General features: G+C 43.7%; 3 protein-coding genes across 3 annotated transcripts in view; 1 reads left to right on the top strand and 2 right to left on the bottom strand.

Annotated features, from left to right (window-relative positions):
• Positions 1–2,530: 2,530 nt before the first annotated feature.
• LOC109913564 (26S proteasome regulatory subunit 4) lies at positions 2,531–17,731 on the top strand. The gene is made up of 10 exons (XM_048599599.1): positions 2,531–2,607; positions 5,895–5,991; positions 6,672–6,796; positions 7,901–8,086; positions 11,106–11,234; positions 12,169–12,265; positions 13,019–13,208; positions 14,101–14,252; positions 15,500–15,654; positions 17,388–17,731. The coding sequence occupies exons 3-10, from the start codon at positions 6,737–6,739 to the stop codon at positions 17,520–17,522; spliced, it is 1,104 nt and encodes a 367-aa protein (XP_048455556.1). The 5' UTR covers positions 2,531–2,607; positions 5,895–5,991; positions 6,672–6,736; the 3' UTR covers positions 17,523–17,731.
• Positions 17,732–24,116: 6,385 nt separating this feature from the next.
• On the bottom strand, positions 24,117–54,516 carry LOC109925299 (epithelial cell adhesion molecule-like). Its single transcript, XM_020525250.2, has 9 exons — positions 54,223–54,516; positions 53,503–53,673; positions 51,514–51,754; positions 45,948–46,019; positions 45,373–45,436; positions 36,321–36,419; positions 32,076–32,258; positions 27,964–28,023; positions 24,117–25,012 (listed from the first exon to the last, which is right to left on the bottom strand). The coding sequence occupies exons 1-9, from the start codon at positions 54,293–54,295 to the stop codon at positions 24,959–24,961; spliced, it is 1,017 nt and encodes a 338-aa protein (XP_020380839.1). The 5' UTR covers positions 54,296–54,516; the 3' UTR covers positions 24,117–24,958.
• A 4,168-nt stretch (positions 54,517–58,684) lies between these two features.
• nrde2 (NRDE-2, necessary for RNA interference, domain containing) overlaps positions 58,685–63,035 on the bottom strand; it is a 100,180-nt gene continuing 95,829 nt past the window's right edge. Inside the window, exon 14 of the mRNA XM_048600021.1 lies at positions 58,685–60,362. Coding sequence (XP_048455978.1) covers positions 60,237–60,362 — 126 coding nt within the window. The 3' untranslated portion in view covers positions 58,685–60,236. The remainder of the gene's footprint in view (positions 60,363–63,035) is intronic.

Raw genomic sequence — 63,035 nt, 5'->3', positions numbered from 1 at the left:
GCCTAGACCCTTCTTCAGAAAAGGGTCTAGGCCCGAAACGTCAGCTTTCCTGCTCCTCTGATGCTGCTTGGGCCTGCTGTGTTCATCCAGCTCTACACCTTGTTACATCAACCATTTACCTGGCTTCACTCCCTAAAATCAGGCCCAGCACCAGAAAGTCTGGAAATTTTTTCAATCAAAATATGGTTTGAGTCTGTTTGCAATGTTTATTTTGGATTGTATATAGTGTACCCTTCTAAATGTTCTAGTTTTGACTTTATCTGAAGCCGTCTGAGATTCATAAGTTGTGTGTCGATGGATGACGATTTTCTTTTACAATTTTAGAAGTGTGAATGTTGGAAATTTGATTTCCTGCTATACTTTGCACCATTTCAATCCGAATAGTTTCTTCTGTTTGCAGAGTTTTGTTTCCGTTTGTTTTGGTTTGGTGGATTGTGATTAGGAGGTTTATATATTTTATGTTTGGAAAATAAATGTGGAATCTTTCCAATTGAAAAGGAGGAAAAACTGTCTTAATCAATGAGGAAAGGCAAATTGATCTATTGATCTGATTTCTCAAGATGAAGAAATTCAACAAAATAGACATTTTAGTGGGTACATGGGTGCATAATCAATGCTTGGAGAGGCAGGTATTCTCCAGGATAGTCAGCACAGATTTGTAAGAGGGAGATCCTGTCTGACTAATTTAGTTGAGCTTTTTGAAAAGATGACTAAAAACATTGACATAGTTTATATGGACTTCGGTAAGGTCTTTGACCAGATTCCACAGGCTGGTCCTAAAGGTAAGAACCCATGATATCCAAGGCAAGTTGACAAATTAGATCCAAAATTGGCTTTGAAATAGGAGGCAAAGAGTTGTTTTTGTAATTGGAAACCTGTGACCAGTGGTGTATCACAGGGTTTGGTGCTGAGACTCTTGCTGTTTATGTACATAAACGATTTGTAGAAGTATAATTAGTAAGTTTGCAATGACACTAAAATTGGTGGTGTTCTGAAAAGTAAGGAGGATGGTCTCGGGCTGTAGTCTGATATTGATCAGCTGGTAAATTGGACAGAGCAATGGCAGATGGAATATAATCTCGATAAGTGCGAGGTATTGAATTGAGGGAAGTCTAAAAACAGAAGGATGTACACAATGAATGGTAGGTCCCTGGGGAGTACTGAAGAACAAAAGGACCTTAGTGTACAAGTCCTGAAGGTGTCAGCACAAGTTGACAGGGTGATGAACAAGGCATATGGGATGCTTGCCTTCAATTGCTGTGGTGTAGACTATAGGAGACAGGAAGTCTTGTTACACCTTTATAAAACATTAGTTAGGCCACAGAAGGAATACTGTGTGCATTTCTGGTCACCACACTTTCAGAAGGATGTGATTGCACTGGAGAGGATGCAGAGGAGATTCACTAGGATGCTGCCTGGGAGGGAAAATCTCAGTTATAAGGAGAGACTGGATAGGCTGGGTTTGTTTTCCTTGGGTGGTAGAGGCCGGTACTTTTGCAAAATTTAAGAAGCATCTGGATGAACACTTAAAATACCAGGGCATAGTAGGCTATAGATGTATAATGCACGTAAGAGGGATTAGTGTAGTTTGGCCACTGTTGGTCAGCATAGATGTGGTGGGCCAAAAGGCCTGTATAACTAGTAGTTGACCAGATTATTACTCCTCCCAGCCACTAAATGGTGCAATCTCCTGTATTTCCCTATCTCAACTTTATTAATAATGTAAAGTCATCACAGAGTCGGAAAAAACTCTGTCAAATTCCTTGAAGAGTGAGTCTTTCCTATTTGCCATTGGCTAATCACAGAATAATCCAAATTGCTGACAGGACCTGTGGCCGGCTTTGCTTCATGTAACCTCTGGAGGATTTGCAACTCCAGGTGGATGTTGTACCTTTAAAAATTTTTAGTCACCAGTTTGAAGTCAGTAAGTGAATGAGCAAGGCCAATGCACCTCCAATGGCATTGCTCACAGAAGTGTGTGGTAGTGGTGGCCTGATTTCACTTGGAGGCTAAGTCGCAGATACGACATGTGCTTTCTGACATGTGTGTCGTACCCTGCATCTAGGGATAGAGGAATCAATGTTCTTTCCATTCTCGTGGCTGATCATGAATCTCTCCTGCTCTTACCGCTTGTGTGCTGGAAAGATTTGTAAGTTGATGATCAAGCTGTTTGGTCATGTAACAAATATACATTCCTTGACAATCAAGTTCTGGAGTGGGATTGAACCCAGATCTTCTGGCTCAGAGGCAGGAACGTTACTGACCCGGAACCACAAGATCACCTCTACTGAGGTGCGTAGTGTACTGTTTTATAACAATAGGATATTCTCAACTGGGTGTGACAGAAAAAGTGTGTTGTACATAAATCTTTAAAATAGGAATGTGTCTACATATCATATCTGCTATAACATGTTTCAGGAATTGATTAGGAGCAGGAGTAGTCTGCTCAGCCCCTTGAACTTCTTCACCTCTTAATTAGATCGTTGGCTGATCCAATGCCACTCCATTAATCAGTCTTGTTTAACGATTCATATTTTTTGGTTTTTCTTTCAGGGTCAAAGCCAAAGTGGTAGTCATGGAGCTGGAGGTGGTAAGAAAGATGATAAGGTGAGTGTTTAAGTCTATCATTGTTGTTCAGGATGGGAATTGTCGAATTTATTACAATTGAAGATATAGCAGCAATAAAATTCCATCATGGTAATTAACAAAACCAGTTACAGACTTGAGGGTGTTAGCAGAAAGAAAACTGAAGGTGCGAGTCATAAGTCAGTCTGTTTGAATATTGTCACGTTACTTCACATTGTGACAAAGGCTATCAACATCCAAAATCTTAAAACAGGCAAAAGCTCTATTTAATATTTCAACATCTAAATAACAACAGGAGACAGGGGGCCTGAGAGCAAACTGTGTTAGGTATTTGATTTTTAAAGACACAGCCCCGTAAAACTGACCCAAAATTTATGATGGAAGTGATGATATGGATGTGGAGGTGCTGATGTTGGACTAGGGTGGACAAGTTCAGAAATCACATGACACCAGGTTATAGTCCAACAGGTTTATTTGTTTGAGATGTTCAGGTCACTGTGCAAAGAATATGAAATCAACTGAACTTTAGTCATTTCCCATTGTAATTAATTGAACAGAAATGCTTTAAATCAATGACCAGGTGCTTACTCCAAACAGAAAACATCAGGATGTTGTTTTCACCTTTCTAGCCAGCTCTGATAATGCTTCTTTCACTCTGGGGCACTGTTGCTGGTTTTTGCTCATTTGGTATCTTGTGACCTTTGTGACGCATTCATTTCTTCTTTCAGGGTTATTGGCTTCACTCTGCACCGTTTTCCTACATCATTGTTTGTTTGTTTCAGCTGCCTCCTAGAGAATTACCTTAATTGCGTTGAAGTTAATTTCTAAATAACAAGTATTAATATTCATCTTTAATGAAAACTAGAGTGTAATTGAATCATCTCATTGCTTTGATGTGCACCATCCTATACCTGGTCTATCCATCATACACATTCTATTAAGTTCACAGCCCTACGTGTTTGTTTTCCCTTGAAATAATTATCCAATTTACTTCTGAAGGATACTATTCGATCTTATTTCCACCAGCCTTTCAGACATTTTCAGTATTCTATATCATGACGACAATTTCCTGAGTTTTAAAAACAAAAGTTTCCTGTGTCAACCTTGGTTCTTTTGTCAATTTAATTTTTAAACGTCTTACCTGATTATGACGCCCCTGCAGTGTAAACCTTTTCTTCTTATTTACTATACCCACCAAACAGTTGTCCTTTTGCCACACATCCCAAACCAGAATGTACAGGCTAAAGTTATTTTGTTGGATTTGTTTACAAGTTAAACATATAAATAGTGAAGCATGCCAGCATAGTAAACCAACTGAAGCTGTAAACAAAAAGGGCCATTTCACATGGCGTTAATGTAAGGTGTTATTACATGTCACTTACAAAGATGAAACGTGATTTTCTTTCGGTAAATCCTGCCAAAGTTGTGCCAACCATGCACTGTGCAAATGAGTTCATCCAGGATTTTCTGGCACAGCTGAAGCTGACCAAACACAGCTTCAGTTTATACCATTTCCTATAATAGATGTTACACTTCATGGGATACTCTCTTTTATTAGCCAAGGCACAATACATGAGCAAGAAGGTGATGGTGTAACTGTTTAAAACTCTTGTTATTTGCAGCTGTGTGCAGTTCTGGTCACCACATTTATAGGAAAGATGTGATTGCACTAGAGAGGGTGTAGAGGGGATTTCCCAGGAATCTGCATGTGCTGGAGGGTCTTTGGTAGGAAGAACATTGAAAGTCAGTATAAATTAGGGGAGCAATTTTAAAAGGGGGTGCAGGACTATAGGGACCAGGGTATATGTGCACAGATCAATGAAGGTGGAGAGAGCAGTAAGTGAAGTGTACAGCATCCTTTAGCTTTATTAATAGAGACAAAGAGTACAAAAGTAGGGAGGTGATCTTGAAATTGTACAGAATACTTGTTAGACCTCAGCTGGAGTATAGTGTACAGTTGTGGGTGCCACATTATAAGAAAGATATGAATGCATTGGAGAGAGTGCAGAAGCGATTTACATGAATGGGTCCTTTGATGAGAAACTTCAGTTATGAGGATTGATTGAAGTAGTTGGCACTTTTTCTTTGGAGAAAACACAAAGAGGTTTTTTTTTTACAAAATGGTGAGCAGGTGGAGTTGGGGAGATGCTGTTCCGGTCTGTAAAAGGAACGAGAGCACAGATTTAAAGTGACCTGCAAACGAAGCGGTGGTAACACGTTAAAAAGCTTTTTCAATGCAGTGAGAAGTTAGGGAGAGGTTCAACTAAAGCATTTAAGACGGCATTGGATGATTATTTGGCGAAATGGGTATGGGGAGCAAGCACAAGACTGGCAAAAGAAAATGCTCATCTGAGGAGCTGGTATTGACATGATGTGGTGAATGACCTTCTGTGGTGTAACACTTCTGTGATTCTCCTCAGGAAATAAGTTGTGATGCTCCTTTACTCTCCTGTTATTTAAACAATTGCTTTATTATGTGGAGGGCACAGCTCCTACAAGCTCATGTTCCCTTATTACGAGTACACACCAGATACACTGCAGAAATTCACTAGTGCTCCTTAGACAGCACCTTCCAAACCTGTGACCCCTACCATTTAGAAGGACAAGCACAGCAAATACACAGGAACATCTGTAAGTTCCCCTCAAAGCCACTCTACCATACTGACTTGGAAATATATCGCCATTCCTTCACTGTCACTGGGTCAAAATCCTGGAATTCCCTCTCTAAGTGCATTGTAGGTCAACCTATTGCACGTGGACTGCTGCGGTTCAAGAAGGCAGCTCACCCCCACCTTCTCAAGGGCAACTAGGGGCAGGCAATAAATACTGGCCAGCCAGCGACGCCCACATCCCACAAGCGAATTTTAAAAAAATTATACAGACATTCTCAGTGTGGTGACAGGTACAATAGTTTCCATTGTTACATTGCTTAAATCACTACATGTTCACTATATTTTCATGCAACAAGTGGCCAGAGTCTGGAATGCACTGCATGAGTGTGTGCTAGGGACAGGTCAGTCAAGGTATTCAGAAGAGAGTTGGTGCATTATTTGAGAATGAACAATGCGCACAGTTACACCGGGACGGGAGGCAGGAGAAAGGCACAAAGTGAATTGCTAATTTGGAGAGCCACCGCAGGCAAGATGGGCCGAAAGGCATCCCGTTGTGCTATACTAATCAGCTGGTCAAAGTCTGAATACAAACCGGAATGCGAAATCCAATGCATACTGAATGTAGGTTAGTATACACGGTTTCAGAAGATTAAAAAATAACCTGTATTTGTAACATTTTGGGGGGTGTCTTGATAGGATAAGAAGAAGAAATATGAACCTCCTGTGCCAACCCGAGTGGGAAAGAAAAAGAAGAAAACGAAAGGGCCTGATGCAGCCAGCAAGTTACCCCTCGGTAAGGCAGTGATCTCATTTTGAAATGCATCTGAGTTTTGTTGTCTTCTCGCAAAATAATCTGGGTCTAATTCAGTTGAGTTCAAACAGCAACTGCATGTCATCAGCACGTAGCCTTGATATCAAACTGCCATCTGAAAGTTTTTGAAAAAGGTTGCTTTATGATTTAGATGTGGAGGTGCCGCTGTTGGACCGGGGTGGACAAAGTCGGAAGTCCCATGACACCAAGTTATAGTCCAACAGGTTTATTTGAAATAACGACAAGCTTTTGGAGTGCTGCTCCTTTGTCCAGTGGCTTCATCTGACGAAGGAGCAGTGCTCCCAAAGCTTGTGATTTCAAGTAAACCTGTTGGACTACAATCTGGTGTGTGTGACTTCTGACTTTATGATTTAGCGTTCTCTTTGGGTTCATTCTGTTCCTTTTGAGTTCCTTTCCTGATGTGGTTTAACTTTCTGCATTACGTTAGCTGCTCTGAGCTTTCGCTCTGGATCTCTTGGAGTCTTCAGTCACCGTCAGAAATTCCCAACTCTGGCTATTGATGGGAGAAGGTTCCAGATCATATTGTGTTTACAGTGATTGGCTCCCCAATGGACAGAGCGTAGAAAACCCTCAGCAATGCACTGAGAACACCCAAGAATCATCCCTGAGAATAACTGCTTTCTTTTATTTAATTCCCATAGTGACTCCTCACACACAATGCAGACTCAAGTTACTGAAACTGGAAAGGATAAAAGATTATCTGTTAATGGAAGAAGAATTCATCAGAAATCAGGAGCAAATGAAACCGCTGGAAGAAAAACAAGAGGTTTGTCCTGGAAAGATGTAGCGCAATCAGCAGAGTTATCAGTCTTATTAGCCTCCCATTCGCTCTGCAATATAATGCCCCTTACGCATGGATAACAGCTTTTTTAAACATATCTTGATTCAAGCACTCAAATTCCAATAGGAAGCAAAAACAGAAATTGCTGGGAAAGGTCTGGCAGCATCTGTGGAGAGAAATCAGAGTTAATGTTTCGGGACCAGTGACCCTTCTTCAGAACATTTATTTCCAATAGGAAGCAATGTCATGTCATTTCCCAAACATCCCGAACAGCTACCTACGTGGGCAGTAATTAACCTGTTTATTTGAAAACCAGGATGTAGCGTGTATGGTAACTTCGCCAATGTGAATTTCCATTCTTAGTTATGGAGAATATAACAGTTGTTCAAATATAGTCTCTTAAAACAGCTAATCTCTCAGGTTGTGCCCCGTAACAGTTCAGGGTCAGCTGTACCATGACCAGTTCCACAGTGAAGCTGCCTTTGACAGCAACATGCTATCATCCTAGCCTCAGAGCAGCACTCCTTCCTAGACCAGTGAGTTTCCTGCACTGAACGTGCTCTAACCTCCCCACCGATTCAGGTGGGCGCTTCTGCTTCCCGTTAAGTACTAGGTGCTCTGAACTACGTCAGTGGCACAAAAACCGAAATTGCTGGAGAAACTCAGCAGGTCTGCCAGCATCTGTGGAGAGAGAGCAGAGTTTGTCAACTTAGTTGTCCTAGTATATCTTGTGTTGGTTCCTAGCACCTGCCTGCGTTCTGCAGTACTAAACCTCTTTGCTTGATAATGCAGTTTAAAAAGTTGTTACTGGTGAAAGTGGATGTGAAGCTATGGGTTTGTTGCAATAGCCTCACAGAAGCCTGACTATCTTTCAGCACTGGATAACTCCCCTCCTTATCTGGTCTGACCTGTAAGTGGCTCCAGTTTCACATCAATCTGCTTTGCCCATTTCCTCCCTCTGAAAGGCCCCAGTGAGCCACTCTGTTAAACCAAACTACCACGGATAATTTAAAAAGACAACCTACCACCACCGACACTTGCATTGCAGTACTGAATGAGATAACAAGCGTTGACTTTCTCTGTAAACAGGAGGAAAGGTCTAAAGTGGATGACCTGAGAGGGACACCGATGTCTGTGGGCACGCTGGAGGAAATCATAGACGATAACCACGCCATTGTGTCGACCTCTGTGGGCTCTGAGCATTACGTCAGCATCTTATCGTTTGTGGATAAAGACCTGCTTGAGCCTGGCTGCTCAGTCCTACTCAACCATAAGGTAAAGGAGGGGTACAACCCTCAGACATGTCTCAGCTTTCACTTCGAAAGCTGAGTATTCGCTTCCTACATATTTACATGACTAATTTAATGGTCAATAAAATGATAGAGGATAGTAAAGCTGGAATTGATCAGTTTGTGGTCTACTATAGTTTGAAATTTGTTTTCTTTATTCCTTTGTGGGATGTGGTTGTCACTGGCAAGACCAGTATTTGTTGCCCATCCTTAATTGCCCTTGAACTGATTTGCTTGCCAGGCTGTATAGACTGGCTCAGTGGTTAGCACTGCTGCCTCATAGTGCCAGGGACCTGGCTTTGATTCCACCCTTGGCGACAGTCTGTGTAGAGTTTGCACACGGGTGCACCGGTTTTCTACCACAGTCCAAAGATGTGCAGACTAGGTGGGTTGGCCATGGGAATTCAGGGTTACAGGGTGGGTCTGGGTGGGATACTCATTAGAGGGTCAGTTTAGGCTCAATGGCCTGCTTCCACACTGTAGGGATTCTGTGATTTCAGAGGTCAGTTAAGAATCAGCTGCATTGCTGTGGGTCTAGAGTCCCGCATAGGCCAGACCAGGTAAGGCCAGCACATTTCCTTCTCTAAAGGGCATTAGTGAGTCAAACAGGCTTTTACAACTGCTGATGGTTTTACTACTTGGATTAACTTTTGATAACTAGATTTTTAGTTTCAGATTCTTACTGAATTCGCTTCTCGTCAACTGCCATGGTGAGAAGTGAAGCCAGTGCATTAGTTTGGGATCTGAAATAAATTCTCGAGTCTGACTGTAAACTGACTAACCAAGACCCACATCTGAGGACAGGACTGAAACAAAGGAGAAAAGAATGGGACAGAAAGCAAGTGATGGTGACTCCAAGCTGGGGGGAACAAGAGTGAGCAGTTCCACAGAAGTGCAAAAAGCTATACCTGATCTAGTCTTAATGTGACTGTGAACATACGCTGCATGGATGGTACTGAATGCCTCTGGGGCGAATTGAGCCGATCATTAAATACCATTTCTTCAGTGTCAATACAATGTGGAGCTGGAGGAACACGCAGATCTGGCAGCATCAGAGGAGCAGGAAAGTCAACGTTTCAGGTTTACACCCTTCATCAGGACTGGGGAAGGGAGCTCGGAAATAAATAGGAGGGGTGGGGCTGGGGGAAGGTAGGTGGGATGGTGTTAGGGGATATAGGTATTGGGTAGTGGAGATCGGTCAGTGGAAGGGGTGGAGTAGATAGGTGGAGAAGAAATTGGACAGGAACAAAAACAGAAATTGCTGGAAAAGCTCAGGAGGTCTGGCAGCATCTGTGAAAAGAAATCTGAGTTAACGTTTTGGGTCATTTCTGAGGGAGGGTCACCAGACCCGAAACGTTAACACTTTTTTTTTCTTCACACATGCTGCCAGACCTGCTGAGCTTTTCCTGCAACTTCTGTTTTTGTTCCTAATTTACAGCATCTGTAGTTCTTTTGGTTGTTAAGAAGATGGACAGGTTGTGTCGGGTCAAGGAGGCGGGGTTGAGAGGGTGGGTTGGATATAGGATGAGGCTAGGGGTTGGGAGATTTTAAAACTTGTGAATTCTATGTTGAGGCCATCGGGCTGTAAGCTCCCGAGGCGGGATATGAGGTGTTGTTCCTCCAGTTTGTGGGTGGCATCATTGTGGCACTGGGGGAGGCCCAGGATGGACATGTCACCCAGGAAGTGGGAGGGGGAGTTAAAATGGTTGGCAACAGGAAAGTGTTGTTGATTATAGCGTGCAGAGCGCGGATGCTCCGCAAATCAGTCACCGAGTCTATGTTTGGTCTCACCGATGTGGTCTCCTCTACATCGGGAGCAGCGGATATAGGACGTACAACTGAATCCCTGTCGGATTTGGAAAGATTGTTTGGGGCCTTGGATGGAGGTGAGCGGGGAGGTGTAGCACCTTCTGTGGTGGGCATATGGAGCAAACGAGGGAGTTGCGGAGTGAGCAGTCTGTACAAAAGGGATGGGGAGGGAAATATCTCTTTGGGATGGGGTCAGGTGGCGGAAGTGGCGGAGAATGATATGCTGGATGTGGAGATTAGTGGGGTGGTATGTGAGGACCAGGGGGACTCTGTTTTTATTTTTGTTGGGAGCAGAGGTGCAGGAAATGCAAGATTTGAGGTTGAGGGCATTATGAGACACTGCAGGGGAGATGTTGCAGTCCTTGAAGCAGGAGGACATCTGCGAAGTCCGGGAGTCGAATGCTCCATCTTGGGAGCAGATGTGGTGGAGGCAGAGGTATTGGGAGTAAGGAGTCTCATTCTTGCAGGAGGGTGGGTAAGAGGAGGTATGGTCAAGGTAGCAATGGGAGTCGGTGGGTTTGAAATAGGTGTCGGTGCTGAAACGGTTACCGGAGATGGAGACGGAGAGGTCCAGGAAGGGGAGGGAGGTGTCGGAGATGGTCCAGCTGAATTTGAGGTTGGGTTGAAAGGTGTTAGTAAAGTTGATAAACTATTCAAGTTCCTCATGGGAGCACATTAGCCGCAGCCTGAGAATGTGAAAGGATGCAGTTTCTCATTTTAAGTGGATGTAGGGAAAATCATTTGAAGGTTAGGAGGAAGAAGAGGGAAATTTTGAAGAGAAGCAGCAGCCATAAGGATTAAACATTCAGCAGGCATTGTGGGTTCTTATCTGACTTGGTTCTGCATGATTAAATGATGTCACTGTTGTGACTAGTGCTAAATTATTTCCTTCCCTCATTAGATTTGCCTGTTTTTGTTTTGACTAGAGTTTTAATGCTTCTGTACAGTCCAGCTCTGCTCAGCTAGCAATGCCCACATCCCATGAATAAACAAATCAAACCCCTGATATTCCGAAAGCATTTAAGATAGTGAGTAAGCAAAACTGACAGTTGTTCTTCCCCTGAAACATCAGCTTTCCTGCTCCTCTGATGCTGCCTGGCCTGCTGTGTTCCTCCAGCTCCTCACTGTGTTATCTCTGACTCCAGCATCGGCAGTTCTTACTATCTCTGAGTTCTTCTTTCAATCCTGTTGCTTAGGTGCATGCTGTGATTGGTGTACTGACAGATGACACAGATCCACTGGTGACTGTTATGAAAGTGGAGAAGGCTCCACAGGAGACGTATGCTGATATCGGTGGCTTAGATAGCCAGATCCAAGAAATCAAGGTGAGAGCCGCTTTTGTTAAATATCATGAAATAATATTCAAAGTTCAGTGACCCCTGCAGCCCACACTTTCATTTTAATGTGGTTGGATGATTGGTACTTTCAGGTAATGAAGAGAATTCTTGGAAGTCTCAATGATTTCAATAATGATTAGGATTAGGGGTGAATACATCTCCCAGTGGCAGTGCCTAGAGTGGGTTGAATATGATGCTTTTATGACAGTGGGGTGGTTATCAGCCCAGGTTATTAACAGGTTAAATAATGGGGAACAAACAGAAACAGAAATTGCTGGAGAAACTCAACAGTTATGGCTGGAGAGAAAACAGAGTCAACACTTTGAGTCTCGTGGCCCTTCATCTCCAGAATTCACAGTTCTTTATTTTGTTTGTATGATGGGGAACCTGCAATAAGGTGTAAATGTGACGCTTTGGGAATTAAGTGCTAGATATCTTGCTGGTTGATCTCCCAAGTTGGGTTATTGCACTTGGGAGACAAGCCCTAGTGTAGTTTTCCACTGAAGTGCCGTTGATGTTTCCTACTTCCACTCCCTTTTTTTAAATCATCGAATTCTGTCCCTAATTTTATACAGCGCTCCTCCATTTTTATTATTCATCATTCTTGAGTAATACTGACTATTTGGGAAGTGGGTTTAGTTGGAACAAATTAATGATGTCGCAGGCTGAAGAGCTAGGAAATACGAGGTGTTGCAGAGCTGTCACTGGCAATGAGGTATGATTGCAGTGTTTACGTAGGAAGTTTTTATTGCAAATTGCACCATGGGAATTTCTAGTGAAGCTTAAGTTGACACATGCAGCAACTGGGGAGTAAAGTTTGTTGACGAGGTGGGTGTAGTTGTAAGATAAATATAGCTCTGTGTGTGTAAGAGAGAGACAGTGATTCATTCTAAACAAAAAAAATGTGCTTTAACTTTTGTAGGAATCTGTAGAACTTCCACTCACCCATCCTGAATATTATGAAGAGATGGGAATTAAGCCTCCTAAAGGAGTTATTCTGTATGGAGCTCCTGGCACAGGTAAACTTCATCCTTTAATTGTCAGTGTTAATTTATTCTTGATTTTTTAAAAAATATCCTTTCCATCATTTCATTGCCATCAAGATAAAATGTTGCTAAAATAAAGATGTAATTTGTGCTTTGATTGCTTTCCGCGTCAAGGGCTTACAATGCACTTTCACCCCCCCCCCACCCCAGTTGTTGATGGCATTACGCCTTGTGGATAATGCTGAGATTGTGCTAGCCATTTCATACTGGGTTTCCACCTTCATGATAAGTGCTCAGTATAAATCTATACAGCACAGTGGCCACGTTGCATTTATTTCAGCTGTTTAGCTTCTATCCAGATAGTGCTGTGGTCACTGGAGCAGTGTTGTTCCAACTATACAACACTTGGAGAATATACATTGTCTAAATATCAATGTCTCCTTCCTGTAAACCAACTAAACTTCTTTTATGAAAGGGGTTCCCCAAATGGTTGGGTGCATTTGCCTTTCAGTATCAGTCTTGGGATCACTTGCACCTCATAGAACCAGAGAGTCATTATGACCCAGGAGACAGCCGTTTGGTCCACCCTGTCCATGCAGGCTCTCTGTATAGCAATCCAGTCCCAATTCTTGGGGATAAAGTTGTTGCATTCAGCATGTTAAATGTTTCTTATATTTAATTTCAGTTGCATCTTGTGCATTTAAGCGTGCCATTGCTGAGCAGCTGCAGCAACTTCCATAAAAGGTCCAACTAATTGACCTGTGCTTTTTATGTATTGACATCCAGGTAAAACTTTACTAGCCAAGGCTGTAGCGAACCAAACCTCGGCCACCTTCCTGCGAGTGGTTGGTTCGGAGCTCATCCAGAAGTACCTGGGAGATGGGCCGAAACTTGTACGTGAACTGTTCCGAGTTGCAGAAGAACATGCTCCGTCCATCGTGTTCATTGATGAAATCGATGCCATTGGCACAAAGAGGTACACTGCATTGAGAAGGCTGTTTCAGTCTGGGGAGTATATGGGTTAAAGCGGGTTTCTGGAATTCAGCATATTTTATACGGGCAAAGTCAAGGATGTTTTGTGACTTTTGGAAAATATTACAAGCAACTTGTATACAGGAAGATCCCGCAAAACAGCGATGTGATAATGACCAGATAATTCACTGATGTTAGTTGTGGCTAAATTGAAGGGGACACCTGGCAGAACTTCCGGCTCAGCCCCTAAGAGGGATCTCATATCCACCTGAGACTGTGCTTCAGTTTAATATTTCCTCTGACTGATGTGCCACTCGACTGCAGTTTGTTCTCGCGTCTCTGGAGTGGGCCTTGAACCAATTGTTTTCTGGCTGAGGGGAGAGTGCTACTTACAAAACCAAGGCTGTACATGTGGCACTGGAGACTAGTTATTTACCCAGGAGCTATTGGCAGGAGGCTCGTGACTCACTGGGAACCTGGCTTTAGCTGCTAGAATGGAGAGATTGATTTGATCAGTTGTTATGGGCAACACCGAATAGTAAAGATTTTGGGATGAAGAAAGGGGATCTAGGTCCCTCATTTGGCTATTACCGCCCATGCAGTCATGTGATGCAATGACAGTCTTGGGTTCAAAGTTTCCTGCCCCTCCCAAGCTCTGCACTCTATAAATAATGTCACATCTTCGGTGCTTTGTTGTGTCGGTCAGTCTTGAGTACAGATTGAGCCTTAAACCTAGGACCTTCTTGGTGCAGCCATTCCACTGATCTCGGCTGGTTTCCTGTTCTGGGCTCTCCAACCAGCAGGTACTTGGTGAGAATCCTCTGTATTTACTGTCGGTGCTGTGCTTGCTGCTGGGCTATCGCTGTTCTGATCATTGAATCATGTTTTGCTGTCAGGTATGACTCCAATTCCGGTGGGGAGCGGGAAATCCAGCGTACGATGCTGGAGCTTCTGAACCAGTTGGATGGGTTTGACTCCCGGGGAGATGTGAAAGTTATCATGGCCACAAACAGGATAGAAACACTGGACCCAGCTCTCATCAGGCCAGGTGAGCTCAAGGCTGGTCAGTCACTAGAGGCTTTGAAGAAGAGTCACACTGGATTCAATGTGAACTCTTGTTTCTCTCTCCGCAGGTGCTACCAGACTTAGTTTCTTCAGCAGTCTCTGTGTTTTAGTCAATAGAAGTTGCTGTTTAATTAGTTAGATGCTGCAAATACAGCTCGATCTAGGCTAATTGTTAAACTCTTTCAGATAGGAAAGGAAGATCTGAGAAATCAGATGTGGAGGACACAGGTTAATCCTCTCAGTTGAGAATGCTTGGTAACATGCTGTTTATTTCTGTCAGTGCCTTATGGGTGTTTAATTCATTTCTGATATTTTCTGATCCTATGTGCAAAGGACTGGCTAATTAATTAAGTTGTGCACATTGAAACAGGCTTGTAGCAGTGGGAGTCAGCTCTGGTGATTGCCTCTCACATTCAGGGAATATCACTTTTACAGCTGGGCACATTATCCTGACATTTAACTGCTGGCAAAGTGACACACAAAGTCACTAAGTACACTGAAAAGTTTGAATTCCATACTGGGGTTTTAACACACTGACTGCATTACTGTGGGACTGCTGCATTGTCAGACGTGCTGTCTTTCAGTTAGACATTGAACTTATCTGCTGTCAGTTTGTAATTCATGTAGAGGCCAAAGGTCTTCTATTAACTGACAGCAGCAGTAAGGAACCTGGCCATTGGGGAAATCCTATCGCTGAACATTGATTGCATTTAACAAAAATTCTCAGCATGTGGGTGTCATAAATCAGTTTTTATTGCCCTTTGGAAGCTGGTGATTAGCCACTGCAGTTCTAGGTGATGAAGCTATTTACATAAACCATTATCATCAGTTGACATAGTTGCTAGTTTTGGCAACCGTGTTGCTATGGGCCTGGAAGCTTTCACAGGCCAGAATGGGTAAGGACAACAGATTTCCTTCCCTCGAGGATCTGCTGGGTTTTTTTTAATGATGCTACACTCGCTTTGTCGTCACTGTTACTGACTTATTAATTCCAGACTTATTTAATGAAGCAAATTTGCATTTCTCAACTGCTGTGGTGGGATTTGAACCAAATCATTAGTGCACACTTCTGGATTGCTCGTCTAGTGGCATTACTGTGAGAATTCTGTAACACCTCTGCCTACATAACAATCACTGGGTATGAAAAATAAATTGTGTGGAGCACATTTGCCACTGTGATAACATGCTGCACAAATGCAAGTCTTTTTCTTAGATTTTCTACTATTCCAGGGAGGATTGATCGTAAGATTGAATTTCCTCTTCCGGATGAAAAGACCAAGAGACGTATCTTCCAGATCCACACTAGCAGAATGACAGTAGCACAAGATGTGAGCCTGGACGAGCTGATACTGGCTAAAGACGATCTGTCTGGGGCAGATATTAAGGTGAGTCAGGGTATTTCTCTTTTGCTCCCTCTGTTTCTCCTCACCTTTTTATGCTGGATGGGGGAAGAATTAAGTCGAATAGACTAATATTCTTTGGGGTTTAGCAGAATGAGAAGTGATTTTTATTAAAGATTCTTCAAAGATTTTAAGGCAGATGCAGAGAGGCTGTTTTTAGCTCCTAAAACCACAATACCACAATCACCGCCATAAACCCTCCCCAAAGTCTCCACCCCATGCGCGCATGCACCCCACACCTGTTCACATGTGCCCATACAGTTCTCCCCCACCCTCCCCAACACTTGTGTGAACGCCACACCCCCACGTCACCCCTGCCTCCATCCAGTCGGTCACGGTTTCAGAATTAGGCTTTTTGACCATTTGGAAAAGAGTATCTTTTTTCTCTCCAATGTTAAACAGAGGAATATGAACCTTTGGAATTCTCTTCCCCAGAGAAGTGCCCATGCTCAGTCGATGAGTATTTTTACAACAATGTTTAAAGATTTTCAGACAGTAAGGGAATCCAGGAATCTGGGAATTGCTTGTAAGAATTGAATTTAACTACTATCCTGTTAAATAGCAAGACAGACTCGGGGGCCCAAACTGTTCAAACCTTTATGTTCTTACACAGTCACCTGTCTCTCTCTCTCCTGATGTGCTCATTCCTTTATGGTTTTTGTGATGTGGGTTTTGCCAGCAAGGTCAGCATTTTATGCCCAATCCTAATTGGCCTTGAACTGAGCAGCTTTGCACACAATTTGAAATAGCAGGTAAGAGTCAACTATGTTACTGTGGGACTGGAGTTAAATAAGGGTCAGACCTACATTGGGTAAGTATGACCGAGTTTCTTCTGTAAAGTGGTTGTTTCAGACAGTTGATGACAGCTGTGTGGTTACCATTACTGAACTAGCTTTCAATTCCAGATTTGAATTTTAGTTCCACTAGCAGCCTATCCCCAAAGCATTAGCCTGGTTTTCCAGATTACTAATCGGTGATTATTATTCCTTTCTCCCCACCTCTTACCCCATGCTACCCCAAAAGCAACTGGTATTTCTCCAAAGTGACAGCCTGGCTCGTGAACATTAACGAGCTATTTATCACAATCAGTCTCAAATCCTGTTGTTAAAGCATATCCTTCCCAGCAGAGGCCACTGCATTGCAATAGTAAGTGGGTGCTTGGGGCTCCTTTCCATTCTGGGTGCCAATTTGATTCCATTAACAGTAACTTTGCCTCTTTAAAACTAAAGATTAAACCCACACCCTCAAGACTTGAGCAGCTAAATCCAGGCTTCTTTGAAGGTGGGTAGCATGTCGAGATGTTATGTCAGGTGAGATGTTAAAAGCCAAAGTGTTGTTTGCCTTTCCACAATGTTTAAAAATCCCACAACACCATTCAGAATGTTGGGAGCGGTCTGAATCCTTCTGAACAGTATTCCACCATTGACCGACTTCACCAAGACGAGAGTGACTGACTGCGGAGGCAACATATTGCTGTATATGGGATCTTGCTGTGTGTAAAATGGCTGCTGCAAGTCACTGAAAACATTGCAAAGTGCCAAGGTGCAAACAATGTGATGAGCTCTATTCATCCAAGTTCCTGGTCTGAATATATATTGTTTAGCTACTAATTGTCATTAGAAATTTCTCTGCTAGTTGTTTTTGTTGATGAATCAAGAGTTGGAGTTTATGTAGTGGCTAATGTTGAAGTTGAATATGTCCTTTTATTTCTGTTGCAGGCTATCTGTACAGAAGCTGGTTTGATGGCCCTGCGTGAGCGAAGGATGAAGGTTACCAACGAAGACTTCAAGAAGTCAAAGGAAAATGTCTTGTACAAAAAGCAAGAGGGCACACCTGAAGGATTGTACCTTTAACCTTTGATTAGATTCCTTGCATCAACCAACCAACCTTCCTTTTGCTGCAAAAGTTCTTTGAGACTTTCCAGATGTGGGGGTTTGAGATCGGAGGTTTTACGTAATTTTTTTTTGGCAAGGCTTATAATGTGCTCCTAGATCGGCAAGAACGTAAACGTATAAGTCCTATCTTAGTGAATAAAGTGTTGCCTGTATGCGTTTTGATATGACCAGTGGTGCTTCCTGTTAACTTCTAGGGTGCTGATATTTGTAAAAATATGGGCTGAATTTACTCAAAATGCACGACTCCCTTAAATCCCTTTCTCTTGGCAGCAAATTGTCCTTTCTGCTCACAACTCTGAGATTCATGTCCAAGCTGGTGCAATGAGTACTCGTCTATCAGCTGTACAATGTTATATATAGTGCTGCCTTCACCTGCTCCCACTATATGCAGGCCCACAGTAGAATCTGCTTTAAATCAGTATAAGAATAAAAGGTATGGTAAAATTATGGTAATGCCAGGAGCTCCAGGCTCAAGTCCCACAATCGGACTTCACAGAATTGTTATGGCACAAGAAGGAGCCATTCAGCCCATCATGCCTGCACCCAATCGTGTCAATCTCTTGCCTTTTCCCCGTATACCCTGCACACCATCTCTATCCAAATAATCATCCAATGCCCCTCTTGAATGCTTCAAATGAACCTGCCTCCACCACGTTTCCAGGCAGTACATTCTAGACTATTTGCTGTGTGAAGATTTTTTCTTTGCTTGTATATTTCTTCAAATTTATGCCCCCTCATTCTTTTTTATTTGAAAGCAGGAGCAATTTATCCCCATCTATTCTGTCCAACCCGCTCACGATTCCGCAACCTACTACCGTATCTCCTCTCACCCTTCAACTCTGCAGGGAGGGCAGTCCCAACTTCTTCAATCCTCATAACTGACATTTCTCATCCTTGGAAGCATTCTTGCAAATCACTTCTGTGCTCTCTCTCGAATGCGTTCACATCCTTCACACAATGAGGTACCCAGAACTGTGGACAGTGCTCCAGCAGTGATCTAACGCTTGGTCCCTCTGCTTCTGCACTCCCTTTAGAATTGTACCCTTTTTTTTATTGTCTTTCAATGCTAGCTATGAAGAGAGATTGAGTAGATTAGGATTATTTACATTAGAAAGATGGAGGTTGAGGGGGGACCTGATTGAGGTCTACAAAATCATGAGAGGTATAGACAGGGTGGATAGCAAGAAGCTTTTTCCCAGAGTGGGGGACTCAATTACTAGGGGTCACGATTTCAAGGTGAGAGGGGAAAAGTTTAAGGGAGATATGCGTGGAAAGTTCTTCACACAGAGGGTGGTCTGTGCCTGGAACATGTTTCCAGCGGAGGTGGTAGAGGCGGGCACGATAACGTCACTTAAGATGTATCGAGATAGATACATGAATGGGCAGGGAGCAGAGGATACAGATCCTTGGAAAGTAGGCGACAGGTTTAGATAGAGGATCTGGATCGGCACAGGCTTGGAGGGCCGAAGGGCCTGTTCCTGTGCTGTAATTTTCTTTGTTCTTCTGACCAAAGTGCATCACCTTGCTCTTTGCTTTGAATCTCATCTGTCACCTATCTGCCCACTCCACCAACTTCTCAATATCCTTTTGGCGTTCCATCCTATCCTCCTCACAGTTTACCATTCCGAGTTTAGTGTCATTAAAGCAACTTTGACATTGTCCCCTGAACACCAAGATCAAGATCGTTAATATATTATTAGGACCTGTTGGCCATGGAAGGAGTATTTACAATGCAGTTCAATCGATTCATAACCAACCCCAGAAATCCTTCCACCATCTGCAAACGTGTGATAGAGGAGATGTACTTACAGAAGAAAAGTATCAGAAACAGAACGTGGCCTATCATTCTCCTGTTATTGTAACCTCAGTCAAGATGGTCAATATAAAATTTGAAGGAAAAGAGCTTTTCCATAAATTATCGGTGAAGTTTAGCTGTTGTATTTGCTCTGTTATGGCTGTAGTAAAGACACAGCTTGAAGAATCTGTGCCCTGTAATGAATAACAAACATCAAGAAGGCTGTGCATTGTGGAAAGTTGGCTTGGTCCAACAATCTCCGATTAAATTCATTTCAAAACACGAGAACATAAGAACTAGGAGCAGGAGTAGGCCATCTGGCCCCTCGAGCCTGCCCCGCCATTTAATAAGATCATGGCCGATCTTTGAGACTCAGCTCCACCTACCCGCCCACTCACCATAACCCTTAATTTCTTAACTGTTCAAAAATTTATCTAGCCTTGCCTTAAACACATTCAGCGAGGTAGCTTCAACCACTTCACTGGGCAGGGAATTCCACAGATTCACAACCCTTTGGGTGAAGAAGTTCCTCCTGACCTCAGTCCTACATCTGCTTCCCTTTATTTTGAGGCGATGCCCTTTAGTCCTAGTTTCACCTGCTAGCGGAAACAACCTCCCTGCCTCCACTTTATCTATTCCCTTCATAATCTTATATGTTTCTATAAGATCTCCCCTCATTCTTCTGAATTCCAATGAGTATAATCCCAGTCTACTCAGTCTCTCCTCATAATCCAACCCTCTCAACTCTGGAATCAACCGAGTGAATCTCCTCTGCACCCCCTCCAATGTTAGTATATCTTTTTCTCAAGTAAGGAGACCAAAACTGCACACAGTGCTCCAGCTGTGGCCTCACCAGGACCCTATACAGCTGCAGCATAACCTCCCTGTTTTTAAACTCCATCCCTCTAGCAATGGCAGACAAAATTCCATTTGCCTTTTTAATCACCTGCTGCACCTGCAATCCCACCTTCAGCGATTCATGCACAAGGACACCCAAGTCCCTCTGCACAGCAGCGTGCTGCAATTTTTTACCATTTAAAACATAGTCCATTTTGCTGTTATTCCTACCAAAATGGATGACCTCACACTTATCAACATTGTACTCCATCTGCCAGACCTTTGCCCACTCACTTAGACTATCTATATCCCTCTGCAGACTTTCAGTGTCTTCTGCATACTTTGCTCTACCACTTGCCTTAGTGTCATCTGCAAATTTTGACACAACACACTTAGTCTCCAACTCCAAATCATCTATGTAAATTGTAAATAATTGCGGTCCCAACACTGATCCCTGAGGCACACCACTAGCCACTGACCGCCAACCAGAAAAACACCCATTTACCCCTAAACCCTTAACTCATCCAAAACCCTTGCAGCACATTTCTGGGAGCTCCAGCCCTTTGGATGGAGCAACTATAGCTTTTCAGCCTAACGACCGTGGTCGGGAGACTTGTAGAAGCAATAATCAGAGACAAATATAATTGACACTTGGAACACTATGACTTAATAAATGACAGCCAGTCAGGATTTGTTGTATTCAAATGATATTTACATTGGATGAACTACCATGTACCAGACTTGTTAGTAAAATTGAAATTTATGGATTATAGGGGCAGTTGTAACAGGGATACTAATTTGACTTAAGTCAAAGTATTTGTTGAGATTAAAGCTGGAGAAGCACACGAGGTGTGGCAACATCAGTGGAGAGAGAAACCTTTAATATTTCGAGTCCCATATGACTTCTCAGACACGTATTGGCGAATGCTTTTTCAGGCTGCAGGGAAGTGTATAGTGGTGACTTACACAAGGTCATTGCTGTTTCTGATACAAACTAATGACCTGAACCTGTGTATAAATAGCATCACTTTAGAACTTTGGAGAAGATTTACTGAAAAGGTAACAAGGACTCGAGGATTTCAGGTAATGTGGAAAAGGGCACAGATGCTTTTCTCATCCCATTAGAGAAACTTCAGACAAGATTTATGGAGTTGTTCAAAATCAGCCACAATTTTGATAGGGTAAACAGTGGGAAGGATAATCAGTAATTGGAAGGTGGGCAGATTTAAAATTATTAATGGCTTAAAAAATCCTAATTGATTTTACAATGGTGAATTACAATGTGGAATGTGCCCGCTGAAAGGGCAGTGGAAGGAGATTAAATAAGAACTTCCAAAAAGGGTAACCGAGAAATTCTTGAAATGGAATGGAATCTTTGGCAGGGCCAAGGGGGAGAGGCAGGATAATTGGACAGCTGTTTCAAAGAGCTGGTATGGGCACGATGGGCCAAACAGCCACATCCTGAGCAGTGTGATTCTACGAAATGAGTTCTGCAAAATAGCGACATTTCAAGCCAGCCATCAGACTGAAGCTGCTTATTTAAAAATAGAACGTGTTTACAATTCAGCGACGATTTGCTGGAATAAGTCACTAAATCTGCTCATAAATTCTGAAGACCTTCTTTTATTAAACCATTAACTGCAAAATTGCACATTCTTAACCTGAAGCCATTTACTTCCTGCTTTGCATCCTGTGTGAGCGTTAATTAAGTGTGTCACTGTAGCTGCTTTTAACATGAGGATTGAAAGTAGGCAATGCTGATCATCCGCCAAAGGCAGGTGCTAATTGGCATCTGTTAATCTTTCACTATGGTTTCCCATTGCTAACATTTTGTCTGTGTAATGTTAACCCACGCAACTGCAACATTCTCTTGTGTGGCTCCGTTGGTGCAGAACTAAAAGATCCCAAGGAGCTTTGCAAAGCTTGGGTGAGGAGAAAATGGATCTCGAGGCAAGAGACAACGAGGGCACAATGTAAGGAGGGGCACAGAGCTTTTCAAAGTAGTCCAGAGAAGCCTCTGATGATCCCTTTTCTAAAGCGAGTGCCCCTCTTACCATGCTGCATTTGTACAAATTTTCTCATGGGCTAAATTGCTGAAGTGGTTCTGCTTCTGTCAGGTTTATGGAAAGAATCACACAATGGGTATAGCACAGAAATAGGCCATTCTCCCATCGCGCCTGAATTTGCTGTTCAAACAAGCATCTTTACCTCGTGCCAATGTCCTGCATTTTCTCCCCTATACCTGTGCACCATTTCTATCTGATTTGTCATCCAATATCTCAGTTGAATCTGCCTCCATCACATTTCCAGGCAGTGCATTCCATACCCAAACTACTCACTGTGAATAAGATTTTCCTCACATCACCCTCTCTTCTTTTGCCCTTTAAGTCCATGCCCTCTTGTTTTGTTCTTTTTACGAGCAGGTACAGCTTCTCCCCATCTACTCTGACCAGGCCGCTCATGATTTTGAAAACCTCTGTCAGATATCCTCTTGGCCTCCTCCTCCTCTCCAAAGAGAACAGTCCCTTCTTCAATCTATCCTCATCGCTGAAATATAAAGAGATAAAAGGGCAGCATGACAACCTCTATCTTTTCACCAGTTCTTAGCATTCCCTGTTGGCTCAATGCAGTTCAGGGTGGAGAGATTTTGCGAGGCAGTAACCAGGGGAGAAGGTACTAACCTTCCTGACAGCTTCTAAACTATATATAACAATGCCAAGAGCTTCTGAAGCTAAAAAAGACTTGTATTTATGTAGCACCTCTTGCATCCCAAAAGATTTGATGGACAATTACACCAATTAAGGGCAGCACAGTGGTTAGCATTGCTGCCCCAGCGTTGGAGACCCAGGTTCAATTCCAGCCTTGGGTGACTGTCTGTGTGGAGTTTGCATGTTCTCCCCGTGTCTGCGTGGGTTTCCTCCCACAGGCCAAAGATGTGCAGGTGCAACATGGGTTGTCGTGTCCAGGGATGTGCAAACTATGTGAATTAGCTATGGTGAATGTGGGGTTACAGGGATGGGGTGGGTCTAGGCGGAATGCTCTTCAGAGGGTTGTTGAAGATGTAATAGGCCGAATGACCTCTTTTTGCATAATAGGAATTCTATGAAGTATATTTACTGTAGGAATCACAAATCACTTTCTGTACAACAGGCTCTCAAAACAGCCAAGAGATTATTTGTGACATTGATTAATGGGTAAGTATTGATCAGAGCACCCTGCTCTTCGAAAAAGTGCCCCAGAATCTTTAACGTCCACCCGAAAAGGCAGGATGAGATCTCAGCTTATTATCTCGTCAAAAGGATGGCACTATCTGACAGTGCAGCGCTCCTTCAGTGTCTGCCTGAATATTTTGCATTCAGGATATGAATTAGGCCTTGAACCCAAGATCTTGGGGCTCGGAGTCAAAAGTGCTACCAACTGAGCCATGGCCATTAATTAGTTGTGACCATTTTAAAACAACAAAGGACAATTTCTCTGCAGTCTTCTGTGAAAGGAAGATTTGGACAAAACTGCAGCACAAAAATATCTCGAACAGGCGACCAGAGGTAGTGTTGGAAGCAAGTACAATTTTATTAAGATAGCTACATGAATGGGATAGGTATGGAGGGATACGGACCAAATGCAGGCAAATGGGATGACTTTAAGTTGTTAAAACTGGATGGCATAGGCAAGTTGGGCCAAAGAGCCTGTTTCCATGCTGTAGACTCTGACTAAAAGCACAGGTTCTTTGATATAATTTGTCAGGTTGGCTTTACCTGCTGTCTTCCATACAAGAGGTGTATTTCATGAGCAGATAGAATCATTTGAACGTTATTACTGTATTTAAATAACCTTATTACCATCTCAGTACACATGCAGTTTTCACAGTCCATTTGCTTTCAGTGAAATTCCACAAAATCTGCACACTCAAGCTTCTGCAATTGTACTTTTGACCTTCATACAGTAGAAGTGTTTTTATTTCACAAGCTGGGAATTTCAATATTTTACCAGTGCTGTGCAGTTAAAGTAATTTTTAAACAAGAGAATGTCACATTGATCACTGAAGTGTTTCGGCTGCCAGTTTTCTCGGAGCATTTCATGTTCTGCCAAGGAATCCACGTTTGTGCAGAGTTTCTGATGTTCCTCCAGCAACAGCATTGCAGCAACTAGGAGTCGTTGTGAGAAGATTCACAGCCTTTAGCAGATGGTGGGAAACACAGTGGCCTCTATCTTCAGCCAAGGTGCGAAAGGGTGATAGAGATAAGTCACCTTTTATACAATTTTCCACTCTGCAAACCAGGGGCAAGCGATTCATTTATTACTGACCACTTCTGTGCCACTACCAAATTGAATCCAGACGACCCCCAACCCCCTCCCCTCCCGGCCAAGAAAAGCTAAAGGGCCATAAACAGTTTGCTGTCTCATGCTGTTGTCCCAGAAAAGTTTGTTAACCTCAGAACCAAATGTGATGCTCTTACAATAGTGCCATGGCATCTCCCAATGCCAGCCTGGAGTCATAGACTGTGCTTCACTTTAATATCTGCCCCAGCAACGTATTGGAGTGTCAGTCCTGCCCAGTGGCTGCAAATTCCCTGTTATTACCATCTGCAACCTTCCTCCTTTAGAACTCTCTCCAGTGTTGAATCAGGGCAATCTTCAAAATCATCAGTTGGGTTTACTCATGGCACTGTGCAGAACAAATTATAAACACGAGGCTCCTTTGCAAAATCTCCTTGCGTGCAACAAATAGGAGACACAAGATGCACAAAGCTTCTTGATAATTTTAACGTGTTAAGCCCATCCACTGAGCAAGGTGATGGTCATCCATTTCTTGTCCCTGTGGAAACCAACAGGTAAAACTCCATAAGAACGTTACAGGAATATAACAAAAGTGACAGTTTGACCAGTTTATCCAGTTGAGTCGCAGTGTTGTACAGACAAGGTGTCAGCTTTGACCCTTGGTCTGTCTGTAGGACTGCCAACCCTCCAGAACTGTCACTGAATCTCAAGGAATGAAAGATTCATTTCCAAGGCACTGACCCAAGCAAACACCCAGAAGAAAATATGTGGAGAGCATTGCACAAAATTTTAAAAACAAATGTTTGAATACATTTCCTTAAGTTTGTTTTTGCTGTCGCACACAACTGAGTGACTTTCCCACCATTAAAATCACCGTAATTTGTTTTTCTCTTTTAACTACCATCAATAATCATCCGCGTAGTCAATGCAATGTTTACAAGCAAAGCCCATTATGGCAATGCAAGCCATCAAAAGTGAGGGAGAGGTAGGGAGAGAGGGAAGGAGCCAAATCAAAATGGAGCTGGAGGAGGAAGGAAATAAAGCCCTGTATCTGCTGTGGTGCCCACCTCTCTCCCTCTAAAGGCATTGAGCGCGTTGGTGGTTGCCATATGCTCCCTCTCCAAGGAACCTTATACATCCTAAAGAGAAGTGGAGAAACTGTTTGTGCAACTGACAGCCAATAATCATCCCGTTGTTAATTAAGGAGCTATTTGCTTTCTGATTGTCAGTTTGAGGTCAGCCTCTTCCAATGGTGAATGTTTTGGTCACCCAGTAGCCAGAGTGTGGGGTGGGCAGGTGTTTGGAAACATGACCTCATGTGGCAGTACCTCCAGGATTATGCCTGACCACAATTGCCAACCTTCTCCATGTCAGGTGACCTCACCTCAACCGGCAAATGGTGGTTTCCATGGCCGCACGGACTAGGAAGCAGATCAGCAAATCCCGATCACTGCTGTGCAGCTAGCCTCATAATCAGACAGTTCCCTGGCACTTATGACTAAGGTTCAGGTACAGCGAGACAAGAAACAGGAGCAAAGAACCATAGAATAAAACATGACAGCACAGAAGGAGGTCATTTGGCCCATCTGCACCAGCTCCTTCAAAGAACAATCCCTCTCCCCCACTCACAAGGAGTAATTGCCAGTAATAAACCCCAATGCTTTTTGCCTAATTTTGAAATAATAAAAGATAACATTATAGTAATATTTAGAGGAATAAGTCTTTAAACAAACTGGTCCCTGCAATCCTCCTCCTGTCTTACTCCATCTAACTTCATCAACATATCTTGCCATTCTCTTCTTCATACACTTATCCTGTGTTCCATTAAATACTCAACTACTCCCTTTACTAGTGCACTCTCCATTCTCCCCACTGTTTGGGTAAAGATGTTTCACCTGAATTCCCCACTGGATATAAGTGGCTATTTTATACTTTAATTACACTCCCTCAAGTGGAAACATCTCCTACACATCTACCCCCTTAAACATTCATATTCTTAAAGAATGTTATCAGGTCATCCCTCATCTTTTTTCCTTTTGAAGTCTTACTGTTTCCCATCTCGACATACCCTCGGCTGACGAAGTTCGGGTGAGGTCTGAATATCTTAAAGAAGAGCAGTCTCAGTGGATCCAAGCAAGGGTCCCTTGCTCAGGGTCAGGAGCTGTGATTTGCTTTGATTTATTACCGTCACTTGTACTGAGGTACAGTGAAAAGTGTTGTTGTACATGCTTCACAGGCAGATCGTACTCTCTGAGTGCATCAGGGTAACAGAGCAGAGTGTAGGGTACAGTGTTACAGCTGCTGAGAAGGTGCAGAGAGAGAGAGATCAACATTAACATTTAAAAGTCAAAATTCTGCTAACAACAGGGAAGAAGCTGTTCTTGAATCTGTAAATACATATAATCAAATTTTTATATCTTCGGCCCGATGGAAGATAACCAGGGTGCGAGGGGTCTTTGATTATGTGGGTTGCTTTCCTGAGGCAGCAGGAAGTGTAGGTGGAGTCAATGGATGGGAGGCTGGTTTGCGTGATGGACTGGGCAGTGTAGTACTCTCTGTAGTTTCTTGCTGTCTTGGGAACAGCAGTTACCGTATCACGCTGTGGTACACCCAGATAGGATGCTTTCTATGGCGCATCTATAAAAACTTGTAAACCAGTGAATATTGATGCTGATGCTGGAAAAGCTAAAGGCCACAGGAGACAACAAACTGGGTACAAGGAAAGGATCCTTAGGAGGGCAACTTATGCTGCCTTTCAATCAATAAGGAAGGCATTGGGGCCAACACCCAAACAAGAAGGTGCTGAAGAGAAAAGGGGGCGTATTATAAAAGGTTTCATTGACATTGGGAAGCCGTAAGGGGTCACCAATGGATTGAACATGTTGTACCGTGTTTGAGGTTCAGAGCTAGAATGCAAAAGGTCATGTCAACACAGTGACAAAATAGGAACAAAGATACGTAAAGTCAAAAGTATGGTAGATGGTTCAAGACAATCAAGGATCCATGACCAGAGTAGAACTGATAAAATAGAAATTGAGAAAAGATCTGTTGGTCAGAGAGAACACAGGGATTAAGAGCAGCCATGGATGGCAAACTTCAGAAGGTGTAGCAAAGTCTTCCCAAAGACAGGAACAGTATTTTTTTTATGGAGTCAGCAGATATTGAAGGAAAACAAAGTGCTGGTCAAGATTTCTTGAGGACAGATTTAGCAGCAGAAGAGACAGTGGCACTCCATCAGAGATTGCAAATGGTTTTTCAGAAACTTACCTGTCACTTCCCAAATCAAGAAGCCCTAAAATAACAAAAGCATCAAAAGTAGGAAAAAACTGAACCTAAACCAACATACAGCCAAGAGCCATTGGTGGGAATTTGAGAAAGATGTGTTCATTCATAAATACTAGCCATTTCAGTCACTCATTCCAAACCTGTATCTCAATGAGGCCCACTGCAGCAGCATTCTAAAAGCTGTTACTGTTTGATATACATCACCTCAATCACTTCAAACTGGATTCTCCGCCTGTCCTCTTTAGCTCTCCTTCTGACAACAACCTGCAATCAGATAATGCCATTAACAGTCAACATTTCATCAGTTTCCATTTCTTCCCCTCCACTTTTCTCTCTCAGTCCTCTTCTGTATGAGGCTCTTAACTCCATTTCCCACCTCTAGACAATTGTGTAGGGCCAATGTCACTACCCAAAGAACTCTGGGGATGTGGGCTCAAATCCCACCATGCCACATAGTGAAATATGAATTCAATAAAAAACCTGTTATTAAAAAAGTAATCTGATTTTCATTAAATGCCTAATGAGGTGTTACCTTTTCCTGTATTGATGTACTTATGCCTAACATCATTAATGTCCCTTAGGGAAGGAAATCTGCCATCCTCACCTGGTCTGATCTATATATGATTCCAGACCCAAAGCAATGTAATTGGTCTGAACAAGAACAGACAAGGTAGATGCAGGAAGGAGGTTCTTGATGACCAGGGAGCCCAGAACTAGGGGTCACAGTCTAAGGCTTTGAGGTGGGCCATTTAGGACTAAGATGAGGAGAAATTTCTTTCCAAGAGAGTGGTGAGCCTGTGGAATTCTCAGCCACAGAAAGCAGCTGAGGCCCGAAAATTAAATGCTTTCAGCAAGGAATAAGGTCTGGTTCTTAAAGCTAAAGGGATCATTGGGTGTGGGGAGAAAGCAGGAACAGGATACTGAGTTGGCTGATCAATCATGAACAAAGTGAATGGCAGAGCAGGTTCAAAGGGTTGAGTGATCTACTCTTTCTATTTTCTATGTCTCTAACTGTCCTCAGGGCAGTCAGAGATGGGCAATAAATGTTGGCCTAACCAACAATGCTCATATCCTAGGAATGAATGAAAAAGAAATGCAACAATTGCAGGCCCTGAGTGTCATACCACATGAATCAGTTTGAATGAGGCCAAGGGTCGGTCTTTTCTCTGAGATTTCTCTAGCTCTTTTGCCTCTCATGCATTCCCAATGCTCATCACTCCATCCCTGGCTGCTCTGCATTCTGCTACCCAAGTCCTAAATTCTGGAATTCTCTTCCGAAATTCCCCCCTTTAAGGCGCTAAATCCTACGTCTCTGACCAAGTCTTCTGCTCTCATTTGCTGACATCTCATGTGGCATGGTACCAATGTTTGCCCTAATAGCGTTCGCAAAGTGCCTTAGACACGTTATACTATGGTAAACGGCGTTACAATGAATAATCGTTGTTAATGAGAGAGGGAGAGTGTGTTTCTTGGCTACAATCTGAACTTCGGATCAAACTAATGGAGAGAAGCATGACTTTCTAATTCAGACCAATGATTCTTCAATCATTCTGTTTGACTGGCCCTTTTACAAATCACTGTCTCAAATCTAAAATATAAAATGACCTCATCTTCATTATCAGAAAGTGAATTTTTTTTAACAATCCTTTCTTTAAGAAAACAGAGCAGCAATTTCATGACTACTTCATTGATGAAACCAACTAGAGATAACAATCACTATTGACTGAACTATCCTTAGTATGATTAAAGATTTTTTTAATGGTGAATCATTGGTTAGGCCAGATTTTATTGCCCGTCCCTTATTGCCTTGAAAAGGGGAGAGTGGTGAACTGCCTCTGCATCGACTGCAGGCTTTGGGATGTAACTACACCCACGCGGTTCCAGGTTCTAAAAAAGGGTCACTGGACTCGAAAAATTGACCCTGTTTTCTCTCTCCACAGGTGCTGCCAGACCTGCTGAGTTTCTCCAGCAATTTCTGTTCTTGTTTCAGATTTTCAGCATCTGCAGTTCTTTATTTTATTTTAGCATCCACACTGCTGTTCAGGAGGGAGATCACGGTCCACATCCCCAAACAGTTCACAAATCGTACCTAATACAAGTAGCATACTGTCAAACTAGCACTCTGACCAATTTACAATGCACAACATTCTCATTCTCTTATTATTTTAATTTTTAAAAGTATTGCTTCTCATAAACAGAGGAGTTTGTTTTCGCTCCAATTCTGTAACAGATATATACTCCATCATGATTGGATATCTTGTGGATGCTTTACAGACCAGTCCAAATCCAACACATTTTCTTTGTGTTATATAATCAAACAAGAAGTTTACATATCGCAACACGACTTAAGGGAGAAAGAGTGAGGGCTTTTCGATGATTTTGAGAACAAGACCAACCAGAGATTGGTATGGATAGAAAATGTTGCAAATGCACAACAAGCAAGGCAGCTTTATGATGGCACTTGGCCAGCGATTGGCTCCATATTGCATCCAGGTCCTACAGCAGTACACTGTCTTCCACCTCCCCTCTTGCTGAGGATGATGCTCTCCACTAAACACCACCACCAGGAGTGAATGCCTGAATCTTGCAGGACTCCTTTTAATTGCTCTTAATTCAGACAAAATGCTTGTCTTTTCTCCCCTCATTTCCCTCACCAACGTTTGTGGCTCAGGCCCCGTCACTTCTCAGTTTCCAGGTTCGAATCCCGCCCACATTAAAGGTGAATTCCTCTTCACTATGGGGAGGGTCCTCGAGGTGGGACGTGAACCTAATGGAGATGGGATGGGTGGTGTCCCAGAACACAGGTTCCCCACCTCCCCACAGGTTTCCCTGTTGTCCACAGATGTGCAGCTTAGGTGGATTGGCCATGCTAAATTGCCCATAGTGTCCAGAGATGTGCAAGCTACATGGCTTAGCCATGAGAAATGTGGGGTTAAAGGGGTAGGGTGGGCATAGTGGGTCTGGTTGGGATACTCTCTGGAGGGTCAGTGTGGACTCAATGGGTTGAATGACCTGCTTCTACACTGTAGGGATTCTATGATTCTTTGATTCAGCCCGAATTAGGTTCTGGCTGGGAAGTCCTAAGCTCAATCTTCTTGGCCTGCTGCCAATCAGAACTCTTAAGAGTGATTACAGGGCACTTAAGGAGCTATTCCCAGCAGGACTACAATGATCTCAGTTCTGGTTGGGCTGGGAAAGGATTGGCCCACCTGACTGATATCCACCAAGTGTAGGCAGCCTGTCAGTTTGGTGGGGGCTGTGATCCTATGGCCTGTACACAATCGAGAGACTGGACGTTGAGCAGGAGGCCTGGGCCAGGAGCACAGCCTGACAGGCTGTGTTTTGATTCGGGAACTCTGTTGACCACCTCTCCTGAGGCTGTTCATCACCCTTTGATAGTTTTCCAGATTAAGCTGAATAATTTACCAAACACTACATCTCCATTAGCACCTGAACCAGTTAAGGTTATTAAGGGTGTCACGGTGGCTCAGTGGTTAGCATTGCTGCCTCTCAGCACCAGGGACCTGGGTTCAATCCCACCCTCGGGCAACTGTCTGTGTGGAGATTGCACATTCTCCCTGTGTCTGCGTGGGTTTCCTCTGGGTGCTCCGGTTTCCTCCCACAGTCCAAAGATGTGCAGGTTAGGTGGACTGGCCATGCTAAATTGCCCATAGTGTTCAGGGATGTTTAGATTAAGTGAGTGAGAGGGTGATGGGTCTGGGTGGGGTTCTCTGAGGGTTGGTGTGGACTTGTTGGCCTGTTTCCACACTGTAGGGATGCTATGGACTATGAACAGTAAATAAACTACTGGTTAACCAACCCTCTTGAGAGCTGGTCCATAAATATCCAGGAACTTCAATTGATAAATGTGAAATAAAATACTAGTCTCTTCAAAGTTGATCATTAAACAACTGGATTGTTGGGATATCCCCATCTGGTTCATGCCCTTTTGGGAAGGAAATCTGCTGTCCTTACCTGGTCTGGTCTACACATGACTCCAAACATGATTGGCTCTTAACTGCCTCTGAGGTGAACAGCAAAGTCACACATTTGTAGCAAACTGCTGCAGAAAAAACATTTTTGTGAGTGTCCCTGCATCCCATGGACTGCAGGAATTCAAGACGGTGACTTGCCAATATTTTCTCAAGAACTGTCATGAATGAGCAGCAAATGCTTGTTTGTCCGTCCAAATTCCATGAATTGATTTTTCGAAGGAAAAACCCATTGAACAGATCTAGAGAAGTACGGGCAATCAGGACGAATGCATTTATCAAAGGATAACCAATGATGCAGGATTGAGATAGGGGTGTACTTACAAACACTGCAATCCCAGTTAGGAAAGCCAGGGCGATGATAATGATAATGGCTGCAAAACCAGGCGAAATGGTCTTCATGTTGATTCGTGGAGGCTCATTGTCAAAGAACCAAACCTGTACTGACTCCCTTTCAACCTGCAGGCTCTTTCCATCCACTTCCAGGGTGAATTTGTTCATCTTTAGCTGCAAAGTGGAGACATTGTTGAGAACAGCAACAGAGAAACGTTTGGCTGACGCACTCTCAGCTCTGTGAGCTTAACTTAAAGCAACCGAATAAATGCAGATCAGATGCGCAAAACATCAACTCAGGTCAGCTTGAAATAGGAAAGATGGAACTTGCATTTACATACATCCTACATGACCTCATGACAACTACTACATTTAAAATGCATCTGGATGGGTACATGATTAGGAAGGGTTTAGAAGGATATGAGCCAAATGCTGGCAAATGGGACTAGATTAATTTAGGATATCAGGTCGGCATGGACGAGTTGGATCAAAGGGTCTGTTTCCATGCTGTACAGCTCTATGACTCTATGACCTCTGGATGTCACAAAGTATTTACAATTAACAATGTTCCTAATGGATGTAGAAATTGTTATAATGTAGGAAACGTGTGTCAATGTATAATCTGGGAATATGAGACTGTTCATACACACTTCATTGCTAACCGTAGTGATTGGGGATCTAGGTTTGTTGGAACTTGGACAGTCAGGTGGTGGAGATTGCACAGTTGGAGCTTAGTGTTTATAAGATTACAAGGTTTATTCACAGGGACACAAGTATTTCACACACCTTCAGCCTATATCCACTTTGTCAGTTTGCTCCTGTATACATGTGCCCTAGTTAAACTGAACACAATTAAGTGCTGACTGATAAGATTGAACTAATAAATTTCATTTCTCTCTCATTTTTTTTCTATTTAGATCTTATTTGAACAACACAAAATTTCTACAGAAAATTCACTTCTTTGAAACCCACGCACGTTGTGAGATTTTCCATCTCAGGTTATTCCTTTGGAAGTACAGCTAGACAGCACTGACAATGGCCCCTCCATCACTTTACTGATGATGCACTGTAGACTGATGGGGCAGTAATTGGCAGGGCTGGATTTGTCCAGTTTTTTGTGTTCAGGTCAGACTTGGGCAATTTTCCGCATTGTCGGGGAGATGCCAGTGTTGTAACTGTACTGGAAGAGCTTGGCCAGAGGAGCGGCAAGTTCTGGAGCACAAGTCTTCAATTGTTGGAATGTGGCCAGGACCCATAGCCTTCACAATATCCAGCGTCTCCATCTCTTGAAATCACGTGGAGTGAATGGAATTGGCTGAAGACTGGTATCTGCGATGCTGGGAACCACTGGAGGAGGCCGAGATGGATCATCTACTTGGCACTTCTGGCTGACGATTGCTGCAAATGTTTCAAGTCCTGACATTTATAGCCTGGTGCTACTCCTGGAATGCCCTCCTGCACTTGTCATTTATCCTGGGTTGACCCCCTGGTTTGGTGGTCAGGGTACAGTGGGGAAAATATTTAGCCAGGAGATTACAAATACTGGTAAAAAAAAATTCTGCTGTTGGTGATAGCCCTCAGTGCCTCATGGATGGCCAGTTTTGAGTTGCTAGTTTTGTTTTGAATCTATCCCATTTAGCACAGTGATAGTACCACACCGCACAACGGAGGGTATTCTCAATGTGAAGATGGGACTTTATCTCCACAAGGCCTGTGCGGCAACTACTACTACTGACACTAAACTGATGGATTAAGTGGATTTTTTCCCTTGTCGGTTCCCTCACGTCCACCTCCCAGCACCCCCACAGTCTAGCGGCTATGTCCTTTAGGACTCAGCCAACTCAGCCTGTAGTGGTGTTTCCATTATTGTGTCCTTGCTCCCTCCAGTTGTTTCACCAGCTGAGACGCTGGGGGGAGGGTGTGCTGTGGTGTGATGGGTGGCACCCAGTTGGAGGTTTTCTTGCTCATATCTGATCTGATGCCACAAGATTCCAGCCGTGGAGTCAATCTTTAGCTTTCCCAAGTTTACTCTGGTGGGTCTGTCCTTGTGGTCAAATAGGTCATACCTAGGGATTATGATGATCATTAGATATAGGAACAGAAGTAGACCATTCAGCCCATCAAGTCTGTTCTGTCATTCAATGAGATTGCGACTCATCTGACAATGCTCAACGCCTTTTCCTCGCCTGTTGCCCATAACCGTTGATTCCCTTACTGATTAAAAATTTCTGTCTCAGCCTTGAAGACACCTAACAATCCAACCTCTTTTGTGGTAAAAAAAATTCCACAGATTCACTACTCTCTGAGAGAAGAAATTCCTTCTCATTTCTGCCTTAAATGTGTGACTCTATTATTCTGAGATTATGCCTAAACTCTACCGCAAGGGAAACCAACCTTACTCCATCTAACTCGTCAATACCTCTAAGGATCTTGAGGAACACTGCAGGTCAGGCAGCATCAGAGGAGCAGGAAAGTCAATGTTTCGGGTTAACACCCTTCATCAGGGAGGGTGTAAACCTGAAATGTTAACTTTCCTGCTCCTCTGATGCTGCCTGACCTGCTGTGTTCCTCTAGCTCTACAGTTTATTGACTGTGACTTCCGCATCTGCAATTCTTGCTATCTCCTATCTTCTACCCTCTAAGAATCTTACATGCTTTATTAAAGCTACCTCTCACTCTTCTAAACTCCAATGAATACAAGTCCAACCTACTCAACCTCTCCTCATTCCTCTATACTTAGAACCAGCCTTATGAACCTTCTCTGGACTGTCTCCAATGCCAGTATATTATTCCTTACAAAGGGAAGCTAAACTATTCACACTAATCTAGGTGTATTCTAGTGCTTTGTATAATATTAGCAAAACCTCCCTATTTTTATACACCATTCCCTTTGAAATAAAGGCTAATAGTCCATTTGTTTGTGCTGACACCTGCTCAAACTGGATGTTTTATGCATGAGGACTCCCAAATCCCTTTGCTTTCTGCAATCTTGCTCCAATTAAATAATATTCAGCTCTTCTATTCTTCCTGCCAAAGTACATAACCTCATGTTTTCCCACATTATATCCCATTTTCCAATTTTTTGCTTAAGCCATCTACATCCCTCTGCTGACTCTGTATTGTCATCACCACTTGTGTTCCCACCTATTTTTGTGTAATTCGCCAACTTCAATCTACTTCATTCATTTTCCTCATTGAAGTCATTGACATATATAAATAATTGTGCCCCTGATCCCTATGGCACTAATTACAGGTCACCATTCTGAAAATGCCCCTAGTGAGGGTGGTGTCTGGGGCATTATCTGCAAATGTGTTAACACAAACAGCACAATGCATGACTAATCTGTGGCTCAGCTGGAAGACATAGAAACTCTCCCAATTTTGCACAAGTTCCCAGGTGTTCCGAGATGTTAGTAAGGAGGACATTGCAGGGTCCAAAGAGTTGTGTTTGCTGTTGTTGTTTACTGGTGCCACGTTCAGTGCCAGGTGGTTCATTCCTGTTTGACTTTCTGTAAGATTTTGATACATCTCGATGGTTTTATAGGCCCTTTCAGAGGGCAGTTAAGAATCACCCAAGTTATGTGGGTCTAGAATCACATGTAGGCCTGATTTTTTTCTATTTGACTTGACTTATTACTGTCATGTGTACCGAGATACAGTAAAAAGTGTTGGCTTATGTGCTTTATGGGCAGGTCATACTATTCAAGTGCATCAGGGTAACAGAACAGGGTGCAGGATACAGTGTTACAGCTGCCAAGAAAGTACAGAGAGGGATGAACATTAACATTAAAGAGGTTCGTTCAAAAGTTTGATAACAGCGGGGAAGAAGCTATTCTTGAACCTGTTCGTACACGTATTCAAACTATTATATCTTCTGCCTGATGAAAGAGTGTGGAAAAGAGTATAACCAGGGTGTGAGGGGAATGATTATGTTGGCTGCTTTCCTGATGCAGCGGGAAGTATAGATGACCAGTTAAAGACAGCAAATTTTGTCCCTAAATGACATTTGTGAGTCGGTTGAGTTTTCTTTTTAATGACAATCCTGTAGTTTCACGATGATCAGTTTCTTATTCACGAATTATTAATTAGTTGAATTCCCCAGCAGCTGTGGTGGGATTTGGACTCCTGTGTCCCAATTATTAGCCAAGGGGTCTGGGTTACTGGTAACATAAGCACAGGACTTTTGATGTGACAGTGGATTGAGCGCTGGGAGGGTGAATCAGGAGCTGTACTCACATCTCTCTCAATGTAATAGGCCACAGTGGAGATGTCAGTTGGGTCTTTTGTACCATTCTCACCCAGCCGGATGCTGATTTCTCGGGATATCTCATGGACCTGTTTACCGAGAGAACAGGAAGACAGACGGTCAGTTCTACCAGGCAGCCGAGGTCCCTGCTAGTACCTGATGGTATAACTGGAGTCTGTGGGTTCCTGTTACTTACTGCGTTTGAAAGATTTGATCAATTTTCTCCGTCGTAATTTGGGGAGGCAGGTTGGATAAGCCTTCGCTCTTAAAAAAAATCCTTTGGTTTATTTTTTGACGTTTGTCTGAAAGCCCTGTATTAGGTAAGGTTCGTGCATAGTGACTGCATTGTTGGACTACTTAGTCAGACTCACTGCAACTTGTGAGTTTGAACTCAGCTTTTCAAATGCTAAATAAGTCTGAAATAAACGACTACAAGCAGGAATGGTGAAATGCAAAATTGCCAGATTGTGTTAATGCCCTATCTGGTTCACTAACACGCTTTAGAGAAGGAATTCTGCCGTCCTTACCCGGTCTGGCCTACATGTGACTCCAGACCCACAGCAATGTGGATCAGTGAGCCTCACACGGTCAGGAAGGAGAGAGCACATCCAGAGTGAGGCACAGCCCGAGATAACTTGAGGCCCAGGATCAGTGGCCCAGCATAAAACAGTGACCTCACAGGTAAACCATAAATTCATTGGTTGATGACAGCTAGCCAGTTTTACTACCTATTACAGGTTACTTTCAGATTGAAGGTGGACAATGGGCTGCTGGAAATGAGGCTGGAGGAGTAGTAATATGGAACTAAGAAACGGCAGAGGAACTGAGTACGAACTTTGCATCAGTCTTCACAGTCAGGGGGGGCAGAGGTGAGTGTAGTAGCTGTCACTAAGGAAAAGGTGATGAGGAAGCTGAAAGATCTGAAGGTGGATAAATCAGTCAGACCAGATGGACTATTCCCCAGAATTGAGGAGATTGTGGAGGCATTGGAGGAGATCGTTCAGGAATCATTGGAGTCAGGGAGGGTCGCAGACGACTGGAAAATGGCTAATGTAACACCTCTGCTTAAGTAGGGAGGGAGACAGAACACAGGAAACTATAGGCCGGTTAGCCTGACCTTGATCATTGGTAAGATTTTAGAGTCCGTTTTTAAGGATGAGATTGTGGAGTACTTGGAAGTGTGTGGTAAAATTCGGTAAACTAGGGGAGTTCTGCAGGGGTCAGAGTTGGGACCACAACTATCTACGTGTTACATTAACAATCTAAATGAAGGAACTGAGGGCACTGTTGCTAAGTTTGTAGGTGACACAAAGTTAGGTGGAGGGACAGGTAGTGCTGAGGAAGTGGGGAGGCTGCAGAAGGACCTGGACATGCTAGGAGAGTGGGCAAAGAAATGGCAGATGGAATACAATATGGTTAAGTGTAAAATTATGCACATTGGTAGGAGGAGTAGAGACATAGACTACTTTCTAAACGGTGAAAAGCTTCAGAAATCTGAAATACAAAGGGACTTGGGAGTTCTAGTTCAGGAACCTCTTAAGGTTCAATTGGCAGTTAGGAAGGCAAATGCAATGTTAGCATTCATTTCATGAGGGCTAGAATACAAGGGCAAAACTGTACAGCTGAAGCTGTATAAAGCTCTGGTCGGGCCACGATTGATATACTGTGAGCAGTTTTGGGTCTCATATCTGGCTAAGAATATACTGGCCTTGGAGGGGGTCCAGGGGATAATTCCAGACACGAAGGTTTTGTCATATGAGAAGCAGTTAAGGACTCTGGGTCTGTATTCTATGGAGTTTAGAAGGATGAGGGGAGATCTGATTGAAACTTACAGAATACTGAGAAGCCTGGATAGAGTGGACATGAAGATGTTTCCACTAGTAGGAGACACTACGACCCAGGGGCACAGCCTCAGAGTGTAGGGATGATCCTTTAGAACTGAGATGGGGAGGAATTTCTTCAGCCAGAGGGTGGTGAATCTGTGGGAGTCATTGCCACAGAGGGCTGTGAAGGTCAAGTCTTTGAATGTATTTAAGGCAGAGATAGATTAATAAGGGGATCAAGGGGTCTGGGGAGAAGGCAGGAGAATGGGGCTGAGAAACATATCAGCCATGATAGAATAGTGAAGCAGACTCAATGGGCTGAATAGCCTAATTCTCCTCCTGTATGTTACGGTCGTATGGACTCTTAGCTGTCCCCTGAGATGACCCTTGCAAGTCACTCCTTTCTCATCACGAAGGCACCTTCCCAAGGTCAACTCTGTGCAAATCCTGAATGAATTCGGATTGAGTTAAGGAGGAACGTCTTCACTCAGAGGTTTGTCTTGGAATTCTCTACCCTAAAGGTCTGTGGATACTCCATTGTTGAATACATTGTAGGCTGCGATAGACTGTACGTTACTCTCTCAGGGAATCAAGGAACATAGGGAGAGGACAGAAAAGTGGAGTTGAAGACCAAATTCAGCCATGATGGAACTGAATGGTGGGGCAGGCTTGATGGAACAAATGGCCTACTGAAAACTCCTATTTCTTGGGACCTGGTGAATGTAAAATACGTACAATTCAAGAGACAGGTCTTTCTCCAAAGAACACGAGTGTAGAAAGGACTATCACTGCACATTTCCAAACAAAAGTAACTGGACTTAGAAAAACCTCAACATAAACAGTAAAAGGTCACCACTCAGGTATCAATCCTTCTTGAATTATCTGCACAATAATTACTGTATGCCTCATGGACTCATAGAGTCATAGAGTTGTACAGCATGAAAACAGTCTAACTCATCCATGCCGACCAGACATACTAAATAAATCCAGTCCCATTTGCCAGCATTTGGCCCATATCCCTCTAAACCCTTCCTGTTCATGTACCCATCCAGATGCCTTTTAAATGTTGTAATTGTACCAGCCTCCACCACTCCCTCTGACAGCTCGTTCCATACACACACCACCTTCTGCATGAAAATGTTGGTCCTTAGTTCTCTTTTAAATCTTTCCCCTCTCACCTTAAACCTATGCCCTCTAGTTTTGGACTCCCCTACCCTCAGGAAAAAGACCTTGGTTATTCAGCCTATCCACACCCCTCAGGATTTTATAGAACATAGAACATTACAGCGCAGTACAGGCCCTTCAGCCCTTGATGCTGCGCCAACCTGTGAAACCAATCTGAAGCCCATCTAACCTAAACTATTCCATTATCATCCATATGTTTATCCAATGAAACCTCTATAAGGTCACCCCTCAGCCTCCAATGTTCCAGAGAAAATAGCCCCAGCCTATTCAGCCTCTCCCTATATGTCAAACCCTCCAACCCTGACAACATCCTTGTAAATCTTTTCTGACCCTTTCAAGTTTCACAACATCCTTCCTATTATAGGCAGATCAGAATTGAATGCAATATTCCAAAAGTAACCTTCTTGCCACTGAGAATCTATTCTTTGCTTTCTTGTGATTTTAAAAAAGACCCTTGCTGGGGTAAAAGTGTGCACCGCACTTGCTTCATGCCCTGCTGAGGTACAGTCACCATCTTCAGTGTTAATGAGAATCACCGACCGTGATGCTCCCCAGGAATGAGTGGGAATTTATTGTTGTGTTCCTTGCTCCAACAGCATTATCAATACATCTTCAAGTAGCCAGCCCACATCTCCTAGATAGATGGGGTATAACAAACCTCTCTCTCTCCATTTGGGGAATGATCAACACCTCACCGTCCAGCTCATCAACCCATGTAAGGTACTATATGAGCCAACACTCAGAGATGTGCCTGACGTGGTTTAAAGATATCACAACAACAAACTGTGTTAGTATAGCACCTCTCAATGTGAGTAAATATCCCACAAGTGCCTCACAACACCCATCATTCATCAGCACCCATAGAACATAGAACAGTATGGCACAGTACAGGTCCTTCGGCCCATGATGTTGTGCCGAAATTTTACCCTAATCCTAAGGTCTATCTAACCTCCACCCCTACCTTATACTATCATCCATATGCCTATCTAGTTGCTGCTTAAATGCCGCTTAATGAGGCCAACTCCACTACCCTCTCCGGCAATGCATTCCACGCTCCGACCACTCTCTGAGTAAAGAACCTACCTCTGACGACTCCCCTATATTTACCTCCACTCACTTTAAAACTATGCCCCCTCGTAATAGCTAACTCCACCCTAGGAAAAAGTCTCTGGCCGTCCACTGTATCTATACCTCTGATCATTTTGTACACCTCTATCAAGTCACCTCTCATCCTTCGTCATTCTGAAGAGAAAAGCCCTAGCTCTCTCAACCTTTCCTCGTAAGACCTTCGCTCCATTCCAGGCAACATCCTGGTAGATCTCCTCTGCACCTTTTTCAACACTTCCACATCTTTCCTGTAATGAAGTGACCAGAACTGGACACAATACTCCAGATGTGGCCGAACCAGGCTTTTGTACAGCTGGAGGATAACTTCACGGCTCTTGAACTCAGTCCCTCTATTAATGAAAGCTAACACACCATACACCTTCTTAACAACTCTACCCACCTGGTTGGCAGCTTTCAGGGAACTGTGACCATGAACCCCAAGATCCCTCTGCTCCTCCACACTGCCAACAATCTTTCCGTTAACTCTGTATTCTGCTTTCAAGTTTGTCCTTCCAAAATGAATCACCTCACACTTTTCAGGTTTAAACTCCATTTGCCACTTCTCAGCCCAGCTCTGCATCCTATCAATGTCCCTTTGTAACCCAGAACAGCCCTCTGCACTGTCCACAACGCGACCCACCTTCGTATCGTCCGATAACTTGCTAATCCACCCTTCCACTCCTTCATCCAAATCATTTACAACAATCACAAATAGAAGAGGACCCAGAACAGATCCTTGTGGTACACCACTCGTAACTGAGCACCATGTTGAGTATTTTCTGTCCACAACCACCCTTTGTCTTCTAAGGGTCAGCCAATTCTGAATCCAATCTGCCACATTTCCCCCTATCCCATGCCTCCTTACCTTCTGCATGAGCCTACCATGGGGAACCTTATCAAACACCTTACTCAAATCCATGTTTACCACATCCACTGCTCTACCTTCATCCACGTGTTTGGTCACCTCTTGAAAGAATTCAATAAGGTTTGTGAGGCACGTTCTACCCCTCACAAATCCATGCTGACTGTCACGAATCAATCTGTGCCTTTCCAAGTGATCATAAATCCTATCTCTCCTTTCCAATAATTTGCCCACCATGACGTAAGACTAACTGGCCTGTAATTTCCAGGGTTATCCCGATTCCCTTCATAGGCATGATGGCTCAGTGGTTAGCATTGCTGCCTCACAGCGCCAGAGACCTGGGTTTGATTTCAGCCTTCGGCGACTGTGTAGAATTTGCACATTCTCGCCGTGTCTGCGTGGGTTTCCTCCGGGTGCTCCGGTTTCCTCCCACAGTCCAAGATGTGCAGGCTAGGTGGATTGGCCATGCTAAATTGCCCCATAGTGTTCAGGGATGTTTAGGTTAGTGGGTTAGACAAGGGAAATGTAGGGGTAGGGGAATGGGTCTGGGTGGGATGCTCTTCAGAGGGGCGGTGTGGACTTGTTGGGCCGAATGGCCTGTTTCCACACTGTAGGGATTCTATGATCAGTAGAGACACTAAGCTTGGCAAGAGATAAGGGATGATAACAATAGTCTGATCAAAGAGGTAAACCTCAAGGAGTGAGGGAAAAGAGGAGATTTAGGCAGAGAGGGTACTGCAGAGTTTAACACCAAGGTAGCCAATGATGGAGCAACTAAAATAGGGAGGTGGGGGTCACTCCTGAGGCAAGACACTCCTGAGGAGTGGGGTCGTAGGTTAGGTAGAGGTTCCAGAGACAGGAAGGGCCAAACTAGACCAAAGTGTAATTTGATAATGAGGATGAGAGTTACAGTACGATATCAAGGTGCAGCTTACCTGTTGATGGTTGACTGAAGGTGGAGTGTGTGGGTGCAGCCAGGGGGGAATTGGAACAGACAAGTAACTATGTGGGCAATGTTATGGAGATTAATGACAGCCTGAATATGTTGCTCATCTCGGGATCAAAAATGACAGCACCATTACGAACAAACCGGTTTAGTATTGCACTGTTGCCAAGAAGAGGAGATGGAGTCAGTTGCTAGGGAACAGAGTTTAGAATGGAGACCAAAAAAAGCATCAGTCTTCCCAAAAACTAACTGGAGGGCATTTTCTGTTGACCCAGCATCAGATGTCAGCTTATCGATGTTAAGAAATCAGAGATAGTGGAGGTATTGAGAGCGCTGCTTGGAAAGGTCAGACTGGGGTTAGCGTATGTGTGTAAACTGACTTGTGTTATTGGAGGGAGCTGTCACAGAATCACAGAGTCATTATGGTGCATAAGTAGGCCATTCAGCCCATCATATCCACACTAGCTGTAACCCTTCTCCTAATCTCTTCCTTTTTCCCCATATCCCTGCCACACCATTACTATTCAAATAAGCATCCAATACTCCTCTTGAGTTTCTCAATTGTGTGAAATAGTTTCTCCTGACTTCACCCTGGCTTGTTTTGCACATCACTTTAAATCTATGACCTGTCATTCCTGTTCCTTTTACAGTGCGAACAGCTTCTCCCAATCTACTCTGTCCAGCCCGGTCATAATTCTGAAAATCTCTATCAGGTTTCCTCCAGGGACACAGTGCAAACATCTTCAATGTATCCTCATAGCTGAAGTCTCTCATCCCTTCAAACTATTCTTGTAAACTGCTTCTGCACTCACTGTTCTCAAGGGACTACATGGAGATGGGAGATAGGGAGAGAAGGAGATCCTCAGGGGAAGCCAAAGATGCTTTGGGAGCAGACAGAGAAACCATTGTATGTGACACTGACTGGTCGCGTAAGCATTTAATCAGGTCGGAAACATTGCACACAGCTGGATGACAGTGGGAAGACATTGCAAGAAGAGAATTGTGGGCAATTGTGGTCAAGAAGAGAATGTTTAAATCATCACAGTCACAAAGAGTGTCATTTCTGACTTTGATAGAGACATAACCATAAGGGAAGAAAAGAACTCACATTTCTGTGCCAGGTCGTACAGTGGCTCAATGGTTAGCACTACTGCCACATAGCGCTAGTGTCCCAGGTTCAATTCCACCCTCAGGTGACCCTCTGTGTGGAGTTTGAACATTCTTTCCATGGGCTTCATCCCACACTCCAAAGGTGTGCAGATAGATTGACCATGCTAAATTACCCATAATATCCACGTATGTGCAGGCTAGGTGGGTTAGCCATGGGAAATGCCAGGTTATAGGATGGGCCTGGGTGGACACAATGGGTCAATTTTTTTTTCTTTTTCTTTATTCATTCATGGGATGGGGGCGGCACTGGCTAGGCAGCATTTATTGTCCATCCCTAATTGCCCAGAGGGCAGTTAAGAGTCAACCACATTGCTGTGGGTCTGGAGTCACATGTAGGTCAGACCAGGTAAGGATGGCAGATTTCCTTCCCTAAAGGACATTAGTGAACCAGATGGGTTTTTCCAACAATTGACAATGGATTCACGGTCATCATTTGACTCTTAGTTCCAGATATTTATTGAATTCAAATTCCACCATCTGCCGTGGCAGAATTTGAACCCGGGTCCCCAGAACACTATTTGGGTCTCTGGATTAACAGTCCCCTTTGATTGGCCTCTTTGATACTATTATACCCTTACAGCCAGTGATGAGTTTTTGGAGCGTAGTCCCTGTCATGATGCGGAAAACTTTGACAGAAATTTTGGACACAGGCAAGGTCCCAAAAACTAACATGCAACAAACGTTCAGGTAAAAGCAAAGTCCTGCAGAGGCTGTAAATCTGAAATAAACTCAGAAAGTGCTGCAGAAATACAGCAGGTCTGGCAGCATCCCTGGACAGAGAGACACACAGTTAATGTTTTGAGTCTGGTGTTACTTCTTCTGTTCCTGTTTTTCCATTAAATGATCTGTATTAATGTTTTATTTGTTTAAAGGATCTGGACATCATTGGTTAGACCAGTATTTATTGCTCATCCCTAATTGTCTGGGAGCAGTTAAGAGTGAACCACATTGCTGTGGGTCAGGAGTCACATGTAGGCCAGAGCAGATGAGGATGACAGTTTCCTTCCCTAAAGGACATTAGTGAAACAGATAGGTTTTACACCAGTCAGTGTTTCTTCATTCAGAGATGGTAGGAACCGATGATGCTGGACTTTGAGATAACAAGGTGTGGAGGTGTTTCTTCATTATCACTTTACTGAGATTGACAATATCTGAGTTATTTATTGAATTTTTAAATTCCACCATTGGCGTTGGTGGGAATTGAACCCAAAGCATCAGGATTACTACCCCACCGAGTGACCTGACTACAATGCTGTCATCTCCCCATTTCTAGGGAACCACTCCACAGCCAAACCCTCTTTAAAATGTTAGCCAGGGGATCATTTACATCCACCTGAGAGGGTAAAGGGAGCCCTAGTTCAAGGTCTTATCCAGAGATGGTACCCCTGGCAGTGTGACACCCTTCAGTACTGCACGATGAGAGACAATCTAAATTTTGCACTCAAATGTTTAGAGCAAACATATGAACTTTTGACTGAGAGATGACAGGACTATATTTTTAATCAGGATTTTTTTTCTGTATTCATTCATGGGATGAAGGTTAGGCCAGCATTTATTGTCCATCCCAACTTGCCCAGTGGGCAGTTAAGAATCACCCACGTTGCTGTGGGTCTGGAGTCACATGTAGGCCAGACCAGGTAAGGATGGCAGATTTCCTTCCCTAAAGGCCATTAGTGAACCAGATAGGCTTTTCCTGACCATCTACAATGTATTCATGGTCATCATTAGGCTCTTAATTCCAGATTTTTATTAAATTCAACTTCCATATCTACCATAGCAGGATTCGAACCCAGGGGCCCAGAACACAAGCTGGGTCTCTGGATTAATAGTCTCGCAATAATACCACTCCGCCATTGTGATGGATTAATACTGACCAGGATACCTGAAAGATTCCTCATGCTCCCCTGAATAGCACTGTAGGAACCTGAAGTTAGGAATCAGATACTTGCCTTAATTTCCAGGATCTGAGTTGCCTTTAGCGTGTACTCTTTAACCAGTTTAATGGCCACCTTCCTGAAACACAAGAAACAAGTTACCTTCCTGACTCCAACTTTGAATTTCTCAGTGGTTAGTTTAGAAGTGGGGTTTCACTGTGAACAATGGGATTAACCTCCTGCAGTGTACAAGGACTACACCGGGACAGAGAGATTTTCATCAGGAAGAACTTACGAAGGTGGGTCTCTACACTCTTGCAAAGAAAAGGCTTATGTTTTGACAAAAGGAATAGAGGGATACAGATCCTGTAAATGAAGACAGTTTTAGTATGGAAGGGCAAAATGTGTCAGCACAGGCAAATACACAGCAGGTTTGACACAACTTGTAGGGAGTTAAAAAATTGAGTTAATGTGACACCAGATTGCTTGGATGTTCAGGCTGGTGGACAGTGGATGCACACTCTGGTATACAGTGGACAGTGAGAAGGTACAGGAGCTCTGGCTAACATTCCCTTCCCCTCCTGCCCAGTGATAGACACCAACTCGTTCAATACCACGTCACCACACACAGAGATTCCAAACGAACTCACCGGCGCAGAGCTTGCTCCTTCATCTTGAGGAAGACAAACTCCACTTTGAAGCTGAAATCGATCTGAATGAGGCTGTGGGAGAACAGGGAGAGGTAGGTTTACTCAATTCACCCTCACATAAATGGCTCACCAATTAACCTCATGCAAACATTTGTCCCTGAGTAAACTGAGTATGGGGGTGGCGTGGTGGCTCAGTGGTTAGCACTGCTGCCTCACAGCACCAGGGACCTGGGTTTGATTCCAGCCTCAGGTGACTGTCTGTGTGGAGTCTGCACGTTCTCCCTGTGTCTGAGTGGGTTTCCTCCGGGTGCTCCAGTTTCCTCCCACAGTCCAAAGACGTGCAGGCTAGGTAGATTGGCCATGCTAAATTGACCATAGTGTTCAGGGATGTGTAGATTAGGTATGCTTATAGGGGGGGATAGGTCTGGGTGGGATGCTCTGAGGGTCAGTGTAGACTTGTTGGGCCAAAGGGCATATCCCCACATTGTAGGGATTTGATGATTCTATGAAACAATATCAGGCAAATGCCAGGAAGGTGATTTATGATTAGAACAAAGCAGCTTTTCCTGATTTAGTCGGGGATGCCATACACCCATATATATTGCCTGTTACCTTGTCCCATTGGCAACGGAATTTACGAGGGAAACCAACACAATATTTCACAGATTTTGTGATTGGACCATTATGGATTTGACAACCTGTGACTTTAATCTCTTGGTTTTACAGAATTTGAGTATTGCTGGAAATGAATTGTGCAGTTGATGATTTTTATTACCAGGAAAGACGTTAGGATGCCAATTCCCAAAGGGGACAATGAGTGTGCTAAGAGTTAGACAAACAGATCATCAGGGAGGCCTGTGGTGTTGCGGATTTACTGGAATTTCACCCAGACACTGCTCTGCACAGAACAGGAACATGTCAGACATTGCACCTATTTCAAATTAAAGTAAAACATGGGAGGCTCAGTCATCCCTGGTACAATCTCCATAACAATGTCTGAACCAATCAGCAGCCTTTTCTCATGCAGCATAAATTGTTGCTCACTCTGAAATTTGGCATTCTTGCATCTGTCCTGACGATGGAAAAATCTCGATAGTGTGTCTCTTCTTTCACTGAGTACTTTTGTTTTGAATGAAATCAGCCACCATGAAACTCAAACAGGTTATACATCAGAATATAAGATATAGGAGCAGGAGTAGATCATTCAGCTCATCAAATCTGCTTCGTTATTGAATGCAATCAGAGCTGATCTTCAGTTTCAAACCAAGTTTAACAATTAATTACCCCAGATGAGTTTGTGGTAGTTGGAGATCACCTGGTCTATCACTGTCTCACTTGACTATGTGAAGTGAATCATGGATTGTGAAAATTTAAAATAATAATCGGATGCTGAGGAGTGATGTTATAGGGGTTATGAGGGGCATGGACAGGGTGAATAGCCAAGGTCTTTTCCCCAGGGTGGGGGAGTCCAAAACTAGAGGGCATAGGTTTAAGGTGAGAGGGGAAAGATTTAAAAGGGACCTAAGGGGCAACTTTTTCACGCAAAGGGTGGTGCATGTATGGAATGAGCTGCCAGAGGAAGTGGTTGAGGCTGGTACAATTATAGCATTTAAAAGGCATCTGGATGGGTACATGAATAGGAAGGGTTTAGAGGGATATGGGCCAAATGCTGGCAAATGGTACTAGATTTATTTAGGATATCTGGTTGGCATGGACGAGTTGGACCAGAGGGTCTGTTTCCATGCTGTACATCTCTATGACTGTATAACAATTCCAGGGAACAACTCTGCAAAACACACTGATACCATTACAGAGAGATCCGCTTTTCACATTAGGTAAATGTGGCCACTTCTGATCTGTTGTGCCAACATGTACATTCTGTGCCTATCATCAAGAGCTCTTGGAAAGGGTGGTTTAGGAAGAAATGGCTCAAACTGTTGTATAAAAGACAGTCTTTATTTGAAGGGGTTAACTGACATGATGAGATGAGCACGCCCCCATCAGGATAGGCCACCCCTCCGTTCCAGGAAGAAGTTAATCAATGTGTGTGCTTGAGTGTTCCAGTTCTTTTACAATTCATTCACGAAGTGGGCATCACTGACTGGACCAGCATTTATTGCCTATTTCGAATTACCCTGAGGGCAGCTGAGTCAACAACAATGCTGTGGGTCTGCAGTCACATGTAGGATAATAATTCCCTCCCTAAAGGACATTAGTGAACTAGTTGGTTCTTTTCCTGATAATCAGCAACGGATTCATAGTCATCATTAGATTCTTAACTCCAGACTTTAATTTAATTCAATTTCCATGTTTGTCATAGTGGGATTTGGACTCGGGTCCCCAGAACATCAGCTGGGTCTCTGGATCAATGACCTAGTAATGTTATCATGAGGCTATCTCCTCCCCAGTCAATGTGCTAGTATTACTGTAGGGAACAGTAATGTGTACTCACTCTTACTCAGTCTTGCAAGAGATTCTCATGTGTCCCAGATGTAATATTAATTATTATTAAGTACTTTGCAATAAACCATTACTGTTTGTTAAGACTGAGTTTATCTTCTGCCAAAGTCGACATCATTTCTCACTCGTATCAGCAGTTTAGGATGGATGCCAATAAGAAAGATTGCTAGCAGTGAATCTACCCAAGACATTACAGATGGCTCCAGTGAACATCACCACAGAGGATACCAGGCTGGCAGAGCTGCTATCTGTATATATACCATGGTGGCAGTGGTGAGAGTTCGGTATATATACCATGGATATAGTGGGGGGTATATCAGTATATATACCATGGATATAGTGGAGGGGATATCGGTATATGTACCATTGTGATAGTGAGGGGATATCGATATATGTACCATGGTGATATTGGGGGGATATCGGTATATGTACCATGGTGATAGTGGGAGGGATATCGGTATATGAACCATGGTGATAGTGGGGCAGATATCGGTATATATACCATGGTGATAGCTGGGGGGATATCGGTATATGTACCGTGATGATAGCGGGGGAATATTGGCATATGTACCTTGGTGATAGTGGGGGCATGTCGGTATTTATACCATGGAGATAGTGGGGGGGGATATTGGTATATGTACCATGGTGATAGTGGGGGGGATATTGGTATATGTATCATGGTGATAGCGGGGGAATATCGGTATATGTACCGTGGTGATAGCGGAGGGATATCGGTATATGTACCATGGTGATAGCGGGGGATATTGGTGTACGTAGAGTCATAGAGCCATACAGCATGGAAACAGACCCCTGCGGTCCAACTTGTCTATGCCAACCATCTTCCCAAACTAAACTAAGTCTTATTTGCCTGTGATAACAAGATGTAGAGCTGGATGAACACAGCAGGCCAAGCAGCATCAGAGGAGCAGGAAAGCTGACGTTTCGGGTCTGGACCCTTCTTCAGAGAAAGAAGGACCGTTCTTCATTTTCTGAAGAAGGGCCCAGACCCGAAACGTCAGCTTTCCTGCTCCTCTGATGCTGCTTGGCCTGCTGTGTTCATCCAGCTCTACATCTTGTTATCTCATATTCTCCAGCATCGGCAGTTCCTACTATCTCTTATTTGCCTGTGTTTGGCCCATATCTCTCTAAACCTTTCTTAATCATGTACCTGTCCAAATGTCTTTTTAAGTGTTGTAATTATACCAGCCTCCACCACTTCCTCAGGCAGTTCATTCCATATACACACCACCCACTGTGTGAAAACGTTCCCCCTAAGGTCCTTTTTAACTCTTTCCCCTCTCACCTTAGACCTATGCCCTCTACTTTTGCACTCCCCTACCCTGGGAAAGAACCTTGGCTATTCACCCTGTCTAAGCCTCTCATGATTTTGTAGAACTGTATAAGGTCACCCCTCAGCCTCCGATGCTCCAGTGAAAAACATTTATCCAGCTTTTCCTTATAACTCAAACCTTCCATCCCAACAACATCCTGGTAACTCTTCTCTGCACCCTCTCCAGTTTAATAATATCTTATTCAGGAATGGGAGGCAGTGGCCTAGTGGTATTATCACTGGACTATTAATCCAGTAACTCAGCTCATGTCCATGGCAGATGGTGGAATTTGAATTCAATATTTTTAAAAAATCTGAATTAAAAATCGACTGATGACAATGAAATCATTGTCGGAAAAACCCATCTGGTTCACTAATGCCCTTCAGGGAAAGAAATCTGCCATCCTTACCTGGTCTGGCCTACATGTGACTCCAGACCCACAGCAATGTGGTTGACTCTCAATTGCCCTCTGAAATGGCCCAGCAAGCCACTCAGTTGTACCAATCGCTACAAAGTCTCTTCAAGGGCAACTCAGGAATGGGCAATAAATGTTGGCCAGCCAGTGACACCCACGTCCCACAATTGAATAAAGAAGTTATTTTGTGGGAATTGTACTTGTCCAGGCAAATGGAGAGGATGTAAGAAGGGAAGGTTAAGAAGAGACTAATTGGACAGCTCCTTCCCACAGCTAGTAGTGACTGAATGGGCTGAATAGTCTCATCCAGCCCTGGTGCTACTGAGAGTAGGAAAGAGAGCGACTACCTGTCATCAAACAGCGGGGAGCTCCAGAAGGAAACATGGAACGTCTGGAGCTGTAGAACTTAGCTTGACTTTCTCCCCTACCCTACCCCACAATCTCACATTAGGGATTTAAGGTTCTTGCAAAGATCTGTAGCTCGGGTTGTGGACGAGGTTGTTGACTTGCTCGCCAAGCTGGCTTGTTATCATTCAGGCGTTTCATCACCATGCTAGGTAACATTGTCAGCGTGGCCTCCGACGAAGCGATGTTGTTCTACTGCACTTGGAATTTGTATGATCCGCTCCGTTACAGTGTGTACTGTCATTTCCGGTTTTGTTCTGCATGGGTTTGTATATAGGGTCTAATTCCACATGTTTGTTGATTGCTTTACGGGTTGAAAACCAGGCCTCTAGGAATTCCCATGCGTGTCTATGTTTGGCTTGGGCTACTATGGTTACATTGTCCCAGTTAAACTGATGGCCTTCAAAGTCCGAGTGCACAATGAACACCAGTTAAATGACACAATGAACTTTCCCTCATCTCAGTACACTCGGAAAATGAAGGCCATGGGACAACATGACCATCCTAGCTCAAGCCAAAAATAGACACACACGGGAACTCCTAGAGGCAATTTCAATTTGTAATGCAATTAACAAACATATAGAATTGGACCCCATATACAAACTCAAACAGAACAGAACCAGAAATGACACTACCCAACTTAACGGACCAGGCAGTATAAATTCCAAATGGAGTAGAACAACATTGCTTCATTGGAGGCTGCACTAATGATGATACCTAGTATGGTAACGAAACGCCTGCACGATAACCAGCCAGCTCGGCAAGCAAGCTCATAACCTTATATTAGGGATGCCTGCTTCCAGCTCTGGCTGAGTGCAGGGACCCACCCATACGTGCTCTCATACCCATGCCAGGCTGTGTCACCCATTCCCAAGCCATCCAGGGTGAGGAGTGTGGGAGAGTGTAGTGCGGGTCGTTCCTGAGAGAAAGCTGAAGGTCACAGAACAGAACTCACTGGACACGGACGAGCTGGTCACATTTGGGGTCATCGCCTGTCTTGTCGGTGAGCCTGACTCCAGCACTGTCCACACACCAGCAAAGGTTGGAGTCATCATCACACTGCTTGGCCTTGAAGGTGCCATTGGTCTCACAGTCTGGGTCATACAGGTCATCCACCCTCCTGCCACCAGGGTGGCTACTGGCCGTGCGCATCTTGTGAAGCATCTCCAGGTGCAATAGCCGGCATTTCGGGGTCACTGGAAAGATCGAAAGGAACCAGCGCATCAAAACCGAGGCAGTCGATACAACATATCTCAGGCACAGAGATAAGTACAGATAACACGGGATGTGGGTGTCACTAGCAGGACCAGAATTTATTATCCACCTCTAATTTCCCTTGAATTGAGTGTCTTGCTCAGCCAATCACAGGGCAGGTAAACATCAACCATATTGCTGTGGGTCTGGAGTCACATGTAGGCCAGACCAGGTGGGATGGCAGATTTCCTTCCCCAAAGAACATTAGTGAACCAGATGGGTTACTTCTTAAAGAAGCAATTGACTGCCATCATTTAGCCAGCTGTTTACTCTCTATCAAATTCGAATCTCACCATCCGTCATTGGTGGTAATTGAATACATGACCCAGAACATTCACCTGGATTACTGATCCAATAACATCATCTCCCCACATTTTTAAACATACTCTGACATATGTTGTACATTAAGTACACTTCAAATTTTCCTATATTTAATTGTATGAGCATGATAAACATTACTTTATATCTTATTCTTTACACTGTAAAAAATGTACATTTCTATAGCACCTTTCATGACTTAAGAGTATCTCAAGTAGCTTCATAGCCAACACAGTCATTTGAAAATCTGGTCACTGTTGTAGGAAATCCAAGAGTTGATTTGCATCCAACAAACACAACAAGGTAATGAGCAGAGGATCTGTTTTTCATGTGGTGCTGGTTGAAGGATTAACTGTTAGCTGGGTCACTGGGGAGAACTCCCCTGCTTTCTGTTTTTAACGTGGTGCTAAGTTTTTGAAAACCTCATCCTGGCTTAATGTCTCATGCGGAAGGCAACAGCCCTGACAACGCAGCACTCCATAAAACCATAGGAACTAGGAACAGGAGTAGGCCATTCAGCCCCTAGAGTCTGCTCTACCATTCAGTAGGATCATGGCTGATCCCATATTCCTCACGTCCACCTTCCTGCCTTTCCCCGTAATCCTTGATTCTCCGGCTGATCAAGAATCTCTCTCTGTCTCAGCCTTAAATATGCACAAGGTCTCTGCCCCCACAGCTGTCTGTGGCAAGGAATTCCAAAGACTCTCAACCCTCTGAGAAGAAATTCCCCAGCCTTAAATTGTCACCCTCTGCCAAGGTTTTTATGACCATGTTCTGGAGTGGAACTGAATCCCAGAAACCGGTGTGCTACCAAGAGAGCCACACATTGGGGGTTATATTACATGAGATAGACAAGATCCTATATGCTATGTATGTATATACAATATAGAAATATACCACATGGAACGTACTGCCCAAACTATAACTCTGTAAACTTAGCAGATGGCTCTTGTAGCACAGTGGCAATGTCCCTACCTCTCAGCCAAAAGGGTACAAGTCCCATCTATCCCAGTGGTGTATAATAACATTTCTAAACAGACTGATTTGGAACATATATAAATATATATATATATATTTAATTTATATAAAAACTAGTAGAGTACAAGCACAGCATTGTCCAATTATGGCATTAAATTGGTGATGTGCTACGTGTTCCAATTGCGATTAATTAATTTCCTGGTGCCGGAGTCTGACTGAGTATATGATTTACTGCTCCGTTAGCGTGTGGCAGCGTGGATGTGCCTGTAGTTTTTATAAGTTCATTGTTAAAGGTGGGGCCTTTCTGTACAGAGTGGAAAGTGAAGAGGTGCCTAGGTCAGATTTACATTCACACAGAGAACCAGTGCAGAGACAGAGTGACATGGTGACTCACATTGGTTACAGCTGACAGTCAGGTTGTCATAGCCACGGAAAACAGCCTCACAGGTTCCACAGCGATTCAGGTGGCAGGTCACATACTGGTTATACTTACAGCTGGCATCCTCACAGACTTCATCAAACTCACAGTTCTCTCGGGCTGGATAGGCATCAGGGCATTCATCATCTGGCACAGAGTGAGAGAGAGAGACAGAGAGAGGGGGCAGTCACTTCCTCTGGCCCCTCAGCAACTCCTCTGCTACCTTTCTCACAATTCTGTTCTTCATCCACACTTCCCCTCTTTCACAGGCCTCCCTCAGCTCCCTACTTCCCCCTCGCTCCCTCCAACCATCGGCTGACCCACTCCCCTCCCACCCCATTCCTCCTCCCTCCCCCTCAACCCACTCCATCATCACCCCCACTCCTCATCCCCCCATCCCACTCCGTCATCACCCCCACCCCACTCCTCCTCCCTATTCCCCAACTCATTCTGTCATCACCCCCCACCCCCATCCCCCCACTCCCCCCCACGCCCACCCCACTCATCATCCCCCCACCCCACTCATCACCTCCCATTCCACTCCTCATCCCCCTTTGTCCCACTCATCACCCCCTCTCGCTCCACTCCTCATCCCCTCACCCCACTCCTCATCCCTCCTCAACATGATGTTCTAGCTCCTATACGCAAAGATCTGAGCAATGAAGCTGTCTGCTGAAGTTCACCTTGTCGGCTTACCTGGTATCGCTGAGACTGTGTGAACATAATCAGTTAGCAGCAGCACCATAAACAGGAGGCCAGTCCTGCCCATGTCTGCGCTCCTCAGTGTGGAACCCCCTCACTCGCCACTCTCAGCAGAGTGCCAGTCTGACGGCCTAGTGACCAGATCACCTTCAGCTTTAGCAGGTTAAATTAGTCAGGCAAATGCTGGGCTGTTTATATTTAACAGCCTGGATTGTATATATACCTTCAAGGCACAACTTGTCTTTTAAGGACAGTCACCAAGCACCTGCCCAGAGTTTAGTTAATGTGTCCCTATTTCGTCACTGATATAAATTATAAATAGCCACTCTTGTACCAGGGAACTCAGGACAGCACACAAAGACTTGCGGACATGAATAAATGCAGAAAAAAAACGAAATAAAAACTGAAAGAACTGGGGATGCTGTAAATCAGGAACAAAAAGAGAAGTTGCTGGAAAAGCTCAGCAGGTCTGGCAGCATCTGTGAAGAAAATTCAGAGTTGACATTTCGGGTCCGGTGACCCTTCCTCAGAACTGATGGTAGCTGGGAAAATGTCGGTTTATATGCAGAACGTAGGGTGGGGGGGAAAGAGGGTAGGAGTAAACAATAGGTGGGCAGAGAGACCAAAGAGAGAGAAAGACAGTTGGATAGACAAAGGAGTTGCTAACAATCAGGCTGGGAAGGTGAATAGTTGTTAATGAGGACTGTTAGTGACTAACAACAGGGGTGTGTATTGCCAGACTATGTGGTAACAAGGCCTGGTGTGTGGGGTAGGGGACTAGGACATGGGAGAGTTCAGGCCCTAAAATTATTGAGCACAATATTGAGTCTGGAGGGCTGCAGGGTCCCTAAGTGAAAAATGAGGTGTTGTTCTTCCTGCTTGTGTTGAACTTCACTGGAACACTGCAGCAAGCCTGAGACAGAGATATTGGCCGTGGAACAGGGTGGTGTGTTGAAGTAGCAGGCAACAGGTAGTTCAGGGTCTTTTTTGCGAGATGTTCTGCGAAGCAGTCACCCAGTCTACGCTTTGTTTCCCCAGTGTAGAGGAGATCACATTGTGAGCAGCGAATGCAGTAGACTAGATTCTGGGAAGTCCAGGTGAAATGTTGCTTCACTTGGGAAGTGTGTTTGGGCCCTTGGATACTGGGGAGGGAGGAGACAAATGGGCAGGTGTTGCACCTTCGCCGGTTACAGGGGAAAGTGCTGTGGGGGGTGTTGGGGGTGAAGGAGGTGTGTACAAGGGTGTCCCGGAGAGAATAGTCCCTGCAGAAGGCGGACAAGAGAGGGGAGGGGAATATGTGTCCGGTGGTGGCATCTCGCTGGAGGTGGCGGAAATGGCGTCTGATGATCTGGATGTGGATGCTGGTGGGATGGTAGGTAAGGACAAGGGGAACCCTATCGCTGTTGCGGGAGGGAAGACAAAGGGTGAGGGCGGAACGGTGGGAGATGGGTTCGGTCCCACCTGAGGGCCCTGTCGACAACAGAGCTGGGGAATCCTCAGTTGAGGAAGAAGGTGGACATTTCCGAGGCTCCCTTGTCGAAGTTGGCCTCATCTGAACATATGCAACAGAGGCAGAGGAACTGAGAGAATGAGATGGAGTCTTTACAGGAAGCAGGATGTGAGGATGTACAGTCCAGGTAGCTGTGGAAGTCAGTGGGTTTGTAGTGGATACTAGTGGCCAGTCTATCCACAGGAACGGAAACAGAGATGTCGAAGAAGGGAAGGGAGGAGTCAGAGTTAGACCAGATGAAAGTGAGGGCAAGGTGGAAATTGGAGGCGAAATCAATGAATTTTTCCAATTCCAGACGAGAGAGGGAAGCAGCACCGATGATATCATCCACGTATCGGAGGAAAAGTTATGGGTGGGGGCTGGAGTAGGACTGGAACAAGGAATGTTCCATGTACCCCATCAAAAGACAGACATAACTGGGACCCATGTGGGTCCCCGTGGCTACCCCCTCTGACCTGAAGAAAATGAGAGGAGTTGAAAGAGAAGGTGTTGAGGGGGAGGATGACCTTGGCCAAGCGGAGGAGGATGGTGGTGGCTGGGGACTGAAAAAGAACTAATTGGACATGCTGGATTAAATAGGCGTTGTGAGATTTTTGTATTCATTCAGAGAATGCGAGTATTTAAATCCCCTGAAGATGGTTACCCATTTCCTCAACAATTACATTACTTCCTGGCCATTTGAGAGTCAGCCATATTGTTGAGAGTCTGGAGTCACATGTAGGCCAGACCATGTAAGGATAGCAGACTTCCTTCCCTGAAAGGCATTAATGAACCAGATGGGTTTTTAAATGACAGAAAATGTCTGGAAATACTCAGCGAATCTTTTGGCTTCTGTGGAGAGAAAACAGTTTAAATGACCTGAATCATTAACTCTGTTTCTCCCTTCAGACCTGCTAAGTTTCCCCAGCACTTTTGGTCTTTATGGGAATGTGGAATCTCTGTGGCCACTCTTACTGTGTCTCACTGAGACTCTATTTTAATTCTAGACTTTGATGGAAGTGAAATTTTGTAGCTGCCTTTGTGATATTTGAACTCAACAGTGCAGTTAAGTTGACATTTGGGATTAGAATGTGGGTGTAGATGTTTGTTTTGGGGCTTGGAGCCATTTTGTGCACCGAGAGGGGGTCCCTCCAGCCCTTGTAACGTGCCAAAAAGACCATTTCAACCCCAATCAGCTTACCCGGCCACCCACCTCCTGATACCAGGACCCAACCCTGGGAAACATCCCCAGGAACATCTTAGGGTCCATGCAAACCTGATGCCACCTCATTGTCTCAAGCCTACCATCAGGGGGCTAGGAAATTCAGGGTCTTCAGTGATTGATGAGTCAGATGGCCTGAAATATCTTAATAGGCTTAAACACTAAGAGATTTTTGCTTTGGGTTTCTGCTTTTAAATTCATCCACAGGATATGGATGTCGCTGGCTGGGTCAGCATTTATTGTCAGTCCCGGTTTTCCCCTTGAGAAGGTGGGAGTGAGAAACTGCTACAATCCACATGCTGCAGATAGACCCACAATGCCCTTAGGGAAGGAATTTGACCCAGCAACACTGAAGGAATGGCAATATGCTTCCAAGTCAGGATGCTGAGTGGCTTGGAGGCAAACTTTCAGGTTCCTAGGTATCTGCTGCCCTTGTCCCTCAAGATAGCAGAGGTCATGGGTTTGAAATGCGTTGTCTAAGGAGCTTTGGTGAATTTCTGCAGTGCATCTCATGGATAATTCACACTGCTGCTACCGACAGTCAGTGGTTGACGAGTGAGTGCGGTGCTAATCGAGCGGGCTGCTTTGTCCTGAATGATGTCAAGTTTCTTAAGTGTTGTTGAAACCAAACTCATCCAGGCAAGTGGGTGGGGGGGTGGGGGTGGTATTCCATTTCACTGCTGACTTCTGCCTTGTAGATAATGGACAGGCTTCTGAGGAGTGAAGAGGGGGAGTTGCTGGTTGCATGTTTTCATTAGATCGAAACAGTTTTAATCAAAATTACAAACTTTCATCTATGTCTTCACAATATGAGATGAGAAGGGTCGATACCAACAAGCAGTTATTACAAGTTTAAAAGTTTAATCAAAACTTACATTAGCTTATCAAATTGAACACAGCATTATTCCAATTCTGAGAAACCAATTTGTGATAATCAGTGACAAACATATTGCTGCAGCTGGAGCAGTGACATAGGTACTTAGCAGTTCATCAAACTGATCTCATCAGAGATCGCAAGAACTGCAGATGCTGGAGTCTGAGATAACACAGCGTGGAGCTGGAGGAACACAGCAGGCCAGGCAGCATCAGAGGAGCATGAAAGTTGATGTTTCGGGTGAGGACTCTTATTCAGAAAAAAAGTCCTCGATATCTCATGTGTAAGTTGAGCCCAATGGGTTCAATGCACTGCACTTGGATTTGGAATTTCATGTTCAAATCTGTCCAATGCCTCAGTCTTCCTTGTCACCCAAACCTCGTTCACCCTCCAAAAATTCTGCCTTCCAGCAAATTTGGCCTCACATACTCTCATCACTCTACGACTGATCTTCAACCATTTAATTCTTTCTGGAATCCCTCCTTAAACCTCTCTGCCTCTCCTCCTTAAACAGCCCCCTCCTCTTAAATCCAAACTCTTCAATAAACTTTTAGGAACACTAACCCATTCCTTCTCTGGTTCAGGGAGGTGTGGTGTGGTGGTAGAGTCGCTGGACTAATAATTTACAAATGCGTGACACGGTGGAATTCAGGGCGGCACGGTAGCTCAGTGGTTAGCACTGCTGCCTCACAGTGCCAGGGAATCGGGTTCAATTCCATCCTCGGGTGACTGTCTGCGTGAGTTTGCTCTGGGTGCTCCGTTTTCCTCCCACAGTGCAGTTAGGTGGATTGGCCATGTTAAATTGCCCAGTAGAGTTCAGGAATGTGCAGACTGGATGGATTAGCCATGGGAAATGCAGGGTTACAGGGATAGGGTAGGAGAGTGGGTCTGGGTGGGATGCTTTTCGGAGGGTCGGTGTGGACTCAATGGGCTGAACGGCCTGCTTCCACATAGTCATAGGATCCCTACAGAGTTGGATCCTTAAAAACAAGGGGTTTATGTTGGACAATTTAAGGGGCAAATTGTGTTTAAAAAGCACTTGAGAGAAAAGTGCATACCCTTAGCCAGCTTGTTACACTATTTCATTTGAATAAGAACTATGCTACGAACTGCTGTGCAAGGCCAGCACATAGCAGGCTACTCAGCCCATCAGGTCCATGCAGACTCTCTGCAAGAGCAGCTCCACTAGTCCGCCCTCCCTGTCTGTTCCCTGTAGACCTGCAGTTTCTTTTCTTCAGCCGTTGAACTGTTAGGTTCGTGCAGGGTGAAGAAAAATTACAAGGAATTCACTCACATCCAACATTCAACCAGGTGCCTAGGAACTGAAATTGAGAGCTTAGTTTAACAAGAAATAAAGCATATGTAAGGTTTAGGAAACTGAAGACAGAAAGAGATCTTGAAGAATATGAAGAAAGGAAAGAAGTCAAACAAGGAACTAGGAGGGTTCAAAGTGGTTATGGCTTTGGCAAATAGGATTAAGGAAAATCCCAAGGCATTTTATACATATACAAGGAACAAGAAGATAGCAGGGGCAAAGGTACACCCATTCAAGAGCAAAAGAGGGAATTTATGCATGGAGCTGGAGGAAGTGGGTGAGGTCCTTAAATGATCAGTATTCACAAAGGAGAAGAACATGATGTATGGTGAGCCTTGGGAGAGGTATGTCGATATTCTAGGGCATGTCAATATAAAAAAAAAGCGTTGGGTGTTTTGAAAAGCATTAAGGTAGACGTGTTCCCCGGACCTGATGGGATCTATCCCAGAATGCTGAAAGAGGCAGATGAGGAAATTACTGAGGCCTCGTTGAAATCTTTGTATCTCCTTTAGTCACAGGAGAGGCCCCAGAGAACTGGACAACATCTAGGAGATTAAGAAATAAATAACCTGTAATGTTATACACCTCACTGAGTTTAGAAAAAACAGTAATCATTACTATCTAGCTCAGAAAACAATATAAATAAGCAGTAATTTTACAAGTTTAATCATTTATTACAAAATAAATATTCTAACTTTCTTTTAAATCTTCTGAATGAACATCCAACAACCCATCCTTAGGATGGGCATTGATATCTGCAAATGAGCTTCAGTTAAAGGTCCCATGGCATCATTCGAAAGCCAATCATTCTCTTGATGTACTGACTAGCCTCCTTCATTCAGCCAGGATCACTAAACAGGTCACTGAATTCACTGCTGGGAGCACCTGGCTTCCTGCCAATATGCTTCTGGTTTTATGGAACAGCAGTCCTGGCCAACATTCAGCCCTTGAACCACACACAATCTGGTCACTGATATCATCGCTGCTTGTCGCAGCTTGGCTGAGGGGTGTCTGGTGTCTCATTTCCAACAATGGCTGATCCAACACGGTAGGGATACCCAGAAGTTGTGAAGGGTGCTAATTAAATGCACATCTTCATTCTTCCCAATCAATCTTCCATGAGAATTTCCAACTCCTCAAGAGGAACGCGGATCCGAATCTCCTTTTCCGTCATTAAGTCTAATATTTCTTGGAGTTGCGCAGGTAAGTGACTGACTGCATCCAAGTATAGCACCTGGGAATGAGAGAGAAGGAACTTCGTATTTGCTGTTAACAGACCACTGAATGGGCCTCTCTAATTTCAAATCTAATGTTGATCTTGCTTTTGTGCACTTGCTGTGCAGCCATACCTTGTATGCCTCACTCTGTCTAAACGCCCTATTGTTACAGAAAGGAGTTCGAATCCCTCTGATAATTAAACTGAAACACGAGCCCCCAATTTGTTATGGCAGGATTAGAGGTTCTTTTCTAATAACTGAAACGAAGCACCCAGAGGAGGGCTCTCCTCACCTTTATAATCTATTAAAAAGAGTGGTTAAATGAAAGAAAATCCCTGATATTCACTTTATAAGTAAGAAGTAACAATTTATTTACTTAACCCTAACAGTGAACAAATTAACAGAATTACTAACAAACTGACAATTCCCCCCTAACTACTAACTATTCCCTAACTAACTAAATTCTACTGATATGCTGTTTAATAAACACAAGTCCCACTTATAGAAACCAAGTGATAAGAAAATAAATTTAAAAAAAAAACTTAGTCTCTCAAAGTCTACATGTCTTTCTTCTGTTGTTGTCAAGTCATAAAAGCCTTTCTTCCACTGATCCAGCCGTCAGGGATGTTTTCTTTGTCAAATCTTCTGTGAGGACTCTTAGCTAGAAGTGCTGTGGTACCCTTTATGGATAGATGGTGCTTTCTTAGAGGGTTTAGCGATTTCTTGAGAGCTAGATGCTTATTTCTCAGATGGCAGCTCGCACTCACCAATTTTCAAAAACCATCTTATGCACCTTGGATGACAATCATTTTTCTTACAATAGCATTGGTTCGAGGTTGTCAAAACCATCAGATTTAAATTCAATTGGCTTTCAATCGCTAAGTGCTTGTTTTAAATTAATTGGCTGATTCCAGCTAGTGGCCAAAACATCAAAACATGCCAAAGGTTTCCAATCACACAGCCAATTGATACATGTTTCAATTTCAGAATTGGCTGTGCATTTTTTGTTACATACAGACACTTTTTTAATATAAATCTCTAAACTTAAAAAAGCACTTTACCTCTTAAAAGGAACCACGCACTCTCCCTCATTTTTTTAAACAAACAAATTCTAGCTTCCTGCCTTCCAATTCTCAATTACTCTGCACAACTTCATAACACTATGATCCGAATGTCCTTGTTTGCTATGATCTGCCCGTACTGTTTGCAAAACAAAACTTTTCACTGTACTTAGGTATACGTGACAACAATAAATCAAACTAAATATTTTTCCAGAAAGTTCAGAGGGAAATCTGCCGCTCATTGTGTAGGACTTTAGCCTCTGAGACACAGAGTTCATGGGTTTAAGTCTCAAAACAAAAAGTATATAAAAACTGACATTCCACTGACATTTCCACTGCAGTAGTGAGGAAGTGCTGTACTATCACCATCCTAAACTCCTGTCTGTTTCAGTTAAAAGGCAATAGCTGAAGAAAAGCAGCGTCCTGCTGCCATGGCCAATTATGGCCAACCATCAAAACAATTTTTCCTTAATACAGTTTGTGCCAAAGAGTTTATCTGAAGCTGAGAAAGTCTAAGCTCAGTTGTATAAATACTCAAGGAAAAGACTTTCAATTCCTAGTCATGAGAACTTGATAACATCAGTTGTTACCTACAGACTTGATAGAAAAGGGAATTTAGTGTTTGAGTACTGTAAAAGAGGTGCTTTTTGGATAGAAGGCATATTGTATTTTAGTATAATTTGAAAGGTTTTTGAAACATGTTATGTGTAAATAGTTTGGTTCATTTTATTTTAACATTATTTCTTTTGTGTAATAACCTTCCTCTTTATTGTTAAAACTAAATATGCATATTACGTACTCATGTTTCAATCAGCAACTATCTTGTTTCATAAAAAAACAAAATATGATCTATCAAGTCAGATTTCAGCCTGGGGTCTTACTGTCCAACAATAACTTCAGCTGGCACTGTAACACAGCAATGACTCCAGTTCCAATGTATTTCACTGCGCTGCTGGTGTTAGGAGTAAAATCAGGAAGCACTTTTTAATATAAAGAATACTGGAGAGCTGGGACTCGATGCACCAAAAACAGCTCTTACCAAACAGAAACCATCTGATTGCACTCTAAACTATGAACTGTTAAGCAACCAACTGGTGTAAATGGGATTAAAGGTACAGTTTAACCACAGCCTACTTCAGGGGCCTCCAAACTGTGAGAGGTGAGCCCACTAAGGAGATTTGGAGGTCATGAGTTCAAAGACAGCAGCAGCGAGTGTGCAGCACAGACTCTGCAGGCTCATAATTGGAGTATTCACCCTTTCCTCCAGCTCTCAGTGCACTCGGAGGGCAGAGGAGGGGAGGGGAATGAACAGGCAGCATCTGAAGAGAGTGCACCCGATTTCCTCTACAAATCAATCTCATGTACTTTGAAGCTTGAGGTCATCGATGTCCTCCACTAGGCAGGGGCTCATTCATTCCCAGGCTATTTAACGTAGTTGCTGAAACCTTTGTTCCAAATCGTTCGGGATGTTTCACTTTTCCAGCATTGTATGTTCTTTCTTGTTCAGGTTCATTCAAAGGTTTTCCAAAGCTTTAAATTATTAATTTATTTTACGCTAGTTTGGGCCACGTTAAAACAGTCAATGTGCAGAAACTGCCCCTCAATTAGACGCAGCGTAGAAAACAGCAT

Source organism: Rhincodon typus, chromosome 8, assembly GCF_021869965.1.
Source record: "Rhincodon typus isolate 14 chromosome 8, sRhiTyp1.1, whole genome shotgun sequence".
In the NCBI taxonomy this organism is placed as follows: domain Eukaryota; kingdom Metazoa; phylum Chordata; class Chondrichthyes; order Orectolobiformes; family Rhincodontidae; genus Rhincodon; species Rhincodon typus.
This window is presented reverse-complemented; position numbering and strand designations above follow the sequence as displayed.

Excerpts from the sequence above, each read along its gene's own strand:
- LOC109913564 (XM_048599599.1), top strand. The coding sequence starts at position 6,737 with ATGGAAGAAGAATTCATCAGAAATCAGGAGCAAATGAAACCGCTGGAA. Across the intron at positions 8,087-11,105 it reads CAGTCCTACTCAACCATAAG|GTGCATGCTGTGATTGGTGT; the intron begins GTAAAGGAGGGG and ends CCTGTTGCTTAG. Across the intron at positions 12,266-13,018 it reads GTATGGAGCTCCTGGCACAG|GTAAAACTTTACTAGCCAAG; the intron begins GTAAACTTCATC and ends ATTGACATCCAG.
- LOC109925299 (XM_020525250.2), bottom strand. The coding sequence starts at position 54,295 with ATGGGCAGGACTGGCCTCCTGTTTATGGTGCTGCTGCTAACTGATTAT. Across the intron at positions 36,420-45,372 it reads CTCAGATCCTGGAAATTAAG|GTCCATGAGATATCCCGAGA; the intron begins GCAAGTATCTGA and ends CTCGGTAAACAG. Across the intron at positions 32,259-36,320 it reads CCTATTACATTGAGAGAGAT|CTAAAGATGAACAAATTCAC; the intron begins GTGAGTACAGCT and ends TCCACTTTGCAG.